At 33.4% G+C, this 72,089-nt stretch overlaps 3 protein-coding genes and 1 pseudogene across 3 annotated transcripts; 2 read left to right on the forward strand and 2 right to left on the reverse strand.

Annotated features, from left to right (window-relative positions):
* Window positions 1-10,326: 10,326 nt before the first annotated feature.
* Window positions 10,327-11,408, reverse strand: LOC133177293 (DNA polymerase III PolC-type-like). The gene is made up of 2 exons (XM_061312353.1): window positions 11,282-11,408; window positions 10,327-11,138 (listed from the first exon to the last, which is right to left on the reverse strand). Exons 1-2 carry the CDS (start codon window positions 11,406-11,408, stop codon window positions 10,369-10,371), a joined length of 897 nt encoding a protein of 298 aa, XP_061168337.1. The 3' UTR covers window positions 10,327-10,368.
* Window positions 11,409-11,479: 71 nt separating this feature from the next.
* Window positions 11,480-14,489, reverse strand: LOC133177294 (uncharacterized; annotated as a pseudogene).
* Window positions 14,490-51,006: 36,517 nt separating this feature from the next.
* On the forward strand, window positions 51,007-52,770 carry LOC133177306 (uncharacterized). The gene has a single exon (XM_061312363.1). The coding sequence runs from the start codon at window positions 51,007-51,009 to the stop codon at window positions 52,768-52,770; it is 1,764 nt and encodes a 587-aa protein (XP_061168347.1).
* A 976-nt stretch (window positions 52,771-53,746) lies between these two features.
* On the forward strand, window positions 53,747-55,723 carry LOC133177307 (uncharacterized). Its single transcript, XM_061312364.1, has one exon. The coding sequence runs from the start codon at window positions 53,747-53,749 to the stop codon at window positions 55,721-55,723; it is 1,977 nt and encodes a 658-aa protein (XP_061168348.1).
* Window positions 55,724-72,089: the final 16,366 nt, after the last annotated feature.

Consider the following 72,089-nt stretch of genomic DNA (forward strand, 5'->3'; position numbering starts at 1 on the left):
AAAAAAAACAAAAAAAAAACAAAAAAAAACAAAACAAATCTTCACTACCCAGCAGCATCTATTTTATTGTTGTTCCCGATAATTTTTTCGAAATATTTTTTAACTTCACATTTTGAAAGAGATATCGTTTATACTGGATTCAACCCCCCCCCCCCCCAAAAAAAAAGACATCTTGTCCTATCAAGAGTCATGCTTAAAATGAGAAGATTTTCGAATGAATTCTACAGGTTTCTCAAACGATTATTACAGGAGATAAATACTTTGGTTTTGAGAGAATAAATTGATATTGAACAGAAGCCGCTTGCTTCTCGGGTTTTTCTGACATTCCAGCATAGTGAAATGTAAAACAAACAAACGAACAAACACTCATGATTCTTTACGCCACTGCATAATGGATAATAGTTGATACAACTATTTATTATCATATTATTCAATTATTAAAAGAGACAATGACTTAAAAATGTTTCTAGAAATGCTCAATAACATACATTTATTACCTAGTAACATTACAATGCAAAGTGAAAGTCATGTTCACTCGGAAAACTTTTGACGTTGGTGTGAAAGTAACATGACGTCATTGTTTACCTGTTAAAGTATCATTGATATAAATGAAGAAAAAACCTACTTAGAGTTGACGTAGGGCCATAAAAATTAAGATTTGGCAACTTCTAACCTTGCTCTATTAATATCCATGAAAAACTTAAAATGTGTAAAAATTGCCATAAGGCCCTTTTCCCATGGGCGCAATCAATTATTTTATGAGGAAATGTAAGTGTTTATTACAAGTTGACAAAGTTCATCTACCGATTAAGAGGTGCAGAAGACAGCCTATATTTATAAAATACATATGTTTTACTATTCCATGAGGAGTTACGATCGCCTTTTTAATTTGAAAACGGCAATTTTTTTGCATCAGGGTGACCTACTTTATATATGGAAAACGGTGTTCCGAGTCGTCAGCTGTTATTCACACAAAGAGCTAAGTCCACGAAGGGGCTAAATCGGCCCAGTCATCAAAATAAATGAAACTTTCTCACATAAAACTCTAAGTTTTGTATGTTGTAATTTATTTTTTAACAATATCTTTTCTGGTTTTCTTTTTACATTCGGTTAAGTTTGGTATTGTTTTCCTTATTTATACTATCACGTCATTACGTTGACGTTACATACTTTAACGTCGTGACGTTGACATTTTGTATAAGAAAGTAACATATGTACCTGTACGTTAATGGAATAAAAATAACCAATATAGACTCTTCTTTAAAATTTTGGTGAAATTTTACTATGAATTTTTCAAGAAGTTCTGAAAACTTTTGGTTTATTTTTTAATTAAAGCTATTTGTACTCTAAAGAAATGCCAAATATTTGTTATATACAACGGTTGTCTGGTGTAATCGTTAATACATGTAACACATTTTAAATGATAATAAAAGACACGTTAAGCTGAAAACAAACACAAAGTGTTAATCCATCATATTTGAGTAAAACTGAATTAATGTTGTAAAATATATACTACAGTAGCCATGGATAAGGATTTTATCATTCTTAAATGTGTTATTGTATGGTCATACGGCGTACAAACAACAAATAGACGGGTTTTTTTTGTTTTTGTGTGTTTTTTTTTTTTTTTTTTTTTTTTTTTTTTTTTTTTCAGAAAATACACAAGTACTCTTTAATAACGAAAACATAAAATTAAAATGAAAAGTTGCATTAAAAATGAAGACGTATGAAGTTACCATTTATTTTATTGTCATTTTGAAAATTTCGTTGCACTTCCGAAATTTATGGCATTTCCCGGACAATTGAAATGAAATTGTAGTTCATACATGTAATACACGTAAAATAGTGACGTTTGACGGCAATCCTGCGCACCACAGATTGTCAGGAAAGAAGCCAGTACAGACTTTTAAACAAGAGTGATGCAAAGCATCAAATCGGCCGCCAAAAAATTAAGAGTCCAACGAAAACACAAGATTTCCAAAGTATTTGAATTTCAAAACGGAACCTGAAGTTTAAAAAAAATAACAACAAGATAAACAGAAATGGCACGTATACCACTTTACTCAATGTAAATTACTTAATCGAAATAAAGTTCACTAGCTAATTATGATAAATATGTTATATCATCAAAGAGAAACGTTTTTTATATACCCACAATAGATATGAAAAGAGACTTCATACGACAAAAACGATCGAATTAATTATTGCTAACTAATCGTTTTCTTATCATATTATCATATCTTACGAGTATATTGGGGAGTACCTACATGTATTATAAACCCTTTTATTGAAATCATGAAGTAATGATTATCTGGTGAGAAGTGAAAATTAAATTGAAACACAACAATAACAAGACTTTCATATAGTTCAAAACCAGTTTTAACATTTTACTCATAATTTTCATATAATTATTTAAAATAACGTTTCGTTTCTCCATGTGCAATTTCTAACACAACTACAATTAAATAGATAGGCGATAATGAGTACAGAAGACGATAAAATAATCATAATATCATATACATATTGCATATGAGACTTTTAACCTTGACGTTTTCGGATCGTTATTCTTTGTAATTAAACAAAAATATACGAAAAACAGCTACTGGCAGTAGTAAATGGCTATCATTACAGACCGTCGAAAAAAAAATTATAGGCCACATGTCGAGCGACAATCTCCTATGCAGAGTTGTCGTTCGTTCTTCTCTCAGACACCACTGCAATGTGCTCACGTCAAGATTTTTGACATAACGTTAAAAACATAACATTTCAAGGATTATTTCAAATTAAACTTATAGTTTTATATCTATCTATACTTATAAATTAATAAATTTTGCAAATAAACTCCGAAACGGGTGCACCAGAGTTCTTACTTACTCCTCTAACAATACACTGTATACAAGATGATGTCCGTAAACTATATTTAGATTTCACTCGCATAATCAGTATCGTGCATTAAATTAAAAGTCTACTTTTATTTTCTATAAACAGCCATGAAATAGCAAAAACGTGAGTACGGTGGCGTTTCCGGTTGGCGGATCTAAGATACTGGCAATTTTTAATGAAACTGACAACAAGCAATCATTTATTTATATTATTAAACGTCATCACTGAATTATTCAATCAAAACTTGATTTATATGATATAAAAGAAATAAGCTGTGATAACCGATTAAAGAGGGAAATGTGCAAATTATTTTCGTCATTCACCGATCTTGATATTGACGGAAGCTTCTAGAACATCATATAGCATCGAGCCCGATGTTAAAAAGAAAAACGAGGCGATCGTTTAAAAAAAAGCTTTTGTATGAATGGTCATTGAAATAAGGGTAAATGATTGATAACACTATAAGTTTTGAATATGTTTATATATCGAAAGACTATTTCATGTATGTAGTAGGTTTTTCTAATAAATTTATCGGTAAAATTTGTATATACAATGGCATGTATTCCTTACTGAGAACATCGTGACAACGAATCCAAAGTACAATTTGTACTTCGTAATAAACTTGCTAACATGAAAAGAGAAAATTAATGAATAAGGTATTGTTCAAATACAATTAAAGCTGTGTAAAATGTTGTGCTTTAATCAATACATTTCAGTTTTTTTTTCTGAATAGTCTTTTGTATCAAATACTCGGCCTATTCATAGAGCGTTAAAAACTAATTTTTACACAGACCCCGTACTTGGGTCTTGTTTATAAATATGTATGTACCTAACTGATATGTAAAAAAAGTAAACTACATTTTTTAGATATCTATAAAGTACATACATTTTTATAAACCAAGACCCAAGTATTTGTGAATTCCCCCCCCCCCCCCCGAGAAAAAAATCATGTAGTTTATCAGTAAAATGTGCATATTCGCTGCTTTTATCCTTGACGTAAATGAAATAAGAGCATCTGAAGTACAATATCCATAACATAGTTTAAAAATTTTCACAATAAACGCCAAATAACGAAATTATTATTTTTCAAGTTTTTACAGAAAGGGGTGGGGTAGGGGCGGGATGGGGTGGGGGTGGGGTGGAGACATTCGTCTACTTCATGCGAGATTTTGAACAAAGTATTTCTTCCTGCTATAAGTCTGTAGGCTGTCAGTAAAACTATAATTATATATTTTCTATCGTTAGTGGTATAAATCCAATTTCTCGCGCTTGCGCGGGATTTCACCTAGTTTAGTAAATATTTATCTTTAAGGACTATCATTACGCCAGACATTTAATTATAATGAATTAAAAGAAACGCACTATCTCTCGTACTTATCACTGTGATATACGCGAGCCAACGACAAGAGTGGTCGAGCAACATATTACCATACCCCCCCCCCCCCAAAAAAAAAATTCCATGTTAAATGCCCGATCTTATAATAGTCAATATTCTATATAAACATCCTTTCAAAAAAAAAAAAAAAACAAAATGATAGGCAAAATTAGCAGTTATATCCGTTAATAATGATAATACATTCAGGATACAAGGCCGTAGGAACCGGTGGTGGCCATGCCCCCCCCCCCATAATTAAAATGTATGGCTATGCCCCCCCCCACCCCCGCCTTCAACTGAGATTGCTACCTACAGGGCTGGAATCTATAATAAATTTATGCAATGACCGAGTCACGAAAAATCAATCGTTTTTAAATTAAATATTTATCAAGGAGATTGAAAAGAAAAATGAAAACTGCTATTGAATTAATTTTTTTTATACTATATATACAAGAACTAATATAATTGGCATTATTATCTATTCACTTTACTACTTTCTTGTTTAAATGGCAGCAGTAATTGGTCGAACTGTCCCACGTATTTAATGAGTGAGGGTGGGAATCCCCCCCCCCCCAATAACCCCACCTTTTTTTTTTCTTCTTATTTTATATCGATGCTCTAACCCCCCCCCCCCCCCTTTATGAATTTACACTACTACATGTATAAACATGTTTGCTAAATCTTGGTTGCCCTCTCTCCCTTGGTGCGTGTTACATTTAAGCGGAGTAACTCAAAATAGAAAGAGATAGCAAGTAGCCTCCCTTTGACATTTTTTTCATGTGTTGGCTAGGTCACATGCGATACTGAATTTACTTAAAACCATAAAGAGTTGTCACTGCCTTGGTAGTAAGTTATTCGTTTATACAACATAGGACATTTTTCTTATAGAGGCCTATCACAAAAAATACACGCGATCTGTAAAATCAAAGACATAATTATAATATATAATAGTAATCTATTATACGTCTCTGGTAAAATCAATCTATTGTTTATTTAATTTGTCAACTCGAATTTTCTAGGTTCAGTACTTCGTAACATAATTTATGTTAAGAGGTCTCGGATCAGTAGAGGTTTTCACTGATAAATATTAATTAATCTTTTGTCTTAAAATGCCACTGGCGATTTCTGAAACGCATGTTGGGTATGGGTTATAATTATAATACATGCATGTAGTTATAAGACTGTATTGCGTAACATTAACCATTTGTACGCTGTTGATACAGACTTCACGACATACACAATTTATGTTTGTAAGGTGGCAAAACAATCATTATAAATAGTCTTGGTAGTTGCATCCGATGTAATTTGTTTGATATTCTAGGATATTCCGACACGGCCACTTAGGAGAAATAAAGATGTAGCCTACATGTTTCTCGGGTGATCTCCCTTTGATTACATAGTGACCATGGTGACGAGGAGCCGGGAGTTGGAAAACAAATTCAAAGCATAAATAAATAGGTTGTCAGAGGAAAAGAGAACACATTATTTTTTTAAGCATTTCAAAATAATGATTAGTTAAATATAGATCAGCTACTTGAAGGAAAAGTCTTGGGTCAGGACTGAGGCACGTGTATACACAAAATGTCGACATTATTGCATCTAGGCCTATATGCAGTCATGCTTAGCGAGAGTTTTTCGTACTTTTTTGCACCACAACACAAAATAACTTATAATAGATATAACATTCGCATTTCGAAACTTTTTAATATTTACAAAAACAATATAGAATCTTTTTCTTTTCTATTAATGTAGGGTAATCCCCGCTATTTTCACTTTGTGAGTCGGTGCTAAGATATTTGAATCGAACGAAAAGTATTAATTTCGATGTGGCCACACCCCTCGAACAAAATAAAAATATACTTTATTTATTCGTATTTTAATCCTCTTTTCAATGGTATACATTTTATTTTGTTCGAAGGGTGTGGCCAACACAAAAATTTGAATCAAAGACGAAAAAATGCTTTATTTTGATAAAAACTAACAAAGTGCACGTGTTTAGACGTTTTCCGTACAAATATGACGTCATCAAATAAAAAAAAATGGCATAAACTATTTAAGTTTGATACCCAAGGATAATATTTCTATTGTTAATTTTCTTCTTCCCATCAGTTTAATCTTCCTGAAAAAGTAGGCCGATTTAGCCCCTTCAATGATTTAGCTCTTTCTACCCATAATGCTATGACAGAGCCTTGAAGAAAAAACAAAACGAAACAGGCTTGCAGGTTTTAACATAAAAATTTAAAGAAATGGAATTTCGAGTTTATTCAGTATCTTATGAATATTATTGAGAAATAAATCAAGCAGAAACAATCTCATGAATAAATTGCACATTATTTCTCCATATGATATATGGAAGGAAACAAAAAAGAAAGAACAAAGAATTGTATAAAAAAATGTTATGTACACTATATAAATACAAATGAATATGCAGTTTTTGCTACTTTCATGATTTTCTCTTGTACGCAGTACAGTTAAGGTGCACAATGGAAATATCCGCGATTTTTTATGATACAAAATAAATGCTTTTTCGGGATGGCGATTCTTTTTAGTACTCTACTAATATTGGACGAATATAATTATGGTTATTAACCACATATTGAGGACGATTAAATTTTCTCTTTAGACCTGTCACGTGATTTTTGCACATATACTTGCAGTATTGAGGTCACCTATAAATTTCGATAGTACAAGGGCAAAACCAAGTTAAAATTTGAAGTTTAATTTTTAAATAGTTTCAACACCCATTGTGGTTTGTGAAAAGTGCTGCAATCCTATATAAATTCTACAATTTCATTGTTTAAAGGCAAACAAAATTTTTGCTGGTCAGCTTCATTAAAAATAGAAATAATTAATTCAGTTTCAAGATTTCAAGAGGATCGCAGCACTATTCAAATAGCTTATTACTTCTAAAGTTTATGATTAAAAACTTGTCATGATCTATTGAGGGTATGCCTTTGCATTATATCGATTTATTTAGACCCTTAGATTATCCTCCAATGTACCTGCATACAAATGTACGGCAGTACCCGTTAAATAGAAAATGTACGGAACATATATGAACAAAATCATAAAAAGGACATTGTATCTAAATTAATGGCCTCTTAAAAATCTGCAAGTAATATTCTATCTAATTGTAAAATTCACTTCTTCGTTGTGAAAATATTACTTGTTCCGCATCTCACTGCATACAAACTGCGTCAAGTTTTACAGAATAACGTCATATCGACAAATGCAGTGCGATCAGTGACTTGTTTAAACCTTGCTAAGTGGAATATAACCTACGACAAAAAGGCATGTTATAGTAAGTTTTGATGTAGTTTAATTGTCTCCTACAAATTAAAATCGCAACTCACATCATTTTTTGGCATTTTTAAGGATTGTTAGTTTCGTGTAAAGTCATATAGTTAATATTTCCCCTAAAAATTAGGATCCGGCTCCTTTTTGTAGCCTTAACTGTGCTGCGTATTTCGAAGCAAAATCAATCTCTGAAGACTCTTCAAACACTAATTATTCAAATACATAACAGTGAACACAAGTCTGATTATAATAACTAAAAGCTTCGGAAAGGCATTACCTATGATTGTAGGTAATGATATAATTATAGGAAATCTTAATAAATGGTTGTCTACTGTCTAGTCATGCAGAAAAAACATATTGCCAAAGCGTAAAACACTTTATATTCTATTGCCAAAACGTAAAACGCTTAATCTTCTATTGCCAAAACGTAAAACGCTTTATCTTGTAGCCAGTTGGATCTTTTTATATAATTTTCAGCATGAGACACGTCTACCAAGAAGTGTCCAACTCATGACCATTGCGAATTGTAGTTGTCTGCAAAACAAAAATAACTACAAAAAGAATAAATATAATACAATTTCTCAAATACCAAATTTATAAATTACTTGTAACGTAATTAAAATATAGAATTTGTATTTTTCTTATTATACTACAACTATGATTTTTGTTAAAAAAATATTGCTAACAGTAACAGAAAAGGATGATTGCAATTAGATATACATGTAACGACTAATTTTCGCTTCTAAAGATTTTATATTGAAGCCTAATTTCAATTTTGTATATTAATTAGGGATATCAACTAGTGCCTGGTTAACCGAGTACTCGATTGAACGTCCGAATCTCGAATACTAAAATGGTACTCGGTTACTTCGATGTAAATTTTTTCTTATTTCAAAGTACATATTCTTATCAAATATTTATCAAAAATAACTTTAAAAATATGCATACGGTAATTAGTGTGTTGTCATCTTCACCTGTAAAACACCTGTTATCGCCTGTGGCTGTGTATATACAGCAATAAGTGACCAACCATCTTAAAATTATTTCGTTAATATACGACGGCGAAATCGGACATGAATAGAAATGCCACTACCCACTTAAAAAAAAAAATTGAAAGTCAGTTTGCTTAGTATAAGTTTAGTGTACACGGGTGAAACACCAACATATGAAATAATAATAGACTAGCGATCCCAAAAACAACCATTCCTTCTCGTTCAGGATCACTAGTTTAATCATCAAACCTGCTAGGACTTTTATACTTCACATCTGTATTCCTTGTGATAAGTCTCCTCCTTGAGTATAAATATCTTTGACCTTGACCTTGGAGTTTGACCGACTTTTAAACAACTTTAGATAATAACTTTTGAATTGCTAGCACAAGGGCTTTTATATTTCATAGGTGTATTTCTTGTGACAAGGTCTGTCATTTTATACCAGCAAATTAGCCAGATTGTCCTCTTTTTGTATTGATCAAATAGATCCTAATCAAGAACTGTAAACAATTTGTAATTTTTTGGTGTATTAATTGTGTCTTTTGTGTTCACTTGATGCATAAATTTAGTACCAAAATCATTTCCGTTAGACTCGATGTTTGTATACATTAATAAACGCGATAAAAACAGTTTTGGGCTTTATCTGAGCTTAATAGGGCTCGGCTCATGAACACACTTGTATTTTCATTCTGACCGGGTACCCGGATACTCGATCGGATAAAATGACCGAGTAACCGATTATCAAATATTGACCGATTTGACATCCATTATATTAATTAAAGAATCTTGTAAATTTGAAATCAAATTTAAATGTTACAAATGAGTTCAGACTGTGATAAATTGATTCTATGTTTTTCGTTCTTTCTGCTTTTCAAATTTAGAAACTTTACACCTACCTGCCCTTGATGAAACAGAAGGTAAAATAAAATATGCATGAAGGTTGTTATTAAGGTAGGTCCCTAGTACTGGACCTACTTGTGTTTTTTCAAAAAATTGTGCCAAAATATTAAGATTGTTCATGCTAGGGTATGATGAATAAGAAGAATAAAGGGGTTGTCAATACTATTACAGAGGGAGAGTTTCTCAAAAACAGGTACACCCATTAGTCAATTGGCAATATCAGATTCCAATAAAGGTTTCACATAATAAGTCCATAAAATAGCTTTTTTTGATTATAATGATTTTTTTTTCAATTAAAATCAAATAAATACATCTAATTAAACAAATTAAAGTGCAATTTTATTGTAATTTCATTTCCCTTGATTTTTTTTTTTTTTTTTTTTTTTTTTTTTTTTGACAAAATTGAACAAAATGCCACCTTCGGACAGTCAAAAACCTGGAAATACAACAGCATTAAAATTATTGTAAAAAAAATTTGACTTGTGAATTTTCAGTCAAATTTTCAAATTATGTTCATCTATGACTACTTGTTAAAATTACATTTAAAAAACAGCACATTCCCAGCATAATTTTTTTTTCTCAGCACCACTATTTATTTGACCATTTTGTTGTCCAAATTTAGATTTTGATAAGGAATTTCAGATGAGGAAAGATAAAAAATACAGAACTACTGATGACTTTTATTTCATTTTATAGATGCATTACTGCAACAGAAAAACAACATTCTTTGAAATAACATATAATTTTAAAACCTATAATACTTTCTGTGTACCATAAATTACATATATTTTACATGTATCTGTTCTTTGAGTGGATGAAATGGAAATCCATTATACTGAGTCAAAATACATCAAAGTATATGTTCAATAGTATTTTAACACATTGTATTGTCTAAAGTAAAATACATACAATCAGTAATCATTAACAGTTATTCAAATATTCAACCAATTTATTGATTACATTAGATGACTTGGATATTCTAGGCTGCTTTGAACCAGATAATGGTTCACTAAAAACATTTCGTAACCCATTATGTGGATCCCTCTTGTGGATTAGCACCAACTTAGACAAACTAAGAGAATTTACAATCAACTTCTTTGAAATCATGGAAGATAAAACCTTTGCCTTAACAAGGGGCTCTAAAGACTTCTTAATGGCATAATAATTTAATGTGAACATATCTTTAGCTGTACATAGAGCCAACAACTTCATTTCAAAAAGTTCCTTCAATGCCTTCACATCAGCAATAGCATTATGTGCTTCATAATCTTTTCCAATAAAAGTGTTCACAAGAGTAACTTGTTTATAGTTTTTAACATCATCTTTGCTGAAAGATCTCCTAGACACCTGTAAGGTATCTATAAAACCAATGACAGTGCTTGCAAAACTGTCAAATAATTTAAATTTGACTAGCTGATTCATCAACACTGGTAAATCAAAATTTTGTATATTGTGCCCAACCAAAATAGGTTTACAATCAACAGCCTTCAAAAATTCAACAAACTGCTGAAGTCCTTCAAAGGCCTCTTTATGTTCAACCATCCTGCCATTATGCTTCAGCACACCACCAACAAAAGTAAGTCCAGTTGCTGCAGATGCATCAAGGCTAATTGGGGACTGCGGTGTCAAGCACATGTTGAACTCCCTCTCTCCAGATACAGCTGCAATCTGAACAATATCAGATGTTCTGGCTGAAATATATTAAAATAATATTGAAACTCCCATAGTGTTTACTTCTAAGTCAAGTGCAACACAATTCTCTTGATCTTAAACAAATACAACTACTTTCAAGTATTCCTTAGATATTTCTACCAAGATAAATTAGTTCACAAACCTAACCCAGTAGTCTCTAGGTCAAATACCACATAAGATTTGTTGGTACTTGGTAGTTGATCTAGTTTATTCAAAGAAATGTCTTCCAAATCAACTTCATCATCCAAACCAATTTTGCTGCTATACATATCAGTGTAATATAAATGTTCGGAAAAAATTATTAGCTACAAACAAACATCAAACATAAAAATTTAGTTCCAGATTAGTTGTATTTATCTGACTTACCTTCAAGAACAATTTGTGATGCATCTTTTGCAAACCGTTCTGACTTGGGCTCTAAACGCCTCCGTTTTGTGCTCCGCTTTGCTTGTTGTAATCGCTTCCGCTTCAGTCTACTTTGCAGGATTCTGGAATGCTTGAGGGTGTATCTTCCAGGAGACATTGTCAATCTTTTATTCACCTGGGGGAAAATAACAAATATGAATTTGAAAAAAAAAATCAACAAATTCTTTTCAATATGAAAACACGTAATAAATGTTTTTCAAGTAAAGTGATTACATATGTCATGGAATAAGAAATCAATTGTGTTTGCATTTGAATGTATTATTAACAATGATATCAAACATCTTATAGATATAATTCTCTAAAAACCTGCATATACATTAAATAAAACATCAATTGAAAATGAAACTGTGTGAAGTAAATCTAAAAAATGTAGAAAAGATAAGAACAAAAACTAATACATGCACAGTCAAACATGTTCAAATACTCTATCAGTCTATGACATTCTGATGTTAAAATTAAACTAGTTGCAGAAACATTGAATTCAAAATTAATGTTGTTTCTGCATCAACATTAACAACATCTATAAATTCTATTCATGCCATGTGTGAACATCAAAAGAACACTTTTTTCATTCTATACCTCTGTTATATAATTATACCCCTCATTTTTCTGACAGACAGTTGCAGATACTCTCCTATGCAGACTGTCTGAACCTCCATAGAACCTATCAATAGTTTAGGTGACATATTCCAATTAACAAAAGTTACATACATTTATTTGTGTGCATTTTTTCTCGGTTCATAAATTTGAAAATAAAAAAAAATCTTACAATCTTTTAGGTGCTTTGCTTGAAACCATGTGGTTAAAATTTTCTTTCACTTGAGTGGATCCCATCGACACAATCTCATTTGCCCTGTCTGCATACTTCTCAAACAGTTTTTCTAGAGCTGATCTCAGAGGCTCACTTGTTAAAGGTTTTCCATATGGCAGGTTCTTTGGTTTATATCCAGTATTTTCACTTCTGCACCATGTGCCACACATGGAATGATCCCCTGTAAAGATTAAATATACTTGTACAAATACATCATTTGTACCTTATCATGAACTCACTCATTTCTAAAAATAATTAGAAAATAATATAATTTTTCTTGCCAGTCTCTTACACACAAATACATGAACATTCTTTTCGCAAGTAGTATTCTTACCATATAAATGAGGAACAATTTTCCCCATATCATTGGCCAACTTTTCTGGGTCTTCAGATGCCTGACGAACACAATACATGAAGCATCTCTCAATTTGTGTTCTAACTTTAACATTTTTCAATACTTTATGGGTATTGCTGACTACCACAAGACTTCCAGTAAACCCTTTTTTCATGTGATTGCTGTCCGCCTTTTTCATTATATCTGGATCAACAGTTGCCCTCAATCTGGCTATAGTTGTAGAATCATTGTCCATATATAACTAACGTGGTGACCTAATAACATTTTATAATAAGCAAATTAACATAATAAAGCATTAGCACTTTCATTTAAAATCTTCAGACACATTTATATTCAGTAAAGCATTTTATATATATATATATATATATATATATATATATATATATATATATATATATAATACAGAACATGTCTATATAATTCACACCTTTTCACCTTGATCTTTTATGCTTTGAACCATCTCGCATGACATTGCAGGTTCCATAGATTTTGCAGACCCTGACCAGTTCCGACAGGAACATCCTTCTGTTTCGCCAAGTCACATATTCTGCATTTTTTTGATTTTACAGCATAACCAACACATTTCTTGGTTTTTTCCCCAATCAAACTTGCATGTCCTCCAAACATGAAAGAGAATTTTCCAATAGCAGTGAATACTTTGTATGATTATATTTTAGTAATTTAGTGAAAAGTTAAACTACCCAAATCAAATACTAATTAGGAAAAAATACCTGTAAGGCTATTATAGGCATGCCCAGTTCCCCTTTTCTGCCAGGCACCATCGAAGCTGACTGTAAGATTACCATCACTCCTGAAGAAAGATCCAATAATTATCATGCATGAAATTTCTACTTTTTTTCAATGATTCAAATTATTTTGACAAATACCAATAAATTTACTTTTCAACTTCCTCTAATAGACTGGTTCGACAACTTTCTTCTGCCATTTTACTCAGTGTACTGCCAACTTCCCTCTCCCTTTCCTTTAGACCTCCCTTCGAAATTCCTGGAATGTTTAGTGCTGCTAAGAAGGCGTTTAAATGCGACTCTCCGAAGCCACCATTGATCATTCCTAAAATAATAATCATTGACCAAAGATCAATCCACAGTATACTGAAATGCAGATGTTATAACTAGCATATTTATAAATACCAATGTACGCAAGTGTATCATGTTTATATAGACACTATATTATATTTCACTTACCTACTGCTACCTTCGTATTAATATCCCATGCCTTTCCACCCTTTTCTGTTAGATGTTTTTTGCCTGTTGGGACATCATTAAGCAGCCTACACTCCTTGTATCTACACTGCACTTGGAGAATTTGAGCGAGTCCGAATCTCGTCTCTCCAACACAATCGGACAAATGCAAAGGCTGTCCACATCTCTTGCACTCATTTAAATTAGTTGCAAGGGTACCAAGTTCGATGATTCGTCTACCTTCTCTCCAATCATTTTTACCTGTAGGCCCAGCAATTTCCTCTTTAGCAACATCAATATCGCGAGCAAGGGGGTCAACACAGTGATACACATGGTCTTCGCTGGCAATTGGAGTGATTACAGGTGTTTCAATATCTCCTTTGGAAGTATCATCATCACTACGGTTCCAATATTTTATGCACTCTCGCCTCAGGACTTCATTTTGTTTTACACGAGAGGATTTAACGAATTTTCCCTTCTTATTTCGCACCGCCATTATTGCGGGATGTTACTGATAAATAATAGTGTTAAAAACCTATACCGGAGTCCGATCCGGATATGACGTCACACGACTAGACCCTTACTTTAACATTAAAAGATAAGTTTAAAACAAGAATGGCACAGATAACAATGGCGTGTAATAAGATACGTAACCGCTCTTTTCCTACCTTCCTCACTATTGACAAAGGTTTCACAACGATGTTAACAATATGTCCATGAAATTACTGAAGATTTATACCATGGGCGCATGTTTATCCTATTGATATTTTTGACATTACAATGTAAATATATAACATAGGCAAACATGCCCCGACTATGTATTTAGTATTATGAATGTAAGTTACATATGTAAGGCTAGATATAGGCGTTTCTATGCAAATGAGCTGATGAAAACCATGAGATATCTTTATAAAACACAAAAAGTTTGAATCAAATTTCTAAAAAATATATTTAGTACCTACGGCATATTAAAGCCAGGACACGTCATATTATGACGTAATTTTTATCTATAGCTCAAGGTAATAAAGCACACCAAAGAACACTTCAGGCTCAAGGACATATCCTTTTTAACTTAAAATAAATAAAATATATAATGCTCAGAAGACATTTCTAAAGAGTTATAAAATTGCTGCACATATCATATGCACTTTCGAATTTGATCAGATTTTGAAAAAAGGAAAACTTACATCGGACTGTACATTTAACCCCTTTTTAACTCAAAACTTTAATAATAGTTGCTATACTATTGAACTGACGACATTTGTGCAGCAGAAACACAAAATCCTTGGATTATTGTGCTTCTTATTATAGAGTCTACCTTGTTTCTGTAAAATTATATAGGTGTGCCCTTAGGCCAAAGCTGTTTTGTTGATATATTTAAAACATGTAAAGACAAATGACGTCATAATGAGTGCTGATAACAATATGCCGTGGGTACTAAAGGTGTAAAAGAAAGTGCATGTAAACTGTAACATTCTCTAGGCATAGCCCTCATCTGTTCATCAATTAGTTCAACTGTATAGTAAGGCATGCTCATTTAACTCATTTGCGAATGTAGGTAAAGAAGCGTGTGTCTTTCTTTTCATATGTAGATCCAATACATGTAACTCGTGAGGACCTTATCCATGAAAAGAGCGTAAATGCATACTTTTTTTTTTTTGCAATTACCTTATGTTGCAGATTTGATGTTGACCATTCCTGCAATTTAAAAAAAATGTTCATTATGAAAGTCTACTTTGTTGCGAATTTAGAATGTCCTTAGTTGCTTTGCTTTAATACCATACAAAGGATGATGTTCCAAACTTACTTTCTGCAGCCCCTTTTTCTACGACGAATTATATTTCATCTACAACGATTTTGATAGTTTTCAAACAGTGTGAATAAATACGACGCTTTTTAAATAGTTTCAATAGTTCCGACACATTATTATTATGAGGAGATTTGTGACAATACGTCCTATTATGATAAGAACGTTGGCGGGTGTTAGTACAATAGAGGGATATGCATGTCCGAGGAATTTACCTTACATGGCTATATATATATATATATATATATATATATATATATATATATATATATATATATATATATATATATATATATATATATATATATATATATATATATATATATATATATATATTGTTCGCACATAATCGATTACCAAGAATAATTGTCCAATTCAATGACTGAACGACAAAACATGCTGGTTAACTACATGATTACATTTTATCAGAGGTGGTTTATCGGTCAACAAACACATTGTATCTACTACATTTCAAATTTTTAATGGTAAGCAGAGGGTTTTTTTTTTTTATACATGATAATACGCATGGAACCTCAGCGTTTACCGTTTTTGGGTCACGAAATGAACATGAAGCTTGTATTCACTGATACTCGGGAATACGTGTAGAAAATTACCCACCAAACGCTTTACAAAACTATGAAATTAAACAATGTATATTTATAAAACAATTGTTTGTAATTGTGAGCTGGACAATTGTAGATTCGTGTCTAATCTGTAGCTCAAATGCATCGGAAATCAAGCATAAAATTTCCCTAGCATTTTTGTGGTACTCACTCTTAATAGAGAAATACCGACATCTTACGAACGAACGTAACCAAAAAAGGGGATCGTTCATTGTATTCACATTTGCATATATTCATTGAATTCTTCAATGTTATTGCGATTTCAAAAGATGAAATCCCCGCAGGATACCTCAAAACTACTATTTAAACGAGCAAAGGGGTTCCGAAAAGGGAAATACACATGTAAAAAAAATAAATGAAAAATGTCTCATTTTGAAGCATGAAGTCAAAGATTCTGTCTTACAAAATAGAGGGCGAGGGAGAGTTTAAAAATAAACATAAAACAATGGCCTTTTTGTTCATGCTACTAGCTAAACTTTGTACAAGTAAATCATATACGGTGCCAATTTTGATGCACCAGATGCACATTTAAAGTTAAAATAGTGAGTCAATATCATGTGTTTCTTTTAAGTTTTCTCTTTCTTGTTGGGGCAAACTAAAATTATTTTTACTTATATTTTTTTCGACCAAAGTAGATTTTTTTAGGTTCTGAAACCTGTAATTTTCTGAAACCTAATACTTTCAAGAATTGAATTAAATTTGCAAGTGTCTTGCAAAATTTTACTTTTTTCAATTTTCCCGTTTGTCCGATAAATTTTTCTCCTGAATTTTCTTTCTCCATCAAAAAGAATGTTGAAATTTTCTGGAAACAAATTTATTACATATCTACCGACCCGGACCCAATCTTTATATGATTATATATGAAGAAAATTTTGTTCCAAATTATTCACATTTTGAGAACTATAGTATCTTTTTGTCCGTATACTTAAATCAACCTATGATTTTTTTCTTAAAGATGACGCAAGTTATAATTTCGACTATAGTTTTTTTTTTCTCTGTACATTAGAGCTTAGGTCGAAATTATTCTGAGTGCGGGGTCAAAGTTACCCTTCACGTATACAGTGTATCTTGTAATTTTATATTCTGACGAATAATGCATGCTTAACAAACAATGACATAATGGTACATAGCTTGAGTACAAAGAAAATTTAAGAGATATACACCGCCCACAGACATGTAGCATCAGAGGGGTCTGCCCGCACCGTTTCAACACATTACTCTTTACTGTTGGAAATGTTCATTGAAAGGCTTGCCCCCCCCCCCCCCTCCCTTTGTTGCAGTACAGTCAAATAAGGCTAATGTAGTAATGAATGGAAAAATATTGGTACCGAAAGAAGGTTTTTTTTATTTGCTTGTCAAGTTTTTTCAGGTAAGTTGATTTTTTTTTTCTCTGGTTCCCCACCCCCCTCCTTTAAAAAAAAAAAAAGATGCTACGTCTGTGACCCTACCCAAATGCATAATTTGCAGCTTTTATAATCCATATATCTATACATATATAACATATATCATGAAAGGCAGCCGAAAGATATACTAAGTGAAGATTGCAACATGATACATCATCCATGAAGATGTTGTCTATCATAATAATGCTCGTTTATTTCTTTGAAGTGATATTTTACGTAAAGAAAAACCTACCCTTCTTTCTTTATGGAGTTACTTTTTCTTTTACTAGATACGATATGGAAAAAAAAAATATTGCAAATGCATGCATTGCTCCATTCCTCTTTTATACGGATTGTAGTATATGGATCGTAGTATTACATGTATTTACTTAAATGTAATGAAAATGGACATTTGATTTGTTTACTTGAACTTCGACCCCCTCTCTCTCCCCAAGTACACAAACATCTACGCGCGACCACTTTAAAAATATTACGTTTTCCGGAGAAGTGCCAACTATTTTCTGATTTTTAATGGTTGATTTCTGAAACGTTAGGAAACAATGCTACATTGTATAATTCATTACAACAATTATTATCCATTGTGCTCTCTCTCTCTCTCTCCCTCTCTCTTACAAACACATAAATGTACACTTTTAAATACAAGACACTATACTAACTTGTTGCCTTTGCATATTAGATTTATACAGGGTATGCGTTTAAATTTCATCCATGCTATAAAACGTAACTTTCTCAAAAGGAACACAGCGCACACTTGTATATACATGTATACGTATAACCACTGACGCATGACAAATGTGTTTCCTAACCCGTCATAGGTATTTTGGCGTATTTTCTTCTATTTGTCCTCGTTTAATTACATTGTAAGTGATTACAGATAATTAGACAGGAGAAATTATCATTTACAAAGTGTTTAAAATAATGTCCGTTCTATTATATACATACACTTAATTTTTCCGATTTATTAAATTTAAACTAAGTGCAATAACTGGTCCCGGGAAAACTATCGAGATACGGGAAGTTAGGGCAAGTTACGTTCGTTGGTTTTTCTCTAATACAACTCATTTAGCTTATTGGTCGGTTAGAAAGTCACGCCGGTGCCTCGATTATCATATGAATTTATTCATACGTCAGAAAAATAGTGTCGTCGATATGTTTATAATGGGGAAGGCCAGCTAGATTTTACAATGTCTCAAACACAACATTTTAGCGCAATTAGGTACAATTTTCATCTTTTACATATAGGTAGATTTCAATAAAATACAGCGACCATCTAAACGTGAAAAAATGTACATACTTGCGCTCGTATATTTTAAGGGCTTCAAAGAGTGTGGCGGGGCGCAAAATTCCATGGAAAATGGATGTAAACATGGAACCCCTACTCAAAATGGAGATATCTTCCAAATTATGTTTCTATTTCTGTTTAAAGAAGTATTACATTAGGGAACACGTAACTGTGATTAAATGCATGTAATATTGGAGTAAAAATTAGATGTTTCATTTTTTGTCAATTTACCGAGGGTCGTATCACTACTAAGTCAGAAATGTACTGACATTCCAATTTTTTTACCGACAAACTTAGACAATAGCTGACAATGTGCTGTCTTTGCTGCAAAACTTAGACCATTACTACCTTTTTACTGCCGGTGCTGATCAACTTAGACAAGTGCTGACAATCTTAGTCGGTGCTGATAAACTTAGACAATTACTGACCCGTTTTACTGTCCCTGCTGAAAAACTTAGACAAGTGCTGACATTTTCTGATAAGTACTATCCCTATTGTTCTCGCTCTTGGAGAGACTGCAGAGGTGTAAAATTGATTTTTTTTTTTATTCAAAGAGGTTTATTTGATTGTTTTTGAAATAATTTTTATAAATAAATAATAATTTTTAAAATAATTATTATAACCATGCCCGATATTTTTAAAAAAGATTGTATGATCAATTTATGGCAGAATTATTTATGTAAAAATATTTTATAAGGAAACCTATAAAAATTTCAAAGCCTTTCAGCAGATAAGAAATTTATAAAACAATTATTTTTATGCTGTTCATTAGCGCAATACGGCGTTTCACAGGGATCTATTGATTTATGTTCCCTAAATTTACACGTACCATCTCTTTTTGTTGAGTAATGTATAAAAAAAAATCAAACTGTCTTATTAGAGGTGTACATGCATTTAATTTTGAATAATTATAATATTTAAGACCCGTAGTATGCATTGGGACCGGGGTACCGCCTTTTCTGAGAGTACTCTTTTCTTGTTATTTCCATATGTATATTTTTGTGTTGATGCTGCCCCCCCCCGCCCCCCCCCCCCCAATTTGTGGGTTGTACAGTCAAATATACATTAATTCAGGCATCTGAAAGAAAAAAAATAAAATATATTTTTCAAAAAATAGGTTACCCCCCCCCCCTCCCTCAGAAATAAAACTTATTTTTTAAAGTTTAAACAATTTACTTTTTTGCTACGAGCCTATATTAATATTCATTGATCCTTGATATTCATTGATTTAGTTAATGCCCATTTTATTATTTGAATAGAATACATCTTTAAGTTGATTTCCACGTCTGGAATTTCTGGATCCCCACCTGAGTTTTACATGTACAAGTATGTTATTGTAATGATTTGTATTGCGCGGCAACTCATTTCGTATTCAGTGATAAAGTAATATAAATAAATAAATAAAATTAATAAATAAATTAAATGATTTAAAAAATCCAGTGGTTTGACTCAAAATATCGATAGCATGTTTATTGACTGACTTAAGCGATCCATGCTTTTCAAGTTAAGTAAAATACTCCTTGAAGTGTTCATTTTATATTTGTTGATGCGGCATCTTGAAATAAGATGTTGATAGAAATTCATATCCATTTTCTTATCATATAGAATGTTGGAAGAAATTAAAAATCCATTTTCTTATCAATTTTAAAGAGATGGGGGGGGGGGGTACGACACTTGCGATCTTAAATAAAGATGCATTGTTATAACTTTTCTTAGATATGGCACACATATAAGTTAATTAACCAATACTGTCGTATCTGTTAATGTCTCCATGATATTGTATAGGTGGTAGATTTGCTTTTGATAACACAAAATGCGAGTAAATTGACATAAACGTTGTTGGGTTCGTATTAATAAAATAATTATTATGGACAATGGGAGTATTCCGATTATATGTTTTTCAAGGTTGTTTTGGGTGAAAATTAACAAAGTCTGTGAAAATGTTGAGCCAGTAACATGTAATCATAATTTGTGCGAGCGATTGAATTGTCAATAAAATCGATAGCATTATTTTGATAGTTTCTCGCTTGATTGAATTGTAAGGTTTTGATGTCGTGTGCAAATTTCGTTAGTTCACACAAGATGATGCATTAGTACATGCAGACATAAAAAAATTATGACTCTAATTAGATACCATATATTAAATGATAAAATGTTCAAAACAAATCGTATTCACATGTATAACAGACGATCTTCATACCCTATATCTGTATGTGTTTTTTTAAAAACTCTATCAGGGACCTATATACTAACTTTAGTATAATCTTTGGTACAGTGTACCGACTCTAGATCTTTGCATCAAAAATCCACTATTTTATTTTAACTTTTATTTTTTTTTCGTAGTTTTATTTTAAGAATTATCAGCAAAGGTTTTATCAAGTTCAACGCCATTTCATATTAAAAAAAAAAAAATAATAATCGATCTTTTGTAGCGTAGTCAGGAACTCTTGTTCAGTATATATAAACCAGTGTGTTTTACAGTTACTGTAGTAGTGTGATTTTATTCGTCCAAAATGATTCAAGTTTGTTAGCTGATAACCAGCAGAATTACAGAATTATTGAACACACAATCGGAAACTCTTTAAAGCTACTGTGTGTAGAAGAAACCGCAGGCGATCCGAGTGTGTACGGTAGCGAGAAAATAAGACAATAGGTGTCACTGCTGCATTAAACAGAGGGGCATTCGCTGGATTTCACAGGAAGTCAGTTACGCAACAATACGGCGACCGGTAGACCTGTCTGCTCTTCAGCACAATTTTGAGCAATTCAACACAGTCATGCATATTTGAAATACGCAATCTTCAATCTCCCAATCTCCCTTTAGAATAATAAGTTATTTTTAAAAAATATCCTAGATTTATTTAAGATTAAATAAATAGATGATTTAATGAAAATAAAAAAATGTGAAAATCCGATTCGGGGAAGACACAAACTTTTCAGATTTAGTTGCGATTTCTAACAAACAAAAATAAATAAAAGAAGAAACCGCTACTAAAGTGCTGCAAAAATATGGTTTAAATAAATTTAAGGGACTGTAAAGTGGGAGAATAATAATGAATTCTGTGTCGCTTGCATGCATATAAAGTTTGTTGATCAAATAAAAAAAAAAAACAAATAATTCCAGGATATTTTCTAAAGTTTTTATAAACAATTTATGAATAGATATTCGAAAATAGTTAAGCATGTGTTAACATGCAAAAATTAGATCATAACAATAAAAATATTTTCGGTCGGAATTATACCATATTTATTTAAAACTATCGACATTCACCTTTGCCTTAGTCAATATTTTTTTTGAGAGAGAGAGAGAGAGTGAGAGACCTACGGCAACTCGGCACGGGAGATGATGGGGGCTTACAGTGAATATTAAAAATGTTAATCTTATAAAAAGAAAGTGATAAACTATTAATCAAAACTGAAACAAATGAACAAATAAATAGAATGATACTTATAACTAGACGAGCTTTTTGCAAAGCAACAAATAAGTCTTCCGTCTAAATCTCAAGGAGATGAGATTGAGATCGAGAGACTTCTACGGTCATATGTGCAAAAATGAGCCATTTACCATTACTCTCAGAGTGACCGGAAGTGACGTCATTTTGACGACTTTTAATGGTCACCTTAGCTGCTACTTGTCATTTTGAACAACTTTTCTTCAATAAAGCTATACAAATTCTCGATACTTTTTGAGATATCAGGAAAACACTTTTGGCCCCTCTAGCTCCTTAATGTTAGGGGCCAGGCCCTTATTGTTGGTATCCTTTGAAAGATCGTAACATTCTACACAACTTTTGTTCCATATGTTTTAACAAAATATTTACAGGTAAAAGGATAGCATAGAAAAAGTGTTAAAAAATTTAAAATTCCAGATAGGACATTTTTCGGGCCATAGGGAGCGCCGACGTTCGGCATTTCCGGTAAAAATGAAATGCGTTATGCATATCTACTGACATAGGTCTACCATACCTGAAAGTTTCATGTTTCTAACTAAAGCCGTATATGAGAAAATCTGGGGACAAACCGACCCTTCGAAAACCATTAAATCGGCAATATCTCTGGACCGGAAGTGACGTCATCAAAACAGAAAAAAAAAACGCATAAGGTTCAAGTGATGATATATAAGTCCTGGAAGTTTCACGGAAATCCATTGAGCCGTTTTCGAGAAATTGCGTGATCGGTAAAAAAAACAAAAACAATAATAACTAGAGCAGAGCTCGTTGCAAAGCAACGAGTAGGTCTTCCGTTGGAGCTGCGAACAGGAAGAAGTGACCTTGAGTCAAGGTCATGCCACATTCTAAGGTTATAAGCAATCTTGTAAGGGGTATCAACTTGCAATGTCTCACCAGTAGAAAGACAGTTAAGGAATGTTGTTTCTCCGTTGATGACCTTGAACTTGTTCAAATGACCTTGCATCAAACCATGACACACTCTGGTTATAAGCAAACCCCATCTATGTGTTACCGACTCGACAAGTTAACACATGTTCTTTCAGACCATTCATCCAGTCAAAACATTCTTTCCTTAGTGACCCTAAATTTAATCAACATGGCCGTAGGAACCGAGGGAGGGGGGGGGGGCGTGCCCCCCAATAATTTTGCCGATATATAGATTACTATAGTAGACATAGATACTATAGCTTGTGCCACCTCAATAGAAACGTCTGATAACCTTCTTTTTTTTTGCTTGTCAAGGAATTTTTGGTAGTTGGTGACCTTTTTTTTTTTGCTTGTCAGGAAATTTATGGTAGTAGTGCCCCCTCAACTGTCAACTGAAAATGTATGGCTGTGCCCCCCCCCCCAAAAAAAAAAAAAAAACCCTGAATTTGCTTCCTATGGGCCTGATCAAGGCAATGATACACTCTGTATGATATCAGCGATACCCTTTTGTGTGTTTCGCAGTAGACAAGTTCACAGTTTGCATTTATTGCATGATAGTGAGGGAGACATGAAGATTTCTTCGCCCATAAAAAATCATATTCCCCGAGGGCAACATGAAGATTTCTTCGCCCATGAAAAATCATACTCCCCGAAGGCAAAGCCCGAGAGAAATATGATTTTTCATTTGCGAAGAAATCTTTATGTCTCCCTCACTATTATGCAATAAATTGTTTATAATACCGAATTAACCAAAATGCAGGAATTACAAAGGAGATCCAATGAATAAAGCAAACATGCATTTGATGAGAACGATATGAAAGAGATGTAAGTAACAGGTACACCAATAGCCTCGTTTCATTAAAAAAAAATTCCTACGTGACAAGTTTGTGTGATCACACCAGTAACATTCAAACACCATTACATTTTTACACATTTAAATCGACACAATCAATCAACGATGATATGCTGACGGTGCGACCGTTGGGCGAGTGCATTGTTCACTTAATTTTAAGATCCGCCTCTTCAAACAGCACGAGACATTTGGAACGTCTAGACTGTGACGTCTTATGACGTATGTTAGCTGTATTTCCATAAACGAATTTTGAAAAGTGCAAACATTTTAACAAAGAACGTTTAATATACTATCTGTATGCAATTCCATTAATTAAGGTGATTTTTTGGGGTGAATTTTTAGTTGTTGTTACCGCGCGTACGAAGTTAGCAGCGTCGCTATAAACAATCTAACTCCTCAGTCGTTTAATTGTGACGTCACAATCGTGAAACACGACGTTTTGTTGCAGGGCAAACATGATGGACACGTGACTTTCTCGGCCAATCAAATTCTATTTTACTAGTGATTTTTCACTTGTAAGCTAGTTTTCACAGAGGTATAATAAACGTTTTTTTAGACCATACATCGAAATAAATTATCATAATTTCTATAGTCGTAATTTATTAGGTTCAACTCACTGCTTTAAAGGATCATTGTAAATGTTTTATGCCCAATTTGGATACTGAACAACGTGTGATTTTTGAAACACTGATGCCCCCATATGGCATCTTATGGCAAAAGTTAAAAGTTTCTCAAATGCAAGTCAAACTCCATGGTCAAGATCAAAAGATAAAAAAAAATGTTATTACCCAAATAAAGGTCTTGAACAAAGAATATACTGTGAAATATATACTAGTATGAAAGCCACAGCAGCAACAGTTTAAAAGTTATGGCCAAGGTTAATTTCTTTAAAAGGTAAAACTCCAAGGTCAAGGGAACATAATTGTTTGTACTTGAGGGAAGGTCTTAATTGTTACAAGGAATACACATGTGGTATTAAAAAAGCCTTAGCACCAACTGTTCAAAAGTTAAAACCAAGGTTAAAGTTTTTCAAAAGTAGGACATAATCAAAGGTCAAGGTAAAATGGTCAAAATTAAAGGTATACAATGACAGGCCTTGTCACAAGAAAATTACCTATGTAATATAAAAGCCCTAGTACTAGTCATTCAAAAGTTATTGTCAAGGCTAAAGTTGTTTAAAAGTTGGTCAAACTCCAAGGTCAAGGTCAAATGGTCAAACATATTTATACCCAAGGAGGAGACTTATCACAAGGGATACAGATGTGAAGTATAAAAGCCATAGCACCAAATGTTCAAAAGTTTTGGCCAAGGTTATAGTTTGGTAAAATTTTGCGAAAGAGGATCAAACTCCAAGTTCAAGGTCAAGAGGTCAAATATGTTGGTACCTGAAGGAAGTCCTTGTTACTAGGAATACACATAAGAAATATGAAAGCAGTAGTTCCAACCAATCAAATTTATGGGCATAGTTAAAGTTTTTGGGGACAAAGAGGCTAACACAGTCTAACAGACAAATAGACAGGTGGACAGGACAAAAACTGTATGCCCCCCGGATCTTCGATTACTGTAGCATAATAAAATGTCGGCGTCTTTGGGTTTTCGCATTGGCCTTAAATATAAATCTGAAAATCCAACGGATTACAAGGTGCATTACGATACGCTTTCACATCATGTTCTATAACCCAGAGCATATTGTCTGCAAAGATAAATATTTGATTCAGTATTTAATTAGCTATGCATAATTATCTATGTTGTTTTAAAAAGGAAATATAAAAAAAAAATATTTGTTTTATATTTTTCGATGTAGAGATATACAGAAAATGTTTTCCAATTTTAAGTCCTATCGCAATACACATTTTAAAAAAAAGTGTGTGTTGGAGGGGGGGGGGGGGGTCATTACATTTTTGCTGGGATTCGCCTATGTATGATCGTAGAGAAACAAAGAGTGGGGAGGGTGCAAGCAGCAACTAAATCAAAATTTACATATTAAAACTACAACAAAAGACTATTTTCAGAAGGTCTGCCCCCCCCCCCCCCCCGTACAATCCGTACAACGGACCTGTGAGAAAAATACTGATCCTACATTCAGAGTCCCAGGGCACCAGGAAAGAGTGGCAAAAAGAGAATATCGGTTTATTTCAGCCTATAAGTCGAATCAAAATATCTTTTCCTCAAGAGTCTTCTTTCTTTGAGTTCTTCCCAGTGATCGTGTGATTTATTTCATTTAATTTACGTTCTGTACTGGACTTGGAAAATGAGGACATCTTTAGGTTCCTGAGCTGGCCTTGAAGCCCGCAGAACAGATTTTCTGCTTTATGATAAATTCAAGTGATATGTAATACGGTATTAATTTTGTGTTGATTTTATTAATGTTAATTTCATCAAGAAATATGAAAAATTAATGTTTTAACTATACATAGTGAGGCATTTTTTGTGTGGAACGATTATTTTGGGGTTTTCACGATTTTTTCATATGGTACACATGATGAGTAAGTGCAATAAATATAATTTGTGGAAAAAATATCCAACAAGCCCCGGGGTTGAATATCGGGGGGGGGGGGGGGGGTCTGTCCACACGTACCTGTTGTCAAGCCCGTAGAAAACAATTTCAGGTTTTTTTTTTGGGAAGGGGGGGGCAAATAGAAATTTCCACAGGTACTTGTACTCGATTTTTTCCAATGGTACACATGATGAATAAGTGTAATAAATATAATTTGTGGAAAAAAATGTCCAACAAACATTGGGGTTGAATGGGGGGGGGGGGATCCTGTCCACAAGTACCTGTGGAAATTTCTTGATACATAAACAGAATTTAAAAGCATGTATTAGACATCTTTTGAAGGGGAGAGGGCACGGCCGTAATTAAAAGTTATATAGAGACTAGGAAGGAATGAACTGTCATTAAATTTTGGTTAAGAACTATTACCTAAACTCTTCACTTTCACATTTTCAATTACAGATTCTTGTTTTTAAAAAGCTATACATGTACATTTATATGTATCTATTAGATGCATAAATTATGTTATTAATCATTTTATCTTAAAGGAAAAGTAAAAATCTCAATCAAACTTGTTCCGCATATTATGCTCTCTGATTCATTACTCAACAGATGCTTCATATACATGTAAGAAGGGAAGACTGCAGACTGCAGGTGTGATAAATTCACAGCATGCAGCTCCAGCCTTAATTCCAACTTTGTTCCAAAATATTATTATTCAACGCGAAAAATTAGAATTAGCCGATAGAATATTTTGAATCACTTCGGAAATGCTGCCGTAACACCAGACTGAGTTCACAATATCGAGTGATTTTGATTGACAGGTGTAGCGCCGTTGTGCATGGATTTCGTGTAACTATACATGTACTGCAGATTGTGGTTGAAAATAATAAACAAACAGATCTAAAGAAAAGATATTGTATACTGTACATATATTTGTTAAGAACCAGTTCATTCATGAAACGAATTTAGTCGTATTATGTGGGTCCATGTTAGATTTGACAGGTTGATTTACTAGTAGAAATTCAATGGAACACAGTCATTTAGGGTATTCCGAATCACCCCGCACATCGCGACTCTCGGTAATTTACCATACCGCTGTACCTCGCACGACACATGCACAGGTGTGACAACCAAACAGTCATTATTAGTAAGGTCTATACTTATTGCATACAACAAATTAAGAGGTAAACATAATGCGTTAACTAAAAGAATTAATTATTTTAATTCATTAACTTCCTATCCTTTTCGAAGAAAATGCCCGCCGTGTAGAAACGTATTTCTCATCGATGTCGTGGCGTTGTTGGTGGATGAAACATGGCATATAAGGTATCGATAGAACGGCAATTTTATAAGCTTTTGTGAGTATTATTTGTTTTTTATAACACCTCAAAAATATACTAGTTATGGCCGCATTTGTAGCCCCCTACAGTTTCGAACCACGTGTGTACATGCCCCTAGCCAAATAAATTGCACACGCTACATGTATACTTGTTATATGTCAGATTATTATTTTTTTTATAACATTGTTTTTCTTAAATGCAAGGGGTATGAAAGTAATGATTTGACAAAGCAAGAGCTATAATAAGACTATCCCGGGTCCCGGTATACACTTGATCAGTGTTGATCAATGTTCATATGTACGAGTACACGTATGCAAATAATTCGATAGCTTTTGAAGATTTCAACATACATTTTTGTAACACGCATATTTGTAATAACCACTTTATATACAAAACAAAATTTCATTCTCTTATATGGTAATATGGACGTCGTAATAGATCTGACTGAATGCTTGACATGCCTGCTTCAAAAACGTTTCCTAAGTTATCTTAAGATATGCCTAAGTTATAACTTTAGAAGTTCCTAAGATTTATCACAGCTGTATCGCGAAACAATCTTATCTAAAAAAAATTTATAAGTCATTTCTTAAGTTGTGCCTTTAAGGACTAATAAAATAACATTCCCGCTCTATATACAACTCTCAGTATGGTATATATTTTTAGATTCAAAAAGGAAAAGTGCGAGGATTAGGGATTGCCCCCACTTTTAAAGGATTTGGACACAAGTATGCTTAACTTTGCGAAGTGTTTTTCTAGATCTAAGCATTCACAGACACACCCTTTCAAGCCATCTTCCCTTCCGAGCACACGATATTTGTATTTTAATTTCTAAACATTGTTCTAGGTGTTATACATTTACTTTATTTTGTTCTTATAAGGTATCTACATGTAAATAAAATTTTAAAATGAATGCTCCGTAGCGAACACATGCGAGTTTATATTTTTCAAACAATCTTTGCCAATTACTACACTGCATGTACACGCTGGTTGTTTGTGCGGTGTAGAGCAACAATGTATTTCAACATCGAGGTGCCCGCGGCTCTCTATGGCCACGTGTATGTAAACGAGGACTGGACTACAACACTTAAAGACACAAAGCGGCAGAGATGGATGAAACTGTTTGCTATATTACAAAGACTTGAATTATAGTACATGTATATTTGAAGGAATTTTTATTTATGTTAATGTTTATTTTATTCTATAAATAATAAATGGACATTCACAAGAGTGATGGTAAAAATAATATGTGCGTAGCATGCGTAGTAATTACAATTATTTACCGAAGCCCCCATTCAATTACAATTGCAGATGAATTAAAATACAACACGGGATAGAGCAATACTTTTTTTAAATGTATTGTTGCGTGAACAGACAAAAACAGCGATTAAAATTCAAAATGATTTTTATGCACCAGTGTTTGGAATTAAGATTATAAAAGATCGGTAAAGTAATCTTACTGATTCGATATAATTAAAAACATAACTTTCCATTAATTAATAGCTCTTTGTACAAAATTGACATTATACGCGATCACAAATACTAGCTTTGTTTATGGCCACAGGTGGCTAGTACACTGGTGACCTCGATCATAGGCGTGGGATTCGCGCGTTGGGTTACATTACTAAACATCGAGCTGAACATGGAGACCGTAATATGCATACAGCTAATGATCGTGAATTATTCAATGCATACAGTACAAAATCACTTACAAAGTTTGTTGTAATAATAAATGTAGAAAGATAGATTTAATATTCTCCGCTTTTGAACACTATTAACCTAATTTAAAAAAGAAGAAAAGAAAGACTAGTTGTAATAAATAATTTAATAGTGAACCATAAACCACGTTTTAAACCTTATTAAAAAGAAAATTAACATTAAATACCGCAGGGTATATTATTGATAGCAAGTCTGTTTAAGTTATACACATGAAGAGGTCTGATTTCCTTGCCGAATGAAAAAGTTACCTGTTTACCTGGCCTGCTTTCTAATACGTATTACGCAATACCCATGGTATACTCGAACAAAACAACATTTTCATTAGATCAAAAAGGTGTAAAAGAACAATTTTGTTCCCAAGATCCAGATCGAAATATTTACCGTTTTTGAGTTATAAAGCAAAAACTTTTAAGGGCCCAAGATCCCTAATCATAGGGGCCAGCCCCTTTTAAATAGTATAATATGAAAGCCCTTGCAATTATGCACAACTTTTGTTCTACATGTCTTAACAAAATATTTCTAGTTTTCAAGATATAAAGGAAAATATGTCAAATTTTTTGCTGTTTTCCGCGTTCTAACTTTTGACCCCTCTCTAGCGCCATTTTTAATGCAAAAATCAAAAAACAAAAACCGATGTGCACAACTTCAATGCTTCCTCTTTTCAATTTCAAAGGGTTTTGTGCTCCAATTATAACCATTTCTGAGCCTTTGTCTGGAAATCGGAGGCATGCAAAATTCAATCAAAGGGGAATAACTCGTGAACAGAAGGTAATTTCCGAATTGTATTACGGTATTCTGACAGTGTTTTGTAAAGTCTAAAAGCTCTGAAAATTTGAACAAAATCTGTTTAAAAATGAGGAAGATATGAAGCGTCAAAGTTGGCGTCTAGGAAAAAAAAAAGAATAATCTTAATCATCACAATCAGTAGAAGGTCTTCCGTTGGAAACGGAAGACCTTAATAAAAGTGAAAAAGAAACCTAAGAATAACAAGAAGGTCTTCCGCTGAAGACGGAAGACCTTAATAATTACGATTGTACATTGTACATTGTACCTAGTGGTCACAGAAATCTGCCCCATGCAAAATAGCAATAAATCCTCTTCATCAGCTGTTCATATATTTATACTTACTTCAGATATTAGGTTTTTTCATGTAACTTAGAAAATGCACATGTGCTAATATTGTAAGCGATAAACCGATTTTTTTTTAAAGTATAATGTATTTTGTGAACAAATTTACAAGGCAAAGTTTATATTCTGAAGCGCTAGAAAATTATCATGCTTCTCTCGTTCAGTAGGGAACTCATGATCATTTATGATCGATTGAAACCGGAAATCCCAAACAGCGGTACATGTATGTATGTCTTGTACAGATGTCCAAGAACATTTAGAAATGAAATTACCGATCAGTAATAATTTTAGTCTGAGTATATTTAGATTTTTTTTTAACAAAATGTATCTGTCCTGTTATTAAAAAAATAAAGTCAAATATTTCCGATCGATGAAAACGGGAAATAATGCAAACTACACATTTAAAAACGGGTATATTTAGCATCCGCCTACAAAAGAATAATTTGATGAAAACTACATGTAACCTGTTGATTTATTAATTTATTTCTTTCGATTGAACAGGGATAGGGATATAGAGAAATTATCCAATACATTTATTTAAACTTATTTCACACATACACTATAATTAATTGTGCATCGTTTTGTTATGATTATTTTACAGATATCAATAATAAATTCTTCGTTTTGGGAACTGAAACTTTGTTTCAAATGAATTAACATAAGACTGTCTCTAAATTAAAAGTATAATAACACACACATAAATTTCATACTACTGCAGCTTCCCCGCGCGCGAGAACAATAATAATTCTTCGTTATAAATTGATCGTAAGAGCTTTTTAAAAATGTCATTCGGACATGGTTTAAATATAAAATTATTTTCTATAAAATAGAATAAACCTTCTTTAAAATCTAAAAAAAAAAATCAATTTTACACCTCTGCAGTCTCCCCGAGAGCGAGAACAATAGGGACAGTACTTATTAGTAAATGTCAGCACTTGTCTAAGTTTTTTTCAGCAGGGACAATAAAACGGGTCAGTAATTGTCTAAGTTTATCAGCACCGGCAGTAAAAAGGTCAGTAATTGTCTAAGTTTTGCAGTAAAGACAGCACATTGTCAGTAATTGTCTAAGTTTGTCAGTAAAAAATGGGATTGTCAGTACTTTCTGACTTAGTATTGATACATCACCCTTTCTACAATAGTTCAAAAAAAAAAAAAAAAAAAAACTAATCAGTGCAGTAGAAAACTTGATTATTTTTTTTACTACATTTACAATTTTTTTAAAAAAATATATGTGGAACCATCTTTAATTATATTGACTAAAGTGTACCCACTTTATATTTTTTTTATACCTAGCTCTTTAGAGAAGGTTCCAAAATTTTCTAATCGTAACATTTTACAATAGTCAGTAACTTTCCCGTTCTTTTAAAATCAGTGCAATTGTGAAATGTATAATAATAACACCATTAACCTTATAAAGATTTTCTGTCTTTTCTGTTTCCCATGAAAATGTAAAATATATTATACTTTAGTAAGAATCATCAGAGATACCTGTGGAAAGGAGGTTCTGTGCTCTTACGCGAATCATATGAGGAGGAATCTTCCGACTGGGAAAGAACAAAGCATTCCGCATCTAAAATACCAACAATTATTTACATGTACAATGCATTAACAATGCATGGTTAATTGCAATAAGAAATCTTATTCAACCATTTAGACTTCATATTCTTAACGTGAACAATAAATAAATCATGATGTGATAAAAATAATATGTACATAACCGTTGAAAAATTATGTGTCATCGAATTGTGCTTGAATATACTTGCATTTGAAAACATCTGTGGAATCATAAATGATTGGACAAGGGCGGTAAAATGTTGTGCAGGACTGGAGATTGTATTGAATTCTTGCAGCTCTTACATTAAATTCAACACAGTGACCTTAAAAAAATTAATGTCATATATAGCAAATCAATAACCTGTATACCTGTTTTTTTTTTTTTTTTTTTTTTTGGGGGGGGGGGGGGGGTTCCGATGTAATAAACGGAATAAGAACGAGTCCCAATACTTAGTATCGCGATTAACTCGCAGTTATCTAACTTAATGCCGCTCTTTTGCAGCCAAGTCAAGGAAACTAAATCTCCCGAAATTACTTAGGCTATGACAATCGAATGATTCGAACAATATTAGTATACCGAAGGTAGAATGTCTTGCAAAGGGTTGAACTTCAAATAGTAGGTTGTCTAATTTGGAATGTTTAGATTCAAAAGTAACGATTGTCAGAAAGAAATGGTTGAATTTAATTAGAAGCTGAGTCGGCTTAGTGCAAAAGTATCAATAAAAATTTAACACATGAAGACTAGATTCTCTTAAAATTCATAAGCGTGGTTCAGCGAATGTTCCGCAAAATATTTCACAAGGACTTCTTTTACATCTGCCTTTTACAAACATACAATGCTCGATCTCGCGTTGTATACAACAGCACATTGCTCCCAGCTTAAAGACGTTTTCTACCTTCACCGTGAAAGAGTTCCATTAATTTAAGTAATCGTGATATCAAGTATTAACAAGAGCATTTCGTCTATTCTCATATGTATAGTGTTTGCTAAAAACTAAAAAATACAGGAGGACTATTAAAACTACCCATCAATATTTGACGTGCTATACATTTTTTTTAAATCTTCATGAAAGATAAAATTGTTCTCTTTGTTTTGTTTTGTTTTTTTTTTTTTTTGGGGGGGGGGGGGGGTTAACGTCACATGTTATTAACTTGAATTGAAAGGTACTGTAGCCTTTTCAGACAAAAGCAAGGTAAACTTATAATTTCAAATTTTAACCTCCTTCATTTCTTCCCCTAGGATCATATGACGTCTCTCTGATTTTACGGAAATGGCAAATTATGGGTATTGTATTTACAAAAGATTTTCGGTACTGTTAAGCATTTATGTCTTGAGGATTAATATCACCTCCCCACATATTTTTTCCTTCAAATTCTATGTTCTATATGTTATAACCATACTCTTTCTTTACCCAACACATGATACTCTCGAAAGTATTGTGTTTTTCAAAGCCGTTTTAATTTGAGTACGGTACTTAGTCTAAAATCAATGTAAGCTGTTTTGAAACAAGCATTTGGAAAGTTTGCAAGAGGTGTAGGGAAAAGTATATATATATGTGATTACAACTTATGATTCTTGCTTGTTGAACTTTTAGGCCTATTACCTACCTCAGTTAATTTAACAAAATGTAAATTGCAATTAATAAGGAAGAAAGTAAATATTTGACAGATTTCCCAGAGGTGTTGAACAATTTTATAATTTTGCGAAATCAGCATTGGTATGATATTTAAAGGAACACTGTGTGCGCTCCACTAAAAACAAATATATTACAAAATCTTGCAATTCTGGAGAAATTACTTTATTAAGGAATGAATGTTACTGTAATAACTATCCAATTTATACTGTATAACCTGGATGGAGACATCTTGTGCTTTAAAAACGCGAGGTATATATATTCCTTTAATTTACTTTTCTTTTATTTAGAGAAAAAAAGAAAATTACAACAGAAAATGACCTCAGACTGTATGAAATTAAAATTTTACCGCAGACAGATCGATACGCTATTATTTTTTTAACGCACCATTGTTACGTTGACAATTAAAGAATGTTTTTAAGTTTTGTGTGATTTATTGGTGTGTAAATCACACAGACTTGTCACGGAGGCATGATATTTCATGAAGCGCGCTAGCTCTTCATGTAAAAATATGTCTAATTGCAAGTCTGTGTGATTTACACACCAATAAATCACACAAAACTTAAAAACATTCCTTATATTTACATTTTACATGTTTAAAAGAACCAATGATATACTCAATATTTGAATTCCTTGCTGCCCTATATCGTTACATTTCTATTAACGTCTCTGTAACCTCATTGTGACGTCACTTTAGCGCGAGTTTCACTTCGTATATTTCTACGCAAGTATACACAAAAATGACTTTCAAATAAATGTCACAGTTGGCTTAGTAGAAAAACACAGCAAATGTAAATATTACCTGTTATACGATACGCATTTAATATTCTATCCAATCAATTGGCAGAATACAACCAAATACTTAAATATTTCTATTTGACGTAATACCTACCAAATACTATCCTCACTGGAGCACAGACCTCAAGAGTGGCCTTTCTCCATTCATTTACAGCGCAGTGATACAGAAATCTTTTAGACCTAGTACATTTTTGCTTAATTTTGTGGCATGCTTTCATTTCCTCTCGATTTCTCCACTCTTTCTCGTTTTCTGGGCATGATGTCACATACTCCACGGTCGGTAGTGAATCCATACATTTCTTTGATAGACAACACTGTCGAAAATATTGTTTCATCTTTATATCGGACAGCTAAAAGCGTTTCAAAGAAATTCCTTATGTGTATTTAAACCAACATATATTTCATTTATTGAGAAATTCCAAAAAATGTCCATAAATGCTGACAGATAAATAGAGTCTTTTCTTACTATATTAATTTGATACATATATAGAATGTTCTTTACTCTACAGATAATATGATAAGATTTCTTCGATCATATTGAGAAAAACCAAAAAATCTGATATACGGCAAGACCAAAAAAATCTGATATACGAGTATTGATAAAAAATTAAATCCTCTATCGTAGACATACCTAAACAATACCAGACTAGATAATGCCACGCTCAACGATTTAAAGCATCATCTTTTTCTATAGCTCTTTAAATAAAAACCCGATTCTTCATTGAAAGAAGCGTATCTCCATTACTAATTCCTAAACCAAGAGGAATGTCTACATAAGTAGAATATTTTATTTTAAGTCAAATTAATTTCGAGACCGTATCTCAAATCTGGTGCTTTATAGAGGTCGAGTTTGCTCTGCTGCTGATTTTTAATGTTTCAATTGACTTTTGAGTTTGATTATTGTTTGTTCTTTATCTCCATATTTCATGTATGATTCTTGTCCAAATTAAAGTGTTACAACAACAACGCTTTTTATATTAATGCAATAAGTATTTTGATAGCCCAATTGCCCATTAAATTGCTTATTTCTTTCCATAATCCTCTCATCACTAGAGCACCATATCTTATCCTCCTTCAATGAATAAAAAGTCTGTAAAACAGTCTGTCGTGTGTTGCCACCTTTGTGACGTTTAATAATTTGCTTGAAATTCTCAAAAGTATTATTAACAATGGCATATAATTTTAGCTGACACAAAATATAAATATGAGAAATAAACTAATTTTGTAAAGGGAGATAATCCAAATTTCCAGTAATTACAACTTAGACTTAACAGAAAAATCATGAAAATGGGTCTGAAAACGCTTAAAATATAAAATTACAACCAAAATTTTGGCGGAGGCGGGGTGGAAGGAGGTAAATAACAAACTTGAAAAAACGTCCGTCCTCCAAGGCTGTAGGTGGGAGAAGAGGCAGAGTGACGCACCGCGTGGCCGAAATGTTAAATGTTTGATTTTGATTGGTCAATCTCTGCCTCTCCTAAGACATGAAACAAAATAACCATTATAATACATCACGATACAATATATCAGACTTGAACATTCAAGGAGGACACTTATTGATTACAATAAAAAAATAATAAGTAAACTTAAATTTATATATTCCATCTTTCAATGTCCTCTTCGCTATTGAATTGGCCATTTGGATTTAGATCTCGACATGATTTATCAATAATAATAAGTTAGGTTTTATAAGAAGTTTTTTAATCAGACATTTTAAGTAACACCTTTGGCATATGTCATATCGGTATTTACCGAACTGCATCATTTAAGCTAGGAAATGAAATAAATAAAATGTTTAAATTAGGTAAAGCAAGAAGCAAGTCCCTGTTGTGCATAGGTCGGTAAATTTTAAATGCATAATAAAAGTTGAATACCTCTAGAATAATCAGAAAAAACGCTGGCACCAGTGTAATGAAAAAATTCATCATTTAGCTGAAATGAATTAAATGAATTAAATGAAATATATTAAAATTTGAACAAATGAAAAGTTTTACTTTCATTATCAGATTTATTAAATCATTGTAAGATATTTCTTAAAATATTTCAAACATATATACCTTCGTTTAATTTCTTTTTGATTTTGAAAGTATATCAAGAGACTATTTTTTTAACATTTCAATCTATGGACTCTAGATTATAATGAATTATTAAATGTATTACCAAGACTAGTAAACTTTATTAAGACATGTTCTTACTGATTATCTCCGTTTTGTAACAGACCAGTCAAGTTGAGTACTCTTTAACTTCCTGTAGAAAGTACACTAATGGTGTTTGAACTGAGACTCCAACTCCAATTGTGTTTGAACTGAGACTCCAACCGCATAGGTTAAATTAATATATGTCAAAGCCAATGATTTAAATCTCTGGTTCTTTTCTTGTTAGAGAAGACAGTGTTACATTAAAAGAAAACCTATATTGTTGCCAGTGTTGTCAATGTTTTTAGAAGGATTTGTAAGAACAACAATTAATTTAAAGGTCTGATTTGAATCATGCAACACGACTATAAAACAATTGCATTAGGAAATTGCACTCCATGTGCATTTCACTGCGTATAGTATAATTGAAGAAACTAATTTACAATTCATTCTTCACTATTCAAATATTGAACGGTATTCTATGGTGGGTTCACTGTTCACTTTATTGTCAGTTCACTAATTTCTTTTTGGAAGAAAAAAAATGAATTGACCCCTTTAACACAAGCCCCTTCAATAAAAAACGTCTGATGACCCTTTTTTTTTTTTTTTTTTTTTTTGGTTGTCAGGAAATTTTTGGTAGTGCCCCCTCAACTGTCAACTGAAAATGTATGGCTGTGCCCCCCCCCCAAATGACTTTGCTTCCTAGGGGCCTGAAAAGGATCTAAAAACATCAAGGATCCCAAATGTCACCCGTCTTATTTGATCGGAGAAAGGATCTACGAATAACCAGATGACCCTCAAGAGGACTTTAGTGTACAATCCTTCAAAATTTATAGCTTATCCAGCCAAAAATGGTTAGAGTGCGTATAATATTCTTATTAATCCAAAAAGCACAAGAGCTTGATAACACTCAAGATCCCAAATCTCATGCTTCATCTTTTGCTAAGGGAAGGGTTTGGGACTGACCGATTATATCTCGAAGAATTAAGTTTACAAGAAATGCAAGCCTTATACGTACAGTACCAACCAGACCCAACCTGACACAAAGCAGTCCCAGAGCAGTCCCGGGACTGCTTTCTGGGACTGCTAAAGCAGTCCCACAGCGGTTCCAGAGCAGTCCCACAGCAGTCCCATCAGTCCCAGCGGTCCCAGAAGGCAGTCCCAGCGGTCCCAAAAAGCAGTCCCAGCAGTCCCAGTGGGCGGGGTTAATTAATCTAATGGGCGGAGCTTACTCAGAAATGAGATTATCAATAAAGAATGTAACTATTAAAGGGAGTTGAAATTGATGATCATTTCTTTCTGAGTAGTATCAACAAATACTTACACGACAGTAATTTCTGAACTGCTAAGAAAATTACAGTACGCGTATAGAAATAAATGATAATCATTGAACGAAGAAGACATTCACACCCATTAATAACATGATTATTTAAACACAATTATCTAGTATATTAATTTTTCACCAAAATAAATCAATGTCTTTATTTTCTGTGATTGATATTGGTTTTGATATTTAATTATTTTTTTTAAAATAGAAAATTAAATTTGAATTGTTTATTTTCTCCCAGAATTAGCTTTAAATAGACTTTATGGAGCAAGGACAGTTTCCATACCATACTCTGAATGCATTTTCCTAAGTATTGGAGAATTTGAAAAATTCTTTGATAAATTTTACCGAGTATTATATTTCAGTCATAATTATTTTCAATGACTTGCCAATTTAATTATTAGATTCTTAGTTTTAAGTGTTTTATTATGTAAATGTTGAAGTGTACATCTGTAAATCACGCGAATGGATTCCTTAGATTATATTGAAAATTAATTAGTCCCGAAATAAATTTATACACAATTATTGAAACAAAATTTTTTTTTGCAGTACAAAGATTGAAATTAGTGTCATTGTTGACCAGCGTGTTCAGTGATGTGTAACACTGATACCCAAGTAATTTGCATTGACTTTCTGCAAATTATGCCCAAAGGCGATTGAAACCTCAGGTGTTGACACCATTTTATACCATATTGTATTGCTTTTTATTAATCGGCCAGGTAAACACAAACAAAACAAATAAGAAATAAGTCCCAATTCCCGATATTTTCAAATGTTTATTTTTTTTAAATAAATGTACTACTTTAATAACTTGTTAATAGATTAAAAACTAATTCATAAATAAATCACCCAATAATTGTTCACATTGTTTAATATGTGAAAGAAGAATGGTAGAATAATTTTATTTCATAGTCATTTAATAAATTATTAGGTTTTATTTGAGGGCTGTAAAAAATAGCATGGAGTGCTCTTTTTAAGCATGGTATTACATGTAGCTTTTTCAATTAAGAAAAAAAAAATCCAGTACTGTACATCCCTCTGAATATCTTACTGAAATGACAAGGTTTTTTTTTTTCTTGTCTTTTTTTTTTAATAATGCTAATGCAAACTTTGAGTACATAATTTAATAGTATAAATTTATTAAATAGACCTATATATATATATATATATATATATATATATATATATATATATATCTTAAAATACCTGTATTGAAGTTTAATTCTAGGGATAAAAATCATCCCCTGACTTCCCTTTTTCAACTACTTTCATTTTTAAAAATTAATTCTAGACTACAATTGTGTAAATTTACAGCCCCTGAAGACATTTACTAATTACATGCATAACTATCTCTACTTATTTAAATTTTGTAAGAAATACTTGTTCTTTTTTAATTTTTATCTTAAACACCTCTCTGCAGAAAGTAAACAAAACAACAACAGGGAGCCTGCAAATTCAGAATACACAAGGGGCGGAGCTATCTTGTCACTCAGAACCTTTTTCAGGCATGAGTGAACAAAGCAGTCCCAGAAAGCAGTCCCAAGGACTGCTGGGACTGTTGGGTCTGCTTTCTAGAGCAGTCCCACAGCAGTCCCAGAGCAGTCTCATAGCAGTCCCAGAGCAGTCTCATAGCAGTCCCAGAGCAGTCCCACAGCGGCCCCAGAGCAGTCCCACAGCAGTCCCAGAGCGGTCCAAAAGCAGTCCCGGGGACTGCTTTCTGGGACTGCTTAGGTGTCAGGTTGGGTCTGATTGGTACTGTAGCCTGACCAAACTAGTGGAAGTTCGTATAACAGTGTTTTACGAGATATGTGTTTTAAGGGACTGTACCACATCCAGGTTCAAACATGTATATTTTGATCTTTATTATTGGTTAGGGGAGGATGGTGGTAAAAAACATAGTTAACCTTTGCAAGAAATTCAGTTTACAAGACCCTGCTTCATATGATACCAATGCACATACAACTAGCATTCAATCATGTAATTTACATCAATATCATAGAACTTGGGTCCTTGATCATTATAGGAAATTGTATGAAAAAAAAAAAACAAAAAAAAAAAAAAAACGTTAAATCATTAAAACAAACTTACCTCAAAAGATGTGAAAGTCTGGTCAATTACTACACAAACAGTTTAACTTCATGACGCTGTAAAATGTGAGCTCACTGGAGACCATTTGTTCTACTTAATTGCTTCACCCAAACTGAAGAGAGGAACGCTTGTTCATATATCATTTCTAAGACTGGAATTTTTCAAAATCACATTTCACTGTTATAGTTCAGTCAACGAAAGTGAGTTCCACCTACTATAACTATACAGGATTATTAAATTCAAGAAAAATCCTTATGTACAAAGAAACATTGCATTGTCCAGGAAATGTTCTACCAAACCCTAGTCTTTATCTCTCAAAAAAGTATTACTGTATACCAACTTTCTATTCGTGTGCGAGAAATATCCGCGAGTTTCGCGACTTACTATAACCCGCGTATATTAATCGTCGAAAATCACTAATTTTGCTTTATCCTTTTTGGATGTAATGAAAATTAATCGTCTCTGATTGATTTCAAACTGACAAATCGCGAATAAAAGATCACGCAAATAATAGTTGGTTTACAGTAAATGCTGTAAGGGAGAAACTTCAAATGTACTGTTCTACAGCATATTCAGGAGTTTTACATTCTAGAAAAACGGTGAAGAATTTTAAGAAGTTTAAATTTAAAACGGTCAATTTTTTCAATCTCATGAGTCCACAATTTTTACAACAATTCCTAACACAAAACTGAAAACTAGACTCTTTAATATCATGGGCAATTTTTTCTTTTATAAAATTGAATTAAAAAATTTTGTAATTGGTCATCATCAAAATACTTTCCTAAAATCATTCCGATCCTACACAAAAGCACTCTGAAGTTGATTGTAAAAGGATGCAGGAATAACTCATTTACAACTTTGTAGATTCTGTGAACTGCGTCCTCTGACAATTTTTTGGAATTCCGCTGAAATCTTATTTTGCTCCAATATTTGCCAACCCGTTTTAATAGTTTATGTCACAATTGTACACCTTTGTTTTTCTACTACATTTGTCTAAAGAACAATCTGTCTACTCCATTGGTTAAAGGGCCCAAGGCGAATGTGACTGGTCGACAGGGGATGCTTACTTTATCCTCCTAAGCTCCTGATCCCACCTCTGGAAATTCTCGATGGAGGTTTGGGGGTTGATATGCCCTCTTTACAGGTATGTATTATTTGTAGCTTTTCAGAGATCGATCACTGATCACATTTTCATTTCATATTTCCCTGGCCCAGTGGGTCTTAAAGAGAGAATTTTAACGAGCATCCTCACAACCTCGGGACATTTTCAAATAATTTTAAGTTTTACTGGCTCAGTGTTTGGAGATTTGTCCATTTTTCCCCTAGATATATTCTAATTTATAACGTTGAAGCTGTATTGTGGTCCCAGTCAACGCCGGTGGAATTATTTGTAGAATTGAAAATCTACACTTCCATAGAAAACTTTTACGTTTCACGTTTTTTGACTCGTGCACGCGGTTCTCGAGAAGATATATATTGGATATATGCCGAATACAATTTTATACGAAAAAATATCAGACAGTTTAAGGCCAATTAGGGTCGAAAAATAAAATGTCTATTTTTTCTTACAGAAGTATATGAGGCATATATTGTGGTTAAAACATTGCTTTTTGATTTACCAGAGATAGTCCGATATTGTAAAAGACAAGACTGTTAATGACCAGTGAAACAATCCTTCCAAGAATGAAGGCTCAAATGAAAAGTACGCATTATTTAGGAATCAGCTACACTGTAGTAAGTATTTGAAGTAATTTGTTAAGTTTAACACTGAGAGTGGGGACATTTTCTTTCCTAATTACTAAAGCAATGCTTCGGATTATGACACAGACAATCTAGTGCATGATGTTTTTGAAATGGAAAAAAAAATGCAGAAGTGCACTTTGATTTGAACTGAACAACAACAAAGAATAAAGCAGATGCAGGTATATTAGGCCATTCTAATTTTTATACCCATGGCAACAAGTTGTGGGGGTATAATGTTGTAGACCCTTCCGTCAGTCAGTCAGTCATTCAGTCAGTCCCTCAGTCTTGTTTTTTTTTTTTTTCAGCGCAACTTCTCTTAAACAGCTGCACAGAATTTCGTCAAACTTTGCAAATATTTATGACATATTATGTAGTTGTGCATATTTCCAGCAAATTCCGATTCTTGGTACTTTTCAACTTAGATTTTTGACCATATCTTGAACCACTTTGGTTTTCTGGAATTACACACTGAAATCTGATTTTGAAGAATTGCATCCTTTGAAAGTAAGCAATGACTATAGGTAGGTTTTTCCAGAAATGGAATGAATAAATGAAATATATGGAAATAATGAAAAGTATTCAAGCTCCAAAGTCCATTAATCAATACAAAATAGGAGCAGAGCAAACACGGACCTCCAAACATCAGAGGTGGGATCAGGTGCCATGGAGGAGTGAGCATCCCCTGCCGACCGGTCACACCCGCCGTGTGCTCCTTGTCATGATCGGGAAATAACGGAAAAATCCGTCGACAATTCAGTGTGTAAATAATGGCCTAACAATTAGTATGAAAAACGTCAGTCAGCATTTGACTCAATGATAAATTGTATTTGCTGACAAGGTCATTGTATCGACCGAAGAACTTACGAAATGATGACTTTAAACGAGACAGCTGATATTCTTGTTTCATCAACTTATTTGTCAATAATTTACCTCGTTTTAGAAATTGTACATACGTAGAGCATGCTCTTGCGTATCGAATCAACTGAGAGATATATACCCCGTATGCAGGTGATGAAGGTTTATTGCTGCATAAGTAAGGGAAGTTGACGATTGAAAAATTAAAGTCATCACGTTTATTATAAAGCTTGGTTGTTAGATTACCATAAACGTCTTTTTCAAGTAAAATATCCAAATATGAAACAGATGTGTCAGACTCTGTGGTATCTTTTATCTCAAGTTCACCAGGATATATCGTATCGACATAAGAATGAAAATAGCCATTGTTGATTGACAATATGTCGTCGATATATCTAAATGTCGAGTTGAACGCCACAGCAAGTGTTTTCTTCTTTTCACGTACAAGATTTTGGACAAATTCTGCTTCATATGAATACAAAAAAGGTCTGCTAAAAACGGGGCGCAATTGGTACCCATGGGAATTCCAATAGATTGTTGGAAGACCTGGTCTCCAAAAACCACATAGATATTGTCAATCAGAAACTCAAGCATCTTTTTAATGTCAACTTCAGAGTACTTGTGTGTACAATCAGAATGTTTTTTAACAAAATAAATAACAAACATCCCTAAAAATAATTTACAAATTGCTTATCTGCTGAAAGGTTATGAAGTTTTGTATGTTTTCCGTATGAAAAATTTTCGAATAAATAATACTTCTATAAATTGATAATAGGAGCTTTAAAAAAAAATCATTGGAGCATAGTTATAAAAATTATTTTAAAAACATAAATAAACCCTCTTAAAATAAAATCAGTTTCACACTTCTGCAGTCTCCCCGAGAGCGAGAACAATAGGGACAGTATTTATCAGTAAATGTCAGCACTTGTCTAAGTTTTTTTCAGCAGGGACAGTAAAAGGGTCAGTAACTGTCTAAGTTTATCAGCACCGACTAAGATTTCAGCACTTTTCTAAGTTTATCAGCACCGGCAGTAAAAAGGTCAGTAATTGTCTAAGTTTTGCAGTAAAGGCAGCACGTTGTCAGTAATTATCTAAGTTTGTCAGTAAAAAGCGGGAATGTCAGTACGTTTCTTATCTTAGTAGTGCATACTAGCTCGTAATCTGAAACAATATACACCCGAATTTTCTCCACATCTTGCATACATTTTCAACATTTAATTTGCATAAGGGAAGGTACCTTCACGTTGGCGTCAAGCTAATGTCATTTCAATGTTCAAAAAAGAGAAAATATATTTGTCAAGTAATTAACTTGTATTTGATGTAAGCTAGAACATATTGTTGTAAGTAATATTCTGAACCATTTACATAACATGACATTTTAGTAGACTACCAGCATGGATTTAGAGCTAAAAAGAAGCTGTGAACCCCTGTTACTTACTCTTAGTCATGAAACTTTAAAACATATACTATACTCAGGCATCCAACATGACCTGATCACTTTGGACTTCTCAAATGCATTTGACGAGGTGCCTTACCAGTAACTGCTGAGAAAGTTAGATAACTATAAGTGGTTATACTTGGAGAAGGGTTTCTGCTTTTCTCAGCAACAGAGTGCAAAAGTTTGTCCTCGATGATGAGGCATTGAGTCCAATGCCCGTGGTCATTGGGATTCCCCAGAAATCAGTCCTTGTGTCCCTTCTATTTTTATCTTTTAAAAATGACTTGCCGTCATCTGTTACGAACCAAAACAGGGCTACATGTATTTGCCGATTATTGCATTCTTTATAGACACATTTATGACCAACATGATTGTAACATGCTTTAAAGTGACACTGACTATTAGCTGAATGGAAACGCAATTCAGGGTTGCAATTTTATCCACAAAAATGTAATTCACTAAGCATCGCTAGATCACGCACAGAGATTAAAGATGACTTTACATTAAAAGGACATACACTTACATCAGTGCAGACAGCAGAATATTAAGGCATTACTTTACCTTACAACATGTCTTAGGAACCACTCATTAACAACAGAACGTCTAATTTTAAGGCTAATAAAGTGCTATGACTAGAACACCGAAGGAAAATATGCAGATTAACTTTCATTTCTTGTTTGTTTTATGTGTTTGTTTTATGTTATTTAATACCACTGTATGGTAGTTTCAAATAAGTGTATCTTTTTTCAACATTAGATTACTGAAAAAATAGGAGCAGTGATAAGATTACTTTGCAACGAACCAAAGGTGGGTGCTTAGTGTAAAAAATAGATTTTTAGTTTGACTTCGTTTAAAGTTACCTGGTATTTCCTATTTTGTTTTCTTACATAAAGATCCCTCTAAAGCGAATGTTTTAAATGTAATAGAATAGAACTATTGACATAAATAGTTATTCATTTTATTGTTGGAAAAAATCCTCATTGCAGATCAGAGTAGTTGTTTCCGTGTTATCTGAACATTATAAATAAAGACAATATGGCTGTCCAAATTTAAAAAAAAGAAATGTTTTAAATGTATTAGAATAGAACTATTGACATAAATAGTTATTCATTTTATTGTTTGAAAAAAAAAAAAAAAGAACATCCTCATTGTAGATCAGAGTTGTTGTTTCCGTGTAATCTGAATATTATAAATGGGGACAAAATGGCTGTCCAAATTTAAAAAAAAAAAAAAAAAAAAAAAAAAAAAAAACTTTATATACATATATACCGGTACATACGAACTCACACTATTCCAAAACGAACAAAAAGGCAATTTTCTAACCTCATAGAAAGATATTTATTGCATAGACTTGTTTATTATAATCGGAACGGAATGTCAAAATGAAATATAACACAATCGGTCATTTTTAAAGATGTATTATGCATTGAAAATTGAAAGAAAGTTGATTCAGCATAAGAACAAAAGCTTCTTTGAAGAATATAAGTTACAGGTACAAATTTTAAGTGGGAGGTGCATATTTGTTTGAGCTATTTCATTTTTGTGCAGAATCCAATAACATATGCAGTTGAAATTAATAGGATTTGAAAGTGAATGCCATGATACGGTATGTTTTTTCCTGACAATTTTTGCTGTGCGAATCTCAAATTGTCAAGACCAGTCTTTTTTTTCCAAATTCAGTAAAAGAAATATTGACATTTGATGACTTTGTATGAAAGTCTGATGAAAAAAAAAAAACTATGATCGAGTTCGTCCTAAATTTACTTATAAAGAAATGAATAGTTACCAGTCCTAAATGATGAAACATATACTAATAAATGTGTATAGAATGCTCGGTATTCAGTTGTTCTAAAGTGTATGAAGGCTATTATACAAGCATGTAGCCCGGTCTTGATTGTTATCAATGTTATGAAACCATAAAATGTACAGGTGGCATAAGATTCTTTATCAAGAAGGGTTATTATCACATTTCAAAAATATAGTATAGATAATAAATTAGTTAGATCTACTTCATGTGAGATGTCGTGTGATAGGCATGCACACATGAAATAAATGTCCGCAAAAAATTTAACCTAGCTTATAACTTTTGATTGGTTGGAGATATGGCTTGCAAGTTTTTTATGTGCATTCCCTGTGACAAGACCTTTCCTTGGGTACCAACATATTTGACCTTTTGACCTTTACCTTTGAGTTTAACCCACTTTTTCTAGAATTAACCAAACTTAAGCTTTTGCCATAACTTTTGCACAGTTGGTGCTAGGGTTTTCGTATGTCACATGTTTATTCATTGTAACACGACCTTTTTATTGATATAAATATTTTTGACATTTTGACCTTGAACTTTGAGTTTGACCCACTTTTAAAAAACTTGGACATAAGTTTTGAACAGTTAGAACTAGAGACGTCATATTTAATAGTTGTATTTCTTTTGACAAGGCCTTCCTTTGGTACATGTGCCAACAATATTCCCTCCTTTTAACCTTGATATTGAAGGTTGACCTTCTTTTGAAAAACTTAAACTTTGATCATAACTTTCGAACAGTTGGTGCTAGGGCTTTAAGATTTTACAGGTAAATTTCTTATGACAAGTACTTTCCCTGGGTACCTTGAATTTGACCATTTGACCTTGGGGTTTGACCTTCATTTAAAAAAAAAACTTTAAACTTGATCATAGCTTTTAAATGGTAAACACTTGGGCTTTCATTTTTCAAAGGAATATTCATTGAGACAAGCCCTTTCTTTGGTTAGCAGCATTTTAACTATTGACCTTGAAGTTTGACCCACATTTAAAAAAATAACCTTGGCCATAACTTTTAAATGGCTAAAGCTTGGGTTGTCATATTTCATGGGAATATTCATTGAGACAAATCCTTTCTTTGGCTAACAGCATTAATTTTTCATCTATTGACCTTGGAGTTTGATTTGCAAACTTTTACATTCGCCAAAAGCTTCCGTACGGGGACATTAGTGTTTCACAAATTCATCTTGTTTTTCATGCCATTACTGGAAGATGTAAACATTTATTAAGTAATTGTATATTATGATACAGGTACCTTTTCTGTGTGCTCTGTTGATTTTCAGAAATGAAAGAAAGTACACTCTTTTCTTTGGGAAATCGGGTATCCTTCAAAAAATCATTTTTGCTTAAGTTATGAATTTACTGGAATCTTTTGCTTAACAAATAATCAAAGAAGTTGAGCGCGTCCTCATCTCAAAGTATGCAATCGTTCCATATCTCTGGTGAAACCATAATGTAATCGGCAGCATGTGTCACAAAAAGTGTCCTTTTTTGTTTCATGATTTTAAAGTAACATTTCATGTTTGCAATCGTGTATGTGTAATACTTTTAAATGTAGAGATGAAGTCAAGGCTAACTGTTACGAACACCACTAAATGATTAAAAGACTTGTTACAATGTAAAAATAACAAAATGATGAATTACTAGGCCTTATACACTCTGGATGTTAAAGATTTGGAATAGATTGAAAGGATATTCGTCAAGTTTTTTTTCATATTGCACTTTCTCATTCGGCTGTTATTTCACGAACTACTTCGTCTGTAGGAATTACCTCAATCAAATTTGTAAGTGTCACAGATTGTCGAGGGGATTTATCTTTTAACTAAAAAATTACAACTCAATTGCTCCTCCTTATACAATTTACATCTTTAATGAATCATGATATTTTTTACAAAAATATATAAACGTCATTGTTGTTGTTTGTCTCGCCGTTGGCTTTTCCACCTCACAGAATGGAGGATGGACTCTAGGTTCCAAAGCTGGCTGGTCTATCTACCACACAACATGGGCGGACTTTAGGCACTGGGTGGCCTCACTGTTGTAAAAAAAAAAACTCTGACGTATTGGTGGAACCTGCTCCAACAAATACATACAAGTTTTACTTGCAAGCTCTAGTGGCTTAAACAAATACACATTACACTCATTATCAGATTTATAGATAATGGACATGTCTTTACTCAATTACACACAATGAGTTCTTTAAATTATACATACAACTCTTACACATATGCAATATTGCGAATCTACTTTACGGACAAACTATTATGACAGAAATTGTACACCGTACTTTGAAATATTCAAATACGTGTTACTATAGATAGAAATCAAATTAAACGTAACGCACAAGCTAAAAATGATGAGAAATGCGGTGACTGGATGTTTTAGGACAAATTAATAATATACAGAAAATGACTAAAATAGAATTATAAATATAAACCTTACCTCAGAAAAGCTGGAGCATTACACTGCTAATAAATAGTAGCACACCAGAGCAAGCACTGCCATGAACCGCAAGGGTACATACATGTAAAAAACAAACTTTAAGATAAAAGAGGAAAGAAAGGCGTCCTCCTCTCTGGACTGCCGCGTCCCAACTGACTTGCACGTACTGGCGGGTTTTAAGGTCCAGTGAATTGAGGTTCAGTGAAGGGTATGTACAGTAATAACATATTAAAAAAAGAAGGGGTTCTCCAAGGGATATTAACGTGAAAATTTAAAATACATTAAAAAAAAATATGCTAGGATGATTTTTATGTGACAGTAAGAATACATGTATTTCTGCATTACCTGGTTATTAGTACATAATTTGTTCTGTCTATTTTCTAATATTTTCATGTTTTTAGAATTTATGTTGTACTACTACGTCAGTTAGACTAAGTGCAATACGAATGTTTATTGAATGTGTTTAAGTACGAGTTAATTTTCTGTGTGTGTGCCGCCATACTGTCATGGCGAGTTTTTACTCCCGGTTGAACATTTGTAATCCACGGTGTAAGTAGTTTAAAGTTTTTTACACATTGTTTATTCTTGAGATTGTTATCGCTCACCTATATATCTAATGTCAGCTATGCTAATTATTGCAGTTCTGCATAATTTTAGATAATGTTTGTGCCATGTGCTTAAAGTATGGCGTGCTATTCATGTCATCATTTATAGTCGATAGTAATTAAGTCTGTATTTCTCTTAAAATATATATTTTATGAATGGAATTTGATACAGTTGATCAGAGTATAGTTAGTTCATGATTTACTAGAGATATTACTTGTCTGTGTAATTTGTTTATATTATGTGAATCCAGTTTTGAGAATTTTTTCTATGGAAAGCAGTACCTGTCATTACTTACTTTGGTTTTGTTTTGTTGTAGCTTTTTACCAGACGCACGTTCACATGCGCACTTTCACATGCAAGTGAGGGTTAACTATCTGTCAAATAAAACTTTCTAAAGGAACTGAGAGACTTTTTATTGTGGTAGAATAGTAAAAAGACCATGTCTACTACAGCAGTACACACCAGGACAACAAGTCCAGACTCCACTCAACAAGACAAAATAGCGTTCATTCCAGACTCCTCTATGGACTCTCAGCAGGCTAAGTCATTGTCCATTCCAGATTCTACTGTGAACACTGAGCAGGTTAAGTCGTCATCTGTTCCAGATTCAACTTTGGACATTCAGCAAGCCAAAACTATGTCAATACCAGATTCTGTTACAGACACAAGAAACACTGAAAAGAAATCTACATCCAGCAACAGTGAAAAGGGGGATGATTTTTCTAGATTATCGAGGATATGAAGAGGAGAACGCAGAAAGTGAGCATCTAAGTGTACATTCTTCATCCAGTGTTTTAACTTCAGACATTCTTGCTAAGAAGAGGGCTGAAGTAGGTAAAGCAAAAGCCAGGATGTTGTATGCAGCTAAAGAAATGACATTATGCAAACAGCAAATGGAACTTGAAGCAGAACTAGAAATGATAAATCTCAAAAGGGAAGGAGCAGAGGCAGAAGCAGAGTGTCAGGCATTTGAATCAACAATCAACCATATCTCACAGGTCTCCAGTCGACCAGTTTCACCGGATGGAATCAACTACCAAAAACTGAAACACTACTCAAGTACCAGCCAAAATATTTATTCTGGTCAACCTACACTTGGACATGCCCTTTCAGGACCTACGTTGGACTACATTCCTTCTACACTAAATGCACAGTCATACACGCCTACCTTGTGCCTTCCATCACCTTACATGACACAGCAAGAGACACATGTGACCGATGTCACTCGTTTCTTACTAAGAAAGGATCTACTGTTCTCTCGACTAACAACTTTAACGATAGGCCTGAATCCTATAGTGCATGGAAACACAGTTTTTTGTGTGTCACAAATGAACTTCAAGTGATGGACTCAGAGCAGATGGATCTCCTTATCAAGTATTCGGGGCCTGAATCAAAGAAGCATGCTATCAGTATCAGGACATCAAATATAATCAACATTCCTAGAGAACTACAGAGGCTGTGGGAAAGGTTAGATGAACGCTATGGTGCGACAGAGCATATTGATGCATCGATAAGGGCAAAACTTCAAAACTTTCCAAAGCTCGGTAGTAAGGATTATCAGAAGCTCTATGACCTTTCAGACATTCTCATGGAAATGTAGTTCTTAAAAGAAGACCCCAAATACAGTGCTATGCTAGCATATCTTGATTCGTCATCTGGGATAAAGACAATTATATCCAAACTACCATACAGTTTACAAGAAAAGTGGACTAATAGAGCTGTGAAATATAAGAAGGAACACAGTGCTATATTTCCTCCATTTCAAGTCTTTGTGGAATTCATAAAGGATATAAGCAAGGCGAAGAATGACCCAGGATTCAACTATGTATCAGACACAAGCAGCACCAACAAATTTGCTGCTCCAAAACTATTAAGTTATGCAAGAAACAAGGTCAATGTGAACAAGACAGGTGTTGACGTAACTGCTCCACTTGAACGTTGTATCATCCACAAAACCAAACATACTCTAGACGACTGTAGAGGATTCCGGTCAAAGTCGGTAGAGGAAAGGAAGAGACTCTTGAAAGAAAACAACGTATGCTTCAGATGTTGTGCTTCTAACACTCACAAAAGTCGTGAATGCAATGCTGTTATCTCATGCAAGGAATGTGGAAGCAAGCATTATACAACCGCTCTGCACCTTACCAGAAATGACAAAGTGGTTTCTATGGATTCTAAGGCAACTCATCAAGCGAATGGCGGGGAGGAAAACAAATGCACTCCTAATTCATCATTAAAGGAGAACGGCGGGGAGTCAAGGGGTAACATCAGGTCCAACAATGTGTCAGAGGTCAACTCAAGCTGCACTGAGATATGCAGAGAACCTTACAGTGGAAAGTCATGTGCCAAGATCTTGCCAGTTCATGTGTTTCATCGTGACAATCCACACAAGTCGGTGAAGATGTACGCAGTAATTGATGATCAGAGCAACCGCTCATTAGCCTCCCCAGAATTCTTTGAGTTGTTTTGTGTGAAGGATAAACCACAGAACTACACTATATCAACCTGTTCTGGCAAAGTTGTAACTTCTGGAAGAAGAGGAAAGGGGTTCATTGTTAGATCGATAGAAGGCAATGTAGACTTTGAGCTACCAACCTTGACTGGGTGCGACCATATACCAAACAATCGAGATGAAATGCCAACACCTGAAGTCACACTTCATCATGAACATCTCACAGAAATTGCTTGGAACCTTCAACCACTTGATGAAGAATGTCACATTCTTTTGCTGATAGGACGCGATTTGATAGAGACCCATCATGTTCTACATCAGATCTTTGGTCCTCTGAAAGCTCCTTATGCACAACAACTCAAACTTTGCTGGGTTGTCATCGGAGAAACTTGTCTCAACATGCAAGATGCCTCACGTGATCTAAGTGTTAAGAACCTTTCCCTTCTACCAACTGGTCAGCCTTCAGCTATGGAGCCATGCAGCAACAAGTTTGAGGTACGGAAACTTGTAGTTCAGTCTTTGTCTGATGAGTCGCAGCTATTTATCAGGACAAAGGACGACGATGAACAAGGCATGTCAATAGAGGATAAAGTGTTCTTGCAACAGATGGATAGTGAATTTATCAGAGACTCTTCAGGAAGTAGGGTGGCCCCACTGCCCTTTCGGGAGAATCGACAGCAGTTACCGAACAACAAACAGGAAGCCGTTCAGCGTGCTAAACTTCTTGATGTAAGCCTTAAGAAGAACCCTGTGAAAAAAGGACACTTTCTTACATTCATGGCTAAGATTCTGGACAATCATCATGCAGAAGTTGCCCCAAAGTTGTCTGATGGAGATGAATGTTGGTTTCTGCCCCTATTTGGTGTTTATCATCCCAAAAAAACCCAGATCAGATTAGGGGCGTGTTCGACTCATTGGCTAAATTTGAGGGAGTTTCCCTAAATGAATTCCTTCTTTCAGGACCAGATTTATCAAACAGCCTGCTTGGCATTCTTTTAAGATTTTGCAAGGAAATGGTTGCTGTGACTGCCGATGTGCAACATATGTTTCACTGTTTTTTAGTAAGAGAGGATCATCGCGACTTCTTAAGATTTTTGTGGCACAAGGATAACGACCTTGATAAAGAAATCATTGAGTATAGGATGCGGGTCCATGTCTTTGGTAACCGGCCCTCATCTGCTGTAGCAACACTTGGACTCAGAAAGGCAGCTGAAGCGGCAAAACCGAACTATGGAGATTACGTTACCAATTTCGTAAAAAATGACTTTCACGTTGATGATGGGTTGACTTCCTGTCCAACCACTGCAGAAGCTGTTCGCATTCTCAAGGACACTCAGAGCGCCTTGAAGGAATATGGTAATCTTCGGCTTCATAAATTTGCCTCTAACAGTCCTGAAGTAATGCCAGCCCTTCCAGTTGAAGACCTAGCAACAAATCTGAAAGACTTGGATTTACAAGGGGAGGACATGCCTCTGCAGCGAAGCCTCGGTCTAAGCTGGGATGTAAACAATGACACCTTTCTGTTCCAACTATCAAAAGACAATAAACCTGCCACACGAAGAGGTTTACTTTCAACCGTCAATGGGATTTATGACCCTCTAGGCTTTTTAGCACCAGTGACTATCTATGGTAAATTCCTACTCAGGCAACTTATAGCACAGACTCGAGACTGGGACGAGCCCCTCTATGAAGAACTAGCATCTCTATGGAATTCTTGGAAGGATACCTTAGACGCACTTGAAGCTCTGCGTATTCCACGGACATATGTGACAAATCTCAGCAAAGCAGTGACGAAAGAACTTCATGTGTACAGTGACGCATCTGAAAAGGCCATAGCGGCTGTCATTTATTTACGCACAACCGATAGTGATGGACAGTGCAAAGTTGATTCGTGTTGGGTAAGGTTAAAGTTACACCCATGAGTGGACACACTATCCCACGACTGGAATTGTGTGCATCTGTGTTGGCAGTGGAGATTGCACAGTGTGTTCTGAATCACCTTGGCATACAAATAGACTCTGTGAAGTATTACACTGACAGCAAAGTAGTCCTCGGCTACATCTGTAATGAGTTTAGGAGATTCTATATCTATGTTGCCAACAAAGTAGATAGCATAAGGAAGTTTACAACTCCAAGCCAGTGGAATTACGTGTCTACTGATCATAACTCTGCAGATTTAGCAACGAGATGTCTACCTGCACATGAGCTTCAAGACAGCACTTGGTTACAAGGACCAAAACAACTTCTTGTTAATAAACAGGAGGATCAAAATGAGAATGAACATTCACTCATTAAGCCAGATGAAGATAAAGAGATTCGCCCTATTGTTTCAGCAATGAAAATCTGCACTGCAGACGAAGATGGTGGACAACCATACACTGCAATGACTCAACGATTCCAGCGATTTTCTGACTGGAGGAAACTTGTGTTGGTCATGAACTTTCTCAGATACATGCTTTTCAAGTGTCAAGGCAAAGACGTTGATTCTAACACAGTAACTGAAAGATACCAAGACACAGAGCACTTTGTGATCCGAATGGTGCAGTCTGAGGTGTACTGTGACGAGATTGACTGTATACGACAAAACAAGCCTCTACCTCGACGAAGCCCAATCGCCAACCTCAATCCATTTTTAGATGATCAGGGACTTCTCCGTGTAGGAGGTCGGATAGTCAACTCAAAATTGACCTTGCGAGAGAAGAAACCATTGATTATACCTGGACGCCATCACATAGAAACCTTACTGGTTCGACACTATCATGAGAATGTCAAGCACCAAGGGCGTCACTTCACCGAAGGAGCTATTACGGCTGCTGGACTTTGGATAACAGGGGCCAAACGATTTGTCTCATCGATTATTCATAAATGTATCACGTGCAGAAAACTCAGAGGGAAGACGCAGTATCAGATCATGGCTGATCTACCTGCAGACCGCCTTGACCCATCGCCACCTTTCACAAACGTAGGTGTAGATGCATTCGGACCTTGGGCTGTAGTTTCACGTAAGACTCGAGGAGGTAGTGCCAACTCCAAACGCAGGGGAATATTGTTCACATGCTTAACCACAAGGGCGGTGCATATTGAACTAGTTGAGGAAATGAGTTCATCTGCATTTATCAATGCTGTCAGAAGATTCACCGCCATAAGGGGTCAGGTAAAGACTTTCCGTTCTGACCAAGGCACTAACTTTGTTGGGGCCGTAGATGACTTGCGCATTGATGCCATATACGTCAACGATGCACCCTTGAAGAAGTATCTACACAATTCTGGTACTGTATGGATCTTCAATCCACCCCATGCATCCCACATGGGTGGGACATGGGAAAGAATGATCGATATTACCCGTAAGATCCTCAATTCAATGCTGACTGATGCCAGTGGAAAGACCTTAACGCACGATGTGCTGAACATATTTATGACTGAGGTCTGTGCAATCATTAATTCAAGACCTCTTGTTCCGATATCCACTGACCAAGATTCCCCATTGATTCTGACCCCAGCAATGCTGTTGACACAGAAGACTGAGTATGAGTTTAAGGCCAATTTACTAGGAGACTTTGATGGTCGAGACATGTTCAAGGCTGAATGGAGACGTGTTCAAGCTTTACTTAGTGTATTCTGGTCTCCTTGGAAGAAGGAGTATCTACCGCTACTTCAGAGTCGTAGGAAGTGGACCAAGAATCAACGTGACATAGCCGAAGGAGATGTAGTTCTTATAAAAGACAAGAGTGTTGAACAGAACTGCTGGCCTATTGGCTTAGTTGTGAAATCCTTCAAGAGTTCTGATGATCATGTGCGAAAAGCTGAAATTCGTATCATTGTGAATGGAAAGCCTACAGTGTATATCAGACCAGTCGTTGACATGATACTTCTCATTGAAAGTGAAATTGTATAAGTCTGAGAATGTGTTGACAGACTATTTAAGACTGTTATCGAGAGATTATTGATTTTTGTCATACTCTTAATACAGCAGTTTGTAATTTTGATAGTGAAATCTTGAGATTTCAGACTGAAAGTGTTCTGTCTATTTTCTAATATTTTCATGTCTTAAGAATTTATGTTGTACTACTACGTCAGTTAGACTAAGTGCAATACGAATGTTTATTGAATGTGTTTAAGTACGAGTTAATTTTCTGTGTTTGTGCCGCCATAATGTCATGGCGAGTTTTTACTCCCGGTTGAATGTTCGTAATCCACGGTGTAAGTAGTTTGAAGTTTGTTACACATTGTTTATTCTTGAGATTATGTTATAGCTCACCTATATCTCTAATGTCAGCTATGCTAATTATTGCAGTTCTGCATAATTTTAGATAATGTGTGTGCCATGTGCTTAAAGTATGGCGCGCTATTTATGTCATCATTTATAGTCGATAGTAATTAAGTCTGCATTTCTCTTAAAAATATATTTTATGAATGGAATTTGATACAGTTGATCAGAGTATAGTTAGTTCATGATTTACTAGAGATATTACTTGTCTGTGTAATTTGTTTATATTATGTGAATCCAGTTTTGAGAATTTTTTCTATGGAAAGCAGTACCTGTCATTACTTACTTTGGTTTTGTTTTGTTGTAGCTTTTTACCAGACGCACGTTCACATGCGCACTTTCACATGCAAGTGAGGGTTAACTATCTGTCATATAAAACTTTCTAAAGGAACTGAGAGACTTTTTATAGTGGCAGAATATAATTTATAATGTTCTAAATACGTTTTGAAAGAATAAATTTATTTCCATTGTATATTGCAGAATATAAAAAGAGCTTAACATTATTAGTAAAATTGCATATACAATTCGAAAATCAGAAGCAATGAATGTAAAATTCATCTTCATATTTCATTCAATAAAATTCAATAAAGATAATTAAAAAAAAAAAAATAGAATAAAAAAAACTTTTATTTTTTTAATGGAAATCCCCCCCCCCCCAAAAAAAAAAAATAATATGCACAAAACAATGGGGAAAAATAAGATCTGTGTACCAAATGTGAAGGAAAAAAAAAATAAAAAGAAAGGGAAGAAATTTTTCCTGTAATTTCTTAATGAAATATGGAGATAACAAACATTATTCAAGTCCATAGTCCCATGTAAACAATACAAATCGGGAGCAGAGCAAACACGTACATCCAAAAACATCAGAGGAAGGATCAGGTGCCATTGAGGAGCATCCCGTGTCAACAGGGCACACGCGCATTGTGCTACTTGCCATGATCGGGTGTTCGGGTGATCAGGGAAAATCCGTTTGAAATTTCAGTGTGTAAATAATAGCCTAACAATTAATATGAAAAACGTCAGTAAGCATTTGACTTAATGATAGATTGCATTTACTGATAAGGTCATTGTATCGACCATAGAACTTGATGACTTCAAACTAGACTGTTGATATCCTTGTGCCTTCAACATGTTGGCTAATAGCTTTTCTCGTTTAGAAAAAAAAAAAACCCTAGAACATGCCTTTGCAAATGTAATCAACTGGGAGACATAAACCCCATATGCAGATTATAAGGGCGTATTGCTACATATATGAGTTGACGATAGAAAAGTCATTACGTTTATCATAAAGATTTGCAGTTGGCTTACCATTATCGACTTTTTCTAGTAAAACATCCAAATATGAAAGAGATGTGTCAGATTCCGTGGTGTCTTTTATTTTAAGTATATATCGAATCGACGTACGAATGGACGTAATTATTGTTAATTGAAAATACGTCGTCGATTTATCTAAGTATCGAGTAGAGAGCCACAGCCAGCGTTTTCTTCTTCTAATGTAGAATTTTTTGAAAACATTCTGCTACATATTAATACAAAAACATATCTGATAATAACGGGGCGCAATTTTGGTACCGATGAGAATTCCAACCGATTGTTGGAAAACCTTATCTCAAAATAACTCCATAGATATGGTCAATTAGAAACTCAAACATCTTTTTAATATTAATTTTAGAGACCCTGTGTGCACAATCAGAATGTTTTTATCAAAATAATTTTGCAAATGTTCAATGACAAGGTAAGTATATTTACGAGTTCCATTTGTTTTCAAAAGCAACTGTCTATGATGTCAAATAGCTTGAAATATAATTTATCTTGGAAAATGGTTGTATAAAGTGTTGAAAAGTCGTACGTTTTGATGTAATTGATGTAATAAAAGTTTGCAATTTCAAATTTTCAAAATATTCCATTGAGTTTTTATGTATCCACATCTGATTTACACCACTTCTCGAATATACTGTTGGACAGCACTCCTGAAGTTTCTCATTCACTGCTGTAAATATTTTATTGACGAGTAAGGAAAAAAGCTTGTTAAAGCATTTACTGGAACCCGTTATATATCTTTGTTTGTGAGTATTCTTTATGGAGTTTTGGAATCCCGTATAGGTATGGTTATTTAAATTTTGATTGTTTGGAGTATTAAGAATTTAAAACTGACTTATGGCTCTGAAGAATTTCCACCTTAGAAAAGGAGCTATGGGTGTAGGTTGGAAACCACTTCCAGAATTAAATTCTAGTTTCTCTAAAATACAATTAAATACAAATAAAGAGCTAAAAATGTTATTACCCGCTTTGTCAGCTGTGATCAGCACAAACTGCTCGTGTAATATATCTAATTCATGTTACACTTCTGCATTGTGGAAGACAGAAGGATGGATGTTTTTCATATTGCCCCTTAATCGCTTAATGCGAGATTATGACGCCAGTTGAAAGATCGGGGTTCCCTAAATTTTGATCCTTTTATAATAAGTGATTTAAGGCCATCATAATTAACTATATTAACGTCACCAGTAATGATGTGTCCAGCAGGACTATAGTTGTAGGGTGAAGGACATGAACACGTTGGAGATTATGTTTCAGATGTTCGATATCTAGACACTGTACGTAGAGTTTTTTGGTAAATGTTTGGAAGCAGTTGCCAGTGTTTATTTGTAAGAAATACAAGGTGTGGACTTCAAATTGAAATATGGTGGAATACAAGACTGCCCCCCCCTTTTTTTTATTAATAAAATTATTACTTATATTAACTGCGACAATTCCTTTGTTGGCATATTGAAGTTGGGTTGTTTGAGCAATATTTTTCTTCCTTGAAGCGTGGCGGCTTAAAGAGCTTATTATTTGCAATGTCCATAATCACTTATCTAAACCTGTTTTCTGGTGTCGAAGAATCCAAATATGGACTTTCCTTGAATTTACAAATAGACTATTTAATTCTTTCAAAGGCACAGAGTAAAATTTGGTGCAAATGTGATGAAGGTCTAACTGTTTATTTACATAAGGTAGTAGTGAGTCAAAGGAGACATCGTGTATAATAAGTATAGATGAGAAAATAGAATTAAACATTTTCTGTTTTAGCTGCAAAGATTTAACTATTGCCTCTCCATTGAAAACTTGAAAGATGAATTGATAACCATGTGACAAAAACAAAATTATAGAATTTTTACCAATGCATCTTAAAAACAAATATTCAGTTTTTTATCGTTCTTTTGTCCCCTACCGGTTAAACCGGAAGGGACTATATGTTTCTTCTTTGTATGTCCGCCCGTCTGTCTAGCTGTCCGTCTGTCTCTGTCAGTCTGTCTCAATTTTTTTTTCTCTGCACTTTTTTTTCTAAAGGCTTGAAAATATTGAGCTGATTTTTTTGTATCTGAGTGTATCTTGATGATTTATAGATCAAGTGTGCTATTTCGTTCCGCTTCAACGATTTTTAACGGTATTATGAGCTTTTCAATTTTTAAGGGTTTTCCGCACTTTCTTCTAAATATAGAGCTGATTTTTGGTATGTGACTTTACAATGATGAGTGATAGATTACGTTTGCATTTTGTTCTGCTTCAATGGAGTTTGAAATTTGAATTATGACATTTTCAATTTTTAACGGGAATCAGTTTACACTTTTTGCTCTCCTTTAAAAACAAATATTCAGCTTTTTGTTAACATTTCCCATCATATTTCAATTTATATATTCCACATTTTTACTTTGTTTTAATTTTTCGTCACCAATTGAAATATAAATTGTTACATGTGTATTATTATAAACCATTTTATCTCTTTGGAGTTTAAGTATTCTGAAAATTGCAGATCTTTTTAGATCATAACATTTGTTTGTTTTTCATATATTCGAATAATTTGAGAGTCAGCAATAACACCAATTCAAAATATTGAAATCAATGGGATCAAGAAAAAAAAAAATGCGATAATTTCCGGTTAAAAGTTTTAAGATAAAAACGTATATAAAAAAAATGGTTGTGACTGTAAATGCATTCTTACATATCTATGGAATTGAAGTGTTCGATGTTGAAATACAACTGTTTATGTTCCAAATCATATAATTTCAAAGTTACTTATTATTTTAATAAACATATAAATGTATTATTATGTATTATAAATTATGAGAGATGCTTGACTTCATATACATACTGGTACACAATAAAATAAACAACAAAGGATAGATGAATTCTTTTAAATATATTTGCTTTACCTTTTGATCGAGGCACAAACGTAGCACTTGGATTATAAAATATTGACAATACCCATATGAAGGTTTTGTAATTTTTTTAGCCTTTGAAGCGTACATCAAATATGGGGTAAAAGTATTTTTATATTATTCTAAACGACATAATTAGATTAATTTAATTTTTTTTAACAAAATCTTTCTCTCTTGTCAAGTTTTAGATTAGTCATGACGTTCAAATACAGATATGAGTTTTGGCAAAGTAAATTTAATTAATGACAATCAGACCTCAATGCTCAGTTCCAATTATCTGGATTGTTTCATGCTTTTGTTATTTTCATATATCGTATATCATAATGGAACTTTGTCAAAGTATATACATATCTAATATTATTATATGAAATCAATTAATCGTATATGCTATTTTTACCTGTTGAGTGAATGGTCTTGCATCCATACCTATAGTCACATTGACTTTTGCTACAGTAACATTTCTCTTGACATTCTCGTCCATGGGTCGGATATGGACAGGTGTTGGTGCAGTTATATCCTTCATATCCTATTTCACACTCTTTAAAATGAAAGTGATCCATGAAAGAAATTTATCTAAGTTTGGGATGTGGAATAAGGAAAAAAAGCAGGCCTATCCTCTTTGAAATGGGGGCTTTTATTTTAATTTTGAAACTATATTGATCAATTCAAACTTTTTTTTTCAACAAGTACATGGATACATAAGCGGACCACACGAAGTCAGACCAATGGAAGTATAAACAACTTATATTGACAACAATGGTATTGAACGGGTTTAGAACACATCCGATGCAGATTCATGCTCTCACGAAAGTGAAAGCATTACGCATCTTTAGGAATTGTTTAAAAAAGATGAATGGTATTTTTAAAATGCCTTAAACAGGGATGGGGTTACCGCCAACAGTAACTGTTATCAACTTTAATGGACTACAGTATGGTGTGCAATCAAAAGAAATTTGTAGCCCTACATTTTCTCTGATCACAAATAATTTTGTTTTAATTAATTAATCTAAAAGGTAATCTACACAACAATCCTTCCCCTGGAGGCTAATTGCAACAACAATGGGTATTGTGAAAACCACGCATAAGTTTGTATATGCTTCAGATTTGAGAAAATGAAAAATAAAGTAATCACATGTAATCATGATTACAAGACTGGCAAGCTACTAATGTAATCGATAACTTAAAAAAAGTCATAAGCATAAAATCCAAAGTTATAATAATTGTAGTTTATTTGAAATTGATAACTAATGAAAGTAATTGACCTCACCCCCGACGTTGAATTACAGCTGCAGATACATGAAATTGGTAAAGAAAACCTCTATCTTTTCCAACTCTTAAACAATTATTTTGCATAAGATAAGGCATTGAACTTTTTCCATTGACCAATATGTGCTCGTATAATCTTTTTAGGTAAAAAAAAAAAAAAAAAAGAAATGATTGTTTTTGGAATGTTCAAAGATTATCTGTTTCATAATTCGCTTCCAAAAACACTGACGTGTCTTGTAACAGTTAATCCCATTTGATTCAATATATTCCAGAAATGCAAAAACAAACATAAGATCCAATAAGAATATTCTCAGTGATTAGCATATTTTTGAGGAAATGTATTCATACCATCGCATGTATTATTTTCAGCATTCCATTTGTATCCAAAACAGCATATGCCAGAAGTTCTAAAACAGAAAAAAAGAATTATTTTCACATTTTGAGTATCATCGTTTTATTTCTCTTTAGCCTAAGTTCAAATTGGGATTTTCTTTTTAAAAAAAAGTAAAAATGTTGTTTGACATCCTGGCTTTGTGCTATGTGTTGTCTGCACACACCTTACCTTTCGATGTCTCTGCAAAACTGATATCATTTCAAACGAACTTGACAATAAACATTCACAAGCAAAGGGAAAATCAAGTTTGTCACTTGTTTTGTCTAAAGAGAGAAATTGAGGAATTTTATTAAGTGGACAGATGTTATTTATTATTTTTTTTTTAATTCATGAACAGTATTGATCAACAAAATCTATGGTTGTGAACGTAATGCCGATGATATCTCTACCTAAGTAGAACATAAACAAATGAACCACTTTGGTAACATTAATATGGACGCACCCCCTTTATATTATTGTCTTATGTGCAAACAAGTACACGTACTGTATCGGGATTGTGATTTAAAAAAAAAAAAAACAAATTTAGTGCGGATATCATTTCATTCAAACTACTTATTTTTCCGACGATCTAAGATGTAGCCAGATGGTAGGCAATCATTGCCAAAGAGATTCATAAACCATCGAGAAATTCGTTAAAAACCTTCTCAAGAAACCCAAGAAAAGCAAGGCAACAACAAATCATATCATCATGTGTACTTTCTATTTACTTTTAAGTAAAATCGATCCGTATAAACCGACGTCAACTGTCGCAGTAGGTGCTGGCACGTAAAAGATCCCTCACTCAATGGCCCTGGGTGCCAAGTATAGGTAAAAAATTTGCAGCCCTCCACCGGCAAGTGGTGGCGTCTCCATGTGAGTGAAAAATTCTCCAGAGGGACGTTAAACAACAAACAAACAAAAAACTTAAAGAGGCTGGGGGGTTGTGGCCATTTTTAGGCTATATTGATCTTCTTTAGAAGAAGAGCTCCATATGAAGATATAGAAAATGATCAAATTTTAAAACTAAAATTTTTGAAATTTTTCTTTGCCAAATGATAGTTGACAGCTTAAGATATCATATCATATAAATTGAGTTAAATCTGGTGGTTAATTTGTTGACTCCCCAGCCTCCTTAAAGTAGAATCAAAATTGCAGTTTGTATAATCTCAATTCCTGTTCAGCTTCAATATTCTATTTTTTTTTTTTTTTCAAAGTTGATATCATGGACTTTTTTCATGCAAAATGAATGCTTCACTTACTTACATGTACTTAAGCTTGATTCCAACTGAACATATATATATATATATATATATATATATATATATATATATATATATATATATATATATATATATATATATATATATATATATATATATATATATATATATATATACGAGGGGTTATCAAAAAGTTCGTGGACTGATGCGATAAAATTAATACTATGTAGTCTGTGCTTACAAAATGTATAAGAAAAATAAAACAACAAAAGTTTAAGAAATGTTGAAAATTTTAGCTCGATACGTTGATAATCTTCCAAATTATTCTAAAATAAAAAAGACATTATATGATCACCCGGCGCTGTCGCCGTTTAGTTTCTTGACGTCCGACAACGTCATTGTTTCTCATTGTCCGCTCTCTCTACCTCATACACTTATCTTGATGAGATTACCTGGAGTTAAGTAAGGACTAAAGCCCATCTTGTTTATATGACTTTATCATGTCATGAACAGCTACTTTCAATGCATATAATATTGTAAATGAATCTATACAAAGGGAAAGATTCTCACTTGATTATGCCAGAATACTTAGCTTGTTGGAGTTCAAATTCTACCACACATGATCAAAGTCACTTTTTGACGTGACTGACTTTTGACACCCTGACTACAAATCGACATTAACAATGCATCTATCATCTCTCTGAATCTTTTTGGGCATTTAAAAACAAATACTCTGGATGCATTTTATTTCTCTTTTGCCCGTTTTAATATTCCTTAGGTCTATACCAGTTTTTCCAGGTTCGAAACTTTATAGAATGCTGGAAGAAGAAACCCCTCCCCCTTTTTGATGTCATTTTCAAGCCTTAATTTTTTGGACACTCCATATAAAATTTACAATAGAATTTCATAGAACGTACAGAATGGGGTAAAAATTGCAAATTTTACAGAACAATTGTGTCGTACCATATGCCTGAAATAACGGGATTTTTTTTTATGACAAATGCTCATATTAAAAGAGTTTTTCTCAGTTAAACTCAGGAAGAAAAACCGTCATATTTAAGGTTGCGCCGCCTGGACATACCATTGCTTACAAAAACATTAAACATTTATTTTAAAAATAAAACTTATGATTCATGGTTTATTCTATAGATAGAAAAGACGATCCTAACTAAATGTTTTAAAATTCATTGATGTACCTAAATCGGTTTTAATCTTATGGCGCTAGTCCACGAACTTTTTGATAACCCCTCGTATATATATATATATATATATATATATATATATATATATATATATATATATATATATATATATATATATATATATATATATATATATATGTACAGTTTCCAAGCGAAACACAAAACACCAGTTTAAGGACATTGGCAAGTCAGGGTTTTCCGGAGAAAAAAAAGTTTAATACATGGGTTTTTTCACTTATAAAATAGTAGTAATTCTCTAAGCGGTGAAAACCAATAAAGCGTATGTTACAGAGGTAAACAAAAGCACGTGTACGTGTACTTCCTTCAACGGGTAGAATCATCTATACAGCAAGAAAGAAAAATAGTAATGGCTTTTTTGTACATTGTATTCACGGACAAAGAGGCAGCATGTCGTCATTTACCATAGTTATGCTCAGTATGCTGGGAAGGGCAAAGGTGTGACATATGCTGATAGGAATGTCCACCATGCCGACTGAGAACAGTTCTTAGGTCGTGTGAAGGAATCAGCATTTAGTAACTAGGAATAAAAGTTAAAAATAAATCCATGCCAATATTTTTATGACAATGTGTTTCAATCAATTCAGTCAATTACATGATAAAAACAATCAACAAGTCTCTTGACCAATTTTAGATGTTAAGGGACGCAACTCAAAAAATAATGATCAATGCTGGTATATCCATGTCTTGTTTCTATATATACATTTTCAGCCAAAATATCTAGAAGTCATAGAAAATGAAGATACAATAATGTATATAATACAAAATTGTATGAAATAAATGGGTTTTGAAGGAATATTATGGTGAAAAATTATGTAGGTCCCTTTTATCAACATTTTACATAGGAAATGCATTAAGAGTTGTAAAAACACTAATTTGACAAAATCTAAAAAAGAATGTTGGATTGGTAGGTAAAACTATCCAGAATATAGCCTGTTTAGTACATTTAAAGCTACTCAAAAGTTCTTGAAAAATTCTAAACAATAACCAGGAACCTTGCCAATGTCCTTAAAAAATATTTTATTCTTGTACTGGAAACATCTTTCAAATTATGCGTAAAGGTGATCTATGTATTAGCGCTGTAGATATTACATGTTTATATATAGTATATAAATCGCGTATGAATCTAAATTTTATAATCCTTCATTTCTTTTTCTTTTTTTTTTTTTTTTGTGATTTACATTTATACTCAATTTTTTTTTTTTTAAATTCAAAAGCTGACATTTAATCAACAGCAGGCACAGCATATATTTTTTTCTGGAGCCACAGGACATTAACATTTAAAAATAAACACTTTTATTTATAAAGACCTCCGGTTTTAAAGAATGAGTGCACTTTAGAGTGTCATTTGGAACCTTTTCGGCCACCCATTTTAGGCCTTGAATTAGACTATATTGCTGAATCAATCTATGATTATAGTACATACTCTCTCAATAATGGAAAACGAGGTTCCGACAGCAGTATCTGTTATAGTAGTATGCACTGCATTAAAACTGAATAGACCATCACAATGGAAATATGCAATGGCGGAACGCTCGTACATGTACTTGGTGCGGTGTGTTCCCCGAACGTCTACTGGACTAAACCAACATCTAATCACACTCAATTAAGGGGCCCTCTAAGGGGTACAGGTAGGATCTACAATCATTTATGAACTAGCTTTACCTATATTTATTGAAGGAGGAATTATACAACAACAATGTTTGACATCTCTTCTGAAACATGGTTTCAGCATGGAAATATTGATAAAAGATATTTATTGTTTTAACATGATTTTTTTTTTTCAGGGGAAATGTAAAAATCTTGAAGATCTTATGCATTAGTTAAAAAATGCTAAAAATAATGTATTTTATTTTCATGAATAATTTTTTAGCAAAAATTAAAAAAAAAAAAAACTTATCTGATTTTTCTTGACATTTTCTATTAAATATTTATATTATCCATTATTTAAGGAAAACTTTAAACTCTAAAGGATCTTATTTGCAATTAAAACAATCTTTTCTTTTTCTCTTAAAAAAGCCCCTAAAATTCATAAAAATTAATTTAAACTAATATCGATCTTTCCATACTTAAGCCATATTTCAGAGGAGATGTCTTAAAGATCGGTTATATAAAATTTCCGTGAACATGTAAGTAGCATTCTTTCTTAATCAGGAAAAATCTATCGATCGTATGTCATTTTAAATAAATTTTGCTTTAGATACTTTTAATTTAATTTAGTTTTAATCATCATTTCAAAGCATTAATTTTAAATATTATATCAATAAATAATTTCAAAATCTTTGTAAGTTTTTATCATAAAACTCAATCACAATATACATGTAATTTATTTTGGTAAAAAAATCTATCAAGAAGAGTAAGATACGATTATATTTGAAAAAAAAAATCATTTTGAATTTTAACCCCCCCCCCCCCTAACTTTAGATATTGCTTCCAAACAAAGAGGTAGCAATGGTTTAAACAGTGGGAGAAGGGGCAACCCCCCCCCCCCCCCCGAGAAATCTAATAAGTAAAATTTAAATAATAAAAAAAAAAAACCTTGAAAATCCTATTTTGTGTGTTCGTGTGTGGGGTGGGGTGGACTTTCTCTGTTTGTAGATTTTTTTTTCAAGTGCTGGAATATTCGCCAGCGCTCGACATTACAGCAAAAGAGTGTTAGAGGGGGCAACATCTAAATGAAAATTTACATATTAGATCTAGAGGAATAGACTATACTACAGGAAAAGTCTTTGCTCAGAAAAATTCCCCCTCCCCCCTTTTCGTTCTTTGGACCTGTAAATGCGATGTGAAAAAAGTTCTCCATGTTTAATATAGATTAAACAAAGCTTAAAATGTTAAAATGTGGTGTGAGTGATGCTTCAATTATGTGCCAAGTGTTAGGTTAAAAAAAGTTATGCTTAATTGAAAATAATTTATAATAAATTATTTATTACATATGCATGTACATGAAAAAATATTAAATTGCTTAGTGCCTTCAATTATAGCAAGTATTTAATCAATAAATCTATGCTTTAGTACACAGTTTTATCAGTAAATATTAAATCATTTGATTTTGACTACTTTGTTCAATCAAGGTAACACAGGTAAACTCTACCTGGACCCCTTAGAGGGCCTCTTAATTGAGTGTGATAATTAAATAGTTGTTTCAGCCAGTAGACGTTCGGGGAATAAACCCTTGGTGCATATAATGCATCGCTAGATGAGGTGCAAAGAGAAGACCCCAGAAGTTATAAAAACTTCTTTAGAATAGATTATGCAGCATTTGAGCAACTTTTACAATCACATGTAGTTACTCCTTTTGATCTCCTTCCCATAAAACATGCTTACGCTAAACTCCACCATTATTTACCATGTGCTTTTTTTGTTATGATAAAAATAGGATGACCCCAATGTGAGTACTTTTGCTTGGTTTAAAAATGAAAGGTAAGTTAAGACTTGTATAAGAAATAGAGCATTGCTCTATTCGATCTTAATACAGTTTAATAAGATTCGAAAAATCTTGTGATTCACTGTATTAAAAGTCTATACATAGTAAGATTTTGTACTTAAATACATATCCGTTTGTACAGCCCTCGAATGATAGACACAATGAAAGCATATCGAACAGTGGAATGTCATTTGAGTAAAGTGATTATAATATCAAACGGTTGACACTCGGTGACCTGCTAACTCAGTAGCTAACTCGATCGAAGTTTGGAGAAATTTTCAAAAAATTACATATGAGCCGCAAATTGTCCAACATTGCCCTTTGGATATGTATAAGTTTAGATCAAAATACACATTCTGTGCAAATGAGACCAATGGACAAGTTGCGGCTCAATGTAAACAATGTCGTTGAAAACTGGTATGCATATGAATAACAATAGAAATGTGACAAAACTGCTAGACCCCGTCGCAAAAACCAGTGTCGCTCGGCATTATTTAATATTTCCATGTGATATAATATATCAAATCCTGCTCTTAAGATATTGCTTAATAATTCTGATTCAAAAAGTTTATAAATTTCGGAAATTTATTTTTGTTAAAGCACCGGGACCCAACTCCCATAGCTTAAGTGCACTGATCCTTTAGTTTAAATATTTAAACCAACTTATTCTTACCTTCCACACTGGAATCTAACTTGAGAAGAAACAGATTGAGAAATCGATGTGATTAATATTGCTAATGCTAAACCTCTAATTACAGACATCGCTGGTTTTTAAAGGCGCACAATCATTTTTTGGAAACTACATGTAGATACATTCAGTGTTGTGTAAGATTACTTCCTCGTTTAATATTATATTGCCATATATCCAAAGTATAATTAGAATTTCCACTTAAATACAAACACTTTTTTTAAAAATGTATTTTAAAACAGGTGTATAATGCAATGACGCATTATAATAATAAAAAAATAATAAGTTGTGCAGACTTTAAGTCATAATTATGAAAACGACTTCTACCTTAAAAGGGGAGTAAATTCAAAATCCTGCTGTTTGGATAGTGAAGATATCGATTTATCATCTGATATTTAAAGCAGACAATCACAAAAGCAAGACAAAACAATAATTGAAAATCTTTAGTCAATTAACAATAAAATGTTGAGCTGATACGCATTTTCTTGCTTTTCTAATGCCCTAGAACAATAAAAATATTATGAAAGATGAGATGAATGAAGAGTCGAGGCAGGAATTTAGGAATAAAATAAAGAAATTTAACGCAATCCAAATGTGACATTTTAGCATATTGTTTTTATTTTATTAACTTTTTAAATGCATTATTTACAGTGATTAATGACAAAAGGTGAATGGCAAAAGGGAATGACTTATTTCAGTTGAATACATCTGAAAAGAGCGCTGGCCAGGACCAGAACACTTGACGAAATGGTCTAGAATTTAACAAATCTAGTAAAAATGCCCTTACTTGTTAAACCTTTACTCTGTTTGTCTCGAAGATGCCCAGGAACAGGGAAGATTTTTCAAAGAAAAAATGCATTTTCTCTAATGATTCCACAAAGTCCAACCCTTACACCTGAACCCAAGATCCAGGGTCATGAAATTCACAAATTTGGAAGAGGTAACGTCAGTCATCAAAACTATGCAGAAGATTTTCAAAGAATTAACACATTTTCACTAAGTTATCAATAGACTACCCCCCCCCCCCGGGGGGGGGGGGAACTCCAAAACCCCTTGCCCTGGGACCAATTTGAAAATTCTAGAATAAGCACTTTTGTTAATCATAGGTATGCACTTGTTTATCTTCTCAATACCCAGAAGCAGGCATTTTGACTATATTATCAATACTACACAAAATCAGGGGACCCAGGGGCCATGAAACTCACAATTCTGGAAGAAGCACTCTTGATCATCAAACCTATTCGCTTGTTTAAGAACAGGAGCAGAAAGGAATACTTTCAAAGAAATCATGCATTTTCACTTTAAAATCAATAGAGACCCCATCCCCCATCTCTTCCCCACCCACAACCCACAACCACACACTTTTCACCAGAACCAAGAAAAGCTAACTCGTCCACAGACGACAACTATCGTTTTTCGGAATCTTTCGGGACTCTTTTTATCGAGAGTGGTAAATTCTGATTGTCTGAAAAAAATATTTGTCTTATGTTAAGGATGAAGGTAATATAATTTTAGAGTCATTTAATTAACAAAATTTATTGCACCAAATTTGATTTTGAAATTCGAATAAATATATCATAAAATTTATGAAAATAAAACGGAAGTTGTCGAGTTATCTTTCCTTAGGCGAAGAGTTTCAAACTGTGCAGAAAGCTGGAGTTTTTTCTGGATAAAAGCTACATGTATTTACATTGGATATATTTGGAACATTTTAGTCTGGATAAGTACTAGAACATAATTTGCGCTAGTGCATATAAGGATTTGTGTAACTTTTCTCAAGTAAGTTGTTTTTTGACTTTGTTTACAAATCGTGTCCTACTTTCAATTCTTCCCTTGTGTATTTTTATATGTGTAGTAGAGAACAGAGCGGATAAGATGCCCCTGTGCTTCAATTCGGGCATTTTTGCATAGGACATGGGCTAATTTTTTTTTATGAGATGGTAAAATATGGTAAACTTTTTTACAGTTTAGCAGAATCATGAACATTTTCCGCGTACTGAATGTACGATAGTGATGAGGCTTTCATGCTCCTGCATTAGCGGATCTCAAGATTTTCAAATGAATAAAAAGATGGAAATTAAATTGAAATAATAAACTATCAATGAATGAAATTATTCATAAGCAAGTAATACATTCACAAGAAAACGCGAAATGCTAATAGATACGGCTGACAATCACTACTTTTCAAAGATAAAAATTCTAAATAAAATAAATATAAATTCTATAGACAAAACAAGAAAAAATCAATGCTGGGAAAATATTAGATCACATCAGCGGAACTGAATTGTATTCATGAAATTCTTAAGGTCTTCCCTGTCAGTTGTAATTTTTATGTCGCCTCGAACCAAGTCGGCGACATATTGCTATTTTACGCCCAAAAACCTTGTGCGGGAATTTTCTCGCAGATGGCTAGGACAATCTTCCTGAAAGTTTCGTAAAAGGACGATTTCTAGTTGTACTTGTGAGTGCAATAGCTACTGTTGCCATGGAAACGTGCGAAAAGTGACGAATTTTGTCCAGGAGTGTTCTCTCTGGTCCCTTGAACATTCATCTTGAAACTTTATAGAAATGATGATCAGTAATTGTAGTTGTGCGATTTGCATTTAAAATTTTCAAATTGTCAATTGTTGCCATGGAAACAGAGGATATGTGAAAATTCGTTAACTTTGATTTTCTCAGTAACTGCTCAAGCAATTATTTTGAAACTTTAATGGATTGTTTCTTGCATTGTGTCAAAGTGCTTTCTATTTAAAAAAAAAAAAAACTTGGAATTGTCCGCACATAGTTACAATAGAAACATAACAGAAAAAGGTACTCTGCTCACATATGTTCTCAGAGGTGGCTTGGACAATCTTGAAGAAACTTTATAGAAATTAAAATTAGAAAATATAGGTGTGCAGTCAACATTCAAATTTTTCTAAATTCCTACTGTTGGCATGGAAACATACGAAAAGTGAAAATTCTTTAATTTCTATCTTTCTCAGTAACTACGCAAGCAATCTTTTGGAAACTTTAATGGTTTATTCCTTCTACTGGATCAAATTGTTTTCCAAAAAAAAAAAAAAAAAAAAAAAAAAAATGGAGAAGGTCCATCAGCCACCGGAACGAAGTCGTATTTTGGTTCACCTTAGTTTTGTACTCGAGTGTTCTCGAAGATGGCTTTCAAAATCTTCGTTAAACTTTACAGAAATAAATATCAGAAACCCTAGTTGTGCATGGAATATTTTATTTTTTCAAAGTTTGTTGCTGAAGCCAGGTAAGAAACAAATGATTTAAGAAAAATCGCGGTCACGTGATCATTGTATGCTATCAGGGGTTTCTTTTAATCAAAGTACTGAAAGGACTGATACGAGTTGATGGTTGTCCAAGCTTACCTAATGGGTATTGTTTTAGGGATGAAAAAATGATATGTCTATTTAGAAACAGAAATTTAAATATCCGTTTGATTTCTGATATCAATTTCATGACATGATGCAATGTATTTTAAAATCCAATTAACAGATAATACTTTATGAAGTTATAAGAAAACGATATTTTTTTTTTCTTTTTAAAGTATAATTATACAAGTTATACATTTATTGAGCATCTCTACCTTATT

The sequence above is a fragment of the Saccostrea echinata genome, unplaced genomic scaffold, assembly GCF_033153115.1.
Source record: "Saccostrea echinata isolate AGI-Se365-2 ecotype Australia unplaced genomic scaffold, CSIRO_AGI_Sech_v1 ptg000117l, whole genome shotgun sequence".
Taxonomy (NCBI): domain Eukaryota; kingdom Metazoa; phylum Mollusca; class Bivalvia; order Ostreida; family Ostreidae; genus Saccostrea; species Saccostrea echinata.

Excerpts from the sequence above, each read along its gene's own strand:
- LOC133177306 (XM_061312363.1), top strand. The coding sequence starts at position 51,007 with ATGCTAGCATATCTTGATTCGTCATCTGGGATAAAGACAATTATATCC.
- LOC133177307 (XM_061312364.1), top strand. The coding sequence starts at position 53,747 with ATGAGTGGACACACTATCCCACGACTGGAATTGTGTGCATCTGTGTTG.
- LOC133177293 (XM_061312353.1), bottom strand. The coding sequence starts at position 11,408 with ATGTATAGCAGCAAAATTGGTTTGGATGATGAAGTTGATTTGGAAGAC. Across the intron at positions 11,139-11,281 it reads CCTAGAGACTACTGGGTTAG|CCAGAACATCTGATATTGTT; the intron begins GTTTGTGAACTA and ends AATATATTTCAG.